This window comes from Camellia sinensis, chromosome 3, assembly GCF_055761805.1.
Source record: "Camellia sinensis isolate YWXY chromosome 3, ASM5576180v1, whole genome shotgun sequence".
Taxonomy (NCBI): Eukaryota; Viridiplantae; Streptophyta; class Magnoliopsida; order Ericales; family Theaceae; genus Camellia; species Camellia sinensis.
In genome coordinates this window covers 6,984,306-7,056,394 of record NC_138963.1, presented here as the reverse complement: position 1 = coordinate 7,056,394, position 72,089 = coordinate 6,984,306, and the positions used below count along the sequence as shown (strand labels likewise).

The 72,089-nt window shown below is 43.7% G+C and overlaps 2 protein-coding genes across 3 annotated transcripts; one reads left to right on the top strand and one right to left on the bottom strand.

Moving 5' to 3' along the window:
• Window positions 1–14,708: 14,708 nt before the first annotated feature.
• On the bottom strand, window positions 14,709–46,723 carry LOC145820890 (uncharacterized). Its single transcript, XM_082917576.1, has 6 exons — window positions 46,403–46,723; window positions 36,811–36,972; window positions 36,124–36,717; window positions 35,945–36,043; window positions 35,512–35,736; window positions 14,709–14,738 (listed from the first exon to the last, which is right to left on the bottom strand). Exons 1-6 carry the CDS (start codon window positions 46,721–46,723, stop codon window positions 14,709–14,711), a joined length of 1,431 nt encoding a protein of 476 aa, XP_082773702.1.
• Window positions 46,724–65,494: 18,771 nt separating this feature from the next.
• On the top strand, window positions 65,495–71,601 carry LOC114272362 (aspartate aminotransferase, mitochondrial). Of its 2 annotated transcripts, XM_028214042.2 has the most exons (10): window positions 65,495–65,935; window positions 66,059–66,144; window positions 68,727–68,933; window positions 69,030–69,135; window positions 69,402–69,506; window positions 69,584–69,756; window positions 70,550–70,709; window positions 70,815–70,910; window positions 70,997–71,091; window positions 71,186–71,601. In XM_028214042.2, exons 1-10 carry the CDS (start codon window positions 65,759–65,761, stop codon window positions 71,253–71,255), a joined length of 1,275 nt encoding a protein of 424 aa, XP_028069843.2. In that variant the 5' UTR covers window positions 65,495–65,758; the 3' UTR covers window positions 71,256–71,601. The 2 variants fall into 2 exon arrangements, with proteins under 2 accessions (XP_028069843.2, XP_028069845.2); XM_028214044.2 differs by lacking the exons at window positions 65,495–65,935; window positions 66,059–66,144 and adding an exon at window positions 66,908–67,014.
• Window positions 71,602–72,089: the final 488 nt, after the last annotated feature.

Below are 72,089 nucleotides of genomic sequence, written 5' to 3'. Positions count from 1 at the left end.
GGATAATATACTTCTCTTATTGCTCCTGCCTCCAACAAGTTTCCTACTTCCTCTGCCACTATCTCTACATGGTGGAGTGTCGATCGGTGAGTTCGTTGTATAATTGGTCTGGCAGTTGGATGGACATTAAGTTGATGGCATATGAAATTAGGGTCAATGCCAAGCATGTCATACGGCATCCAGATGAACACTTCGATGTTAGAGGTAAAAAATTCCATGACCTCTATTCTCTCGATGTTGGACAGAGACGAGCCGAGCAAAAAGAATTTTTCTGGGTTCTTTTCATCTATCCTTACCGCCACCAAGTCTTCCACTGCCTTCTGTTCGACTGTTTTGCCGACGTCTACAAACAATTCGTTGTTTTCTGGCTCTTCTACAATCTGTACAAACCCTTTTGCAGTCCGACTACCATTTATTGTGACAAAGCACTGTTTGGACCTGATTTGGTCCCCTAAGACTTATCACTCCGATTTCGTTGGGAAACTGTAATACTTGATGGTAGGTTGATGCTACTGATCGCATGGCGTGCAACCATACTCTTCCCAAGATTATGTTGTAAGTGGAAGGGACTTTCAATACCTAAAATTCCACCTGTTTCATCATTTTTCCTACTTTGACCGGCAGAATGACGAACAAATTATCCAGCTTTGGAATTATTAGCCCTGTAAATTATTGTCTCGCACTGACCATTTTACTCGACGAGCTTGCATATTATGTAAAAGATTGGCGGTGGGAAAATATTTATGTACATTTTCACGATTAAATAATAACATGTCAAGTTATATTTAATTAATGTGATTATTGTTTTGGATCATAAACAATAACATAAATGGGCCCAATTAAACTACTGCAAATTAAGAGGCCCAGAGGTCCAGCGGCCCATAATTGTATAATTGTTACTATTCCAAAATATATAATTTGTTCAAAGTTCTATCCTGCTTGCGCTTGCCTTTTTAGATGTTCTAATCCTAGCCGCAGATCTGGGAGTGGAGCGGAGACACTAGCCGACAACACGCCACAAAATGCGGAAGGGAGCACCAATCAGGGGACGACACATGGCACGGGGGAAGCGTCCCAGTAATATTATAGGGACGCTCCTGGGATCATATATAACTCACTCCCTCACTCTCTTATACCAGTAAAATTTTTAGAGAGTGACTTGCATCATCTGAGAGAGTAAGTGACGTCATTGAGAGTGAGTTATGGCCTCAATGCGACATCGTTTTAGAGTTCAAAACAAGAACATCTTCCTCACATATCCAAAATGTTACGTACCTAAAGAGAGATTGTTAGAGAAAATTAGAGAGATGTTCACAAACAGGCCACCAAATTATGCGAGGGTTGCACATGAATTACATGAGGACGGTGAACCACATCTCCATGCTCTTGTCCAATTTCCATACCGTTTTCAGACATAGGATGAACGGTTCTTCGACGTTACGCACGATCAAACTAATCGTTATTTCCATCCAAATGTACAAGGGGCCAACAACCATCAAAATGTGTTAGAATACATCTCCAAACACGGAGATTACACGAAATGGGGCGAATTCCATCAGAGGGGCCGCTGCGCTAACCAAGACAACAAAGAAAATATATACCATGAGGCTCTTGCAGCCGGAAGCAAAGAAGAAGCTATAGCATTGGTAAAAAATGGCGATCCAAAATGTTTCTGGCTAAATTATGACAAGTTGTCATCTAATTATGACAAGATTTCATTTACTCCGCCATTGCCGTATGTTCATCAATTTACAGATACAGTGTAGATTGTTCCAACAGCCATACGGCAATGGGTTGCGGAAAATATAAGGAATGAAGCCCAAAGATCACACAGGCCCAAGAGCATTATAATTGAAGGCCCATCTAGAATTAGGAAAACATGGGATACCCTCCTCTCCTCTCCTTTTCTTTCTTCTCACACTCGCTCGCACAGACCCTCAATATCTCTCTCTCTTGCTCTTGCTCTCATGTTACCCTCACAGTCTGTCTGTAGCAGCGGCGGTGGCGACGGCGACGACTTCCCACTGGTTTTCCCTCCGGTATCTAGGTATCTCTCCTTTGCTCTTCTCTGCTGTTCTCTCCTCTTTTTCTCTTCTTTTTCCTTCATTGGAATCAAACCCTCTTCATTGGAACCCTAGACAGTGGTGCAAAGATTGGAGATTGAGAGAGAAGGAATTGGAACCCTAGTTTTAAATCTATATAAAACTTAATATTTGCATATTTATGGCTTAAATTTTAAATACTGAGAGATGAGAATTAGCTATCTCAATACTTAATTCCTTTCATACGCGCTTCCTATAATGAACCTCAATTAATTTCCATTGGTTTCCTTATTGTTTCTTCTTCAGCTTTGAGCATTCAATATGTTTCATTAAATTATCAATTGAATTATCTTCTTCTTCTTCTTCTTTTTATATATATAAGAGTATCTATTGAAGAATTCATATAAGTTTCCAGTTTTTTTTACTTTTTATTTTTTATTTTTTATGGTTGCCAAATATTTCTTACTAAGATTCCTATTGCGTTTCCCAATCATTTTTTTAATATTTTCTTGTATATTGTCTGACCTCATTTTTAGGTTTACCCTCTAATTTTTCATTGTTAGTTCCTAGTTTGTTAACCGGAAGCATGAACATAGACACAATCATGAACACTGACACAGGCACGAGACAACTATTTTGAAAAAATTAGGATACGGACACGACATGTATACGGCATAAAGAAAATACATTTTTCATCGTCTGTCACTGTACAATGCACAACTCAAACTTGACTCTCAATCAGTGCTGTAAGGACTAGATAATCAAAAAGATCGGTAAAATACTTCCAGACATTAGCACTTCCGTACTTCCTCAAGCATTTATCATAAAATCCATACCTGAACAAAGGAAGAAAAAATTATGAATAATAATGAGGTTATAGTATTTTGTAACTTACAAGAAACTATGGTAGCTCTAAGCTGTGTGACACAGTGAAACACCTTTCCAAATTATAGGGAAAGCTACATGAATTTGTTTTGAATCTTATGATATTGTTCTATCTAAATAAATGTCTCTCGACTGGTTGGTCATCATCAAAGTCATGACTTATCTCAAACAATAACATTTTGAGCTTTCTCATAGTTTTTGCAGCCCCTTAACTACAAGGCATCAATCCTTATTCTTGTAGTAGTATTTGTTTTTTGGCACATAATCAAATCATCTCAACTTTCAATTCAATTGTCCTCCTTGGTATTATAAGCTCCAGCTGTAATACATGTTCCATCTCTAAAACTATCTATAACAACTCTCATGCCAGCAAATTTTTTTTTTTTTTTAATTTTTCGATAAATAACATGGCATCAAATTTAGGAGTAGCACTATAAGATATTGTCAGTGACAGAAAAGACTACACCATTGAAGAAACAACATGAAAAGGTTGACCTGGCTTCTTTGCCAAGATCAAACACATTTGGTTATCAATAAAAATAAGGCAAGAGATGAAAATGTTTGGCATAAAAGCCTCCCCACTTTAAAACTAAAAATAAAAAATTGGTTTCATCGGTTCTATAAATAGAGGGGCAGCTTGAACTTAACATTTTCCTTCAAGATTGAACATATATATTGGAGCAATTACAAGCTTTGAAACAACTAGAGATCAGAAATAAAATTTCAATCATGAGTTTCCATCAAAGGTTGATAATTAGGCTATTTATGAACTTAGTAGACAACCCAAAGCGTACTCCAAAGTGTGGCTTCCATGCAAATAAAATAATTCTATACAATTTAGGGCATTATGGAAACTTTGTGACTCAAACTCGACAAGACTTTATTCCAATTACTTAAAATTGAATATTATGAGCAAGACTAATCTTAAATACATGAGGTGCAACCAACATAAGATTGAAAAGGGTTCAAGTTATTATTAAGTATCAAATACCATAAGGTGTCCATTTTTCCGTTAACATATAAGCAAGATCCACTAATGAGAGAAAGAACATGAAATTGTTGATACTCAATAGATTTAGAATTAAATTGAAGTAAAGAAGCATTCCCCATGGTTGTCATATTATAAAATGCCCCATCAACACAAAGGAAGAGTTCTAAAAGTCACCTGTAAATTGGGTCATACGAATAGTACAAAAATTGGAAAAGCAAGACACGATAACCAAATGAGTGAGGATATTGAGAAAATTGGGTTAAATGAATTCTTAAGTATTGAAGGAATGTAAACTAAATCATACAAGCAAACTAGAAACAGTTCAAAATGAGAACAAACAAACAGAAAATCATATGTGATGATTGATGCAAAAATGCCATTGATTGCAATTTGTCATAATTTGGTTCAAGTTAAAGGCATTACAAGGAGAACATGAAGACAATGATGGTCAGAAGAGGTGGCATGTCATGTAATAAAAAATTAAACTCTAGTAGAGTGACAGGTGAATAAGGTGACGGGTAAATTAAGCTCTACGAAGCTGATCAGTTGAAATTTAAGGTGTCATTAGTTTCAGCCCATGACAGTGCATCAAGCATAAGTCGTTAAAAATTTCTTACAGTTTCACGATGCATGGGTCAAATTAAAGAGAAAAATCATTAAGTAGCTTTATCTGGTAAAAGATCCCTTCACTGACATAGATGTTCATTTGCTAATAGCCTGGAGATGTGCATGAAGTACTGACTTTATGATTCCCCTTCCAAAAAGCATATTTACACATGAAACATATGAATTAATACCTTTTTTCTATCAGTAACATATGAATTAATACCTTCAAGATGTGGAATTCAAAAAGGCATGCATGCTTAAATGTGATGTGGATTTCAGTAACATATGCTTAAATGTCTCGTACTACTGTCAAGGTAAAAAATTTGGAAAGAAATATGTTAATGGAGCAAATTTTAAAGTCTAACGCCAAGTGTGATGTGGCTACCTGGAAATCTCTTCCCTAGTTGTGAATTTCCCTGATTAATGTTGGAATTCCTCTGATGAAATTAGCTACAATTTGTGGACTTGAACTCAAGTGTTGTGTTTTGACTTTGGACATGTGTGCCAGATGAGGAAGCTACCCAAAATCCAGGGCCGGGTACATGGATAAGTTTATGCTTGTGAATTTACTTTATTGACCGAGAACAATGAAATGCATATATGCATGCAGAAGAGCAATGCAGAGCAAAAAAATAATAGTCACGGTGTAGTGTCCTTCGCAAGGAGCCACATATAGCTCACATATGTGTATTTTTAAGATTATTGTGCACTGCTTATAGAGCTCTGCTGGGACTGTGTGGGTGAAGCAGAGGAGGTGTCATGGTCTGAGATGGGGTTGTGAGCAGAGGAGATCTGTTTTGCTACTATTTTATTTAGCTAATTTGCTGCTGTGAGCTATAAGCTGTGTTACTGCTGTGATGCAGCAAATTTGCTACTGATTTGTTGTTTTGTTAGTTCGATGCTGAATGCCAGCAAAAATAAGCTTAAATCAATGGATGAGGTCAGATCTCTTTTAAGCTTACGTGCATTGATCTTGAATGGTAGGATCCATCTTGATCAACTGCATCACCTCAGTTTTTAATTTCTGATGTATATATTAATTTTGTTGGTTGGAAAAATACAATTTTAAATTTCCTTATTTCTGCTAATGAATCCCTCTTTGTGCAGATAATGAGATTGTTTCCATTTGCAGGCTTGATCAATTGAAAGAATTGAACACTTTAGATATGAGTTTTCAGTAATCAATTTCATATCATGTGGATGACATTATTGCCCAATACCCATGCTCTGCCTATGACATATAACTGAATCACCTCATTGCCAGTAAACTTGCTTAACTTATTTGTTCTTCCAACACTTGTGATGGTCCAGTTGTTGAGAATTTGTATACTTGTGTATGTAAATCAGGTTTAAACTATTCGTTATCTATAGTCTTTATATTTTTTTCAATACTTTACTCTTGTCTAGTTCTAGGTTTGTGTCAAACAAGCAGTCATTTTTTGTTTCTCTAAACTGATGGGTATATTTCTTGATAAATGAGAAAATTAATTGTATTATGACATTTTAGAAGCTTCAGATGATTTACTGATAGCAACATCATATATACAACCAATCACCACCTTTGTACATTGAACAAAATATTTCAATGCAAGCCAATGATCTGAGATACACTCTATGCATAATAGGGTAAAGTTAAATGTTTAATGGACTTTCAATTTTTTCTTAAGTTGACCTTTCTGTACATAGCTCAAAACGGAATCGGGGGTTCATGTGTTCACCTCAGCCCTGTATGTTCACATTGTACAAATATTTCAATTCAAGCCAATGACCTAAAATACACTTTATGCATAATAGGGTACATCTAAATGTTAAATGGAGCCTCAATTTTATTTAAGTTGACCTTTCTTTTCTCTACATGGCTCAAAACTGAATTGTGGGTCCATATGATATATGTTTACCTCAGCTATGTAGGAAGGTTTTTGAACAATCCAAATGTGGATATAATGATTAAACCTTGCCTCAATGGGGTTTAATGTGTTTGTAGCATAATTCTGGTACAACTGTATAGGTGATGGAGAAATCGGAAATGGAACTAATTTTCTTTTAATTATCTTTTCTTTTTTAATTTTAAAAAGCAAGCTTGCACAGGATGCACCTTTATTCTTTGTCAAGTCCTGTTATTTCTAGGTGTATGTGACTAGACTAGAGTATGAAAAGCATGAGAATTTCTGAACATGTATAGGTTGTTTTATTAAACAAATCTTGGTTGCGATTATATTTAATAATGAAAATCTCGTTCTTTATGAGAGTAGTTCTTACAATATACACTGTAGGTAAATGTTTACTTTTTGAGTTTGAGTTCTTTTTTGGGTTCTGTATAAGTTCTTTCTAGAAATCCAATCAATAAACTTGGAGAGTCTCTGGTCAAGGTGAAATCAATCACGAAGGTAAACACTCATAAATGGCAAGCTTCAACATCAGTTTACCCTTTTAGTGCTAGGATTGTAACTGTATGTCTCAATTTCCGACCACACTACCAATCAAGCATTCAGCTGGAGAACACTGACAGAATAGATTAAGCTTGAACGACCTATCCCAAAAAGAAGAGATTCCGGCAGTGGTTTGTCCACCCGGGGGCACTCCGACGTTCAAGTCAGTTATCTCTCAAAGATAGCAAAAGTGCTAAATTCACTTATTCAGAATACAAAAAGTGTACCTTAAACCCATGGGGGTGACTCTCTTTTATAGCCAACACAATCCTAGTCCCAATAGAAGCCTAGCTTCAATGGACGTAGGATTACTGCTAATCTTGGACTCCCAGTAGGACTAGGATAAACTCTCTAAGAGTCTTATCTTTACCCAAACTGAAGTCATCTCCCATTCTAGGACTCTCGTCCCTTATCCGATTATCCCGGATTCCGATATCTTCGGAGATAACCTCGGCCTAGCCGAGATCATTTCGGCGTCATGACAAGGACACGTGGCACCCTGGCTGGCACTCCGGTGACACCTCGGCCACGTGTCGTCATTCAAAATTTATATCCCCACAACTGCCCCTTAGGTTCTATTACCTCCACATCCTGAGGTGATGGAACCTATACCTTTTCGAACCCATAATACGTCGGCTATCTTGTCTTATTTTTTCTTCCGAGGTTTCCATACATCAGCTCCCATATGAGAAACTCTTCTGCGTGTTTGCACCAATGCCTTTAAAACCACTAACCAAATCCGTTCAAGTTCATTGAGCCGAGATCGCCCCGTTGCCGAGGTTTTTACTTCATTAAATCAAGAACTCCAAGAGTTTTATCACGCGTGTGAGCTGTCACGCACAATATTTCAACCGTTCCCACCACGCGTCCTTCTCCTACTGAGCCGTACCTGACACGCGCCATCAAGTCGCATCACTCGTGTGTGCGTCGTCTGTCAGGCACGTCATCCTAGGCACATTGATAGTATTTTGCCGCCATTCTCCCCGTTTGATCAAAATCAATTCTCTCTCTCCGTCCCTTCACTTTTTCCACCATCATCTTCGTGCAAACTCTCACTCTCTCTAATTTGCCATTTGTTTCAAGCCTTCAAGCTCTGCAACCACTCTTATTCTTCTCCTCCGGTGGAGCTTTCATTGATCTTTTTCGATTGAAACCGTCACCTAACTCCGGCGTAATCAACACCGACTTCACTCCCCTGGTAAGCTACTGTTCCTTCTGGTTTCAGTTCTTGATTTACTTCGAACTCTGTCATATTTGCGAACTTGCTCATCTCTCTGATCGTTTAATCTGCACCTCGATTTCCACCATGTGCTTAAGCATGTTTACTTCGTGATTCTATTTTTTGCCCAATCCTTTCTTGAATACACACATTGCTTACATATCTGTTGATTTTTGCCACTGTTTTTGGCTTCACACACCTACACAAGCTTTACCACTGTGTTCTTGATGATTCATCACTGTTCTTGACTCTGAATCACATTCTTTTTTTTCTGTGTTTTTTCCAAATTCTTGCCTTCAATCCTTGTTTGCCTAGACCTAAGTTTGGGATTTGTCTATAGAACTTACGAACCTTAGGAAGAACTGGCACAAATTCCCCTTAGATCCATACAAATTCTTACCATAGTACATATTTAGGTTTTAGCCGAGGTATTTCAGACCCCTATAAAACACTTCCTTCTGAAATCCAATACTCTCCCCCTAAGCCGATATCATGGGTATATGGAAGCATAGGGTAGATACCCTAACCAAGTTGGAATATTTCAGGCGGGAGTTTTCCATCCCAGCCGACGTCCATCTGAGGTTGGCTGGGGAAGATGACTCCATCATGCCCACAATCGATTCTATGCCCTTCCCCACTGTAGCTTTCATAAAGTGTGGACTTAGGCTCCCACTCGACATCCTTTTCCGAGAAATCCTTCATTACTATAAATCGAACCCAATGCAGCTTGCCATCAACTGTTACCGAGTTATCAACGTTACAATAGCCTTAGCCAAATAAGAGAATGTTAGGGTAACTTTAGCCGATATCCAGTATTGCTACACCATGTGTGGCCTTAAATTAGAAAAAGGCTACATCTACTACCTTAAACCGAGGTCCACTGAATACAAAATTGTTGCTGACCTCCCAGACTCCAACAAGGGAGCTGGAGACGATTACTTCATTATCTCGGGGAACTGGGAGTTTGATCCAGATGAGGACCTCCACCTCTACCCACTTAGCCGAACAGTTTTCGTAGAGGGTAATGGTAAGAGCCAAGTGTTTATACCTACTTGTTTTCAAAGCCTTCAATACTTTGCTCTTTTATTCATTCTAACGTTTGTTTTCCATGCAGTTCTTCCCCAACCGGCAAAGGATTTTCGCAAGTCCTTTTTCCCGAGCCAAAGCTTGAAAAAGCTGTTAGACCTGCCAGTTCACAAGTGGAGAGCCCCCTTACTGCTCAACTTCATCCCGACTTACAAGTCAAATCTTCCTGACATTCCGAAGAAGAAGAAGAGCAAGTCTCCTCCGTCCGCCACTACACCTCCGACAACTTCATCATCTCGGCCAAATCAGGGATCAACCTCTGATCCATCTGAGCTATCATCAACTTCGGCTCCATATCTGATCCCTCCCTCTCAACGCCGACGAAGATGCCGAACTGCAATTGCCGGTGAGATGGACCGCAAAAAAGCAGTCGCAGAGGATCTTTTAGCCGACATCCCTACCACCGTTGACGCTCAACCAGTACCATCTCAGCCTCAACCAAAGCCGAAACAAAAAAGACTGAAGAAGGCTCAGCCAAAGGCAACGGTGACTCAAATTGACACTGAGGACACCTTGCCAATTTCGAAATTGGCCGAGAGCGGGAAGACCGCCTCCGTCCCCGAGAAGAGGCCCGCCGAGGCCGAACCATCTCAATCAACTCGGTCTAAGAGGCCGAGGTCAGAGTCAGCGGCAGCTTCAGGTTCTTTGAAGTCTGACTCCCCCTGGGCTCCCCCAATCACAATGGAGGACAGGCCGATCAGAGTAAATGACAGCGCCGTCGACATTAACGTCGGCGTTGCCCTTATAGCAGCCTTGCTCCTTCCTGAAGATCTCAATCGTAACGCCGAGATGAACGAGTATAAAAACTTCACTTTGATGCTGCAGCATTCCGTTCAAGTAAGTTCCTTACACTTGGTATTTTTCTTTCTCTATTCTTCCATACTTTTAGAACTTCTACTAACTTTTGTTCTGTCCATTTTTCTTTCAGGCGATCCAGCATGCCCACTCCTTCTCAATGCAAGCTTTTGAAATGAGGAAGAAGTTGGCCGACAAGATCAGAGAGGTCTCTGGTTTGCAGAAGACCTTAAAAAAGACCGAGGGAAAGATGAAGACCTTGTCAGATCAGGCCGAAACAGCCATTAAAGCTAAAGACGAGGCCGAAAAAAAAGCAGATGCTGCAAAGGCCATTAAGAAGGTTCTTAAGGCCCAAAAGAAAGAGGCCGAAGAAAAGATGGCCGAGGCCCAAAAGAACTTTAGGATGCCTTGGCCACAAAAGAGGCCGAGATTAAGGCCGCTGATGAGAGGGTTTATGCTGAAGTGGTGGCCGACGCCAAGGAGGACTACAAAAAGCCAGTAAAGCAGGCATGCAATAAGGGTTTCACCTTTGGTTGGATGGCTGCCCTTAAGAAGCTTGAGGTCCCTGAGAACTCCCCCCTCAAGAATGTCGACGTCCTCCCCCTTCCATTCCCCCCTAATCCAAGCCAATCTGAAGACGATTCTAAGTCTGAGGATGAAGCTTTGGTGAGGAAGAAGAAGGATGCTGCTGGGGCCAAGTCCCCTACTTTGAATGAGCAAGTCGTGGACTTGTCTCAGGATGAGGAGGGTGAGGTCTCTAAAGATGCCTCCTCTCAGAAGACAAACTCTGAGGTGCCGATCGCTGAGAAGAGCCTGGATCAAACTCTTCAGGAGATTGATGCTGAACTCGCGGCTGAGAAGGCTGTTGAGAAGTCTTCCCAACTGTCTTCTGGGGGTGAGACCCAACCCGACACCAACGCCGAGTAGTTTTATTTTGATGTTTCCTTTTTTATTTCTTGTACCTTGTACTCTGTTTATGTTAAACTTTTAGCTGGCCGACGTGCCTTCTTTTGTCTGTAAATACAACTTCCTTTCTTTTGAATGCTCGTATGTGTTTCTTCTTTTAATACCTCTATATTTTGAATAATTTGCATGTCTTCTACATACACCTTAACTGTGCAATCTTCTCGGGGTGACATACCTCGGTTATACAAACCAATGCTTTCATCTCGACAAGTACTTCTTTTGTTACAACCTTGGCTTAACTTGTAAATTTTTCTAAAAAATTTCAACAAGTGTTTTAAACCAACCTTTGAGACAACCTCGATTTAACTTTAACTTGTAAATTTTTCTCAAATTTCAACAAGTGTTAAACATGACCTCGGTTTAATTTTAACTTGTAAATTTTTCTCAAATTTCAACAAGTGTTACACATGACCTCGTTTAATTTCAACTTGTAAATTTTTCTCAAATTTCAACAAGTGTTAAACCAATCTTCCAAGCATCAATTTCTAGCCCTAGCCCTCTGCCCCCTAATGTGAACCTAAGTTCCACTTGGGTTCTCATTTAAGACTGGGGCTTTGACCTTGTTGCAGAGGTCAGATTCAGATAAAGACTGGCCTTTTTGTTAATCTGACTAATACGTACTTAGTTCCAATCTGAGTTTGATTCTGCCAATATGACCAGCCCAAGTTATCCCAACTTAGTTCAACTCTATTATATGCAAGTAAAAGTTCTACTCTGCCATATAATAAGTCTAAGTTATTTGTCATGTTTCGCTTAGAAACATCGCCAACTTAGTTCAACTCTATTATATGCAAGTAAAAGTTCTACTCTGCTATATAATAAGTCTAAGTTATTCGTCATGTTTCGCTTAGAAACATCGTCAACTTAGTTCAACTCTATTATATGTGAGTAAAAGTTCTACTCTGCCATATAATAAGTCTAAGTTATTCGTCATGTTTCGCTTAGAAACATTGTCAAGTATCCGATCAATCACATTACACAAGTTTAAAGATCAAGCTAAAACTTTATTATTTCTACTAATAACAAGATAAAGAGAAATCTTAGAAAACGAGAAAATCTAGTGGTAGAAAAACTTTAGATTGCAAGTATTCCGGGGTCTTGGCAATTCTTTACCCTCACAGTCCTCAAGCCGATATGCCCCATTGCCCAAGATCGAGATGATTCTATAAGGTCCCTCCCAATTCGGGCCAAGCTTGCCCTCTCTGGGATCCTTCCGGTTGCCGACAACCTTTCTTAGGACGAGGTCACCAACTTGGAACTCTCGCAAGTTCACCTTCTTCTTATAAGCCCTGGCAAGCTGCTGCTGGTATGCTTCCAGCTGAATTGCTGCTTTCTCCCTTCTCTCTTCTAGCAGATCCAGATCTCGGGCTATAAATACATCATTAGTTCCATTCTCTACTCCCTAGGTTCTGATCCCTGGGATGCCGACCTCCAGAGGAATGACTGCTTCTGTGCCATAAGCGATGGCAAATGGGGATTTCCCAATTGATCTTCTCGGTGTAGTCCGATATGCCAAAGTACACTTGGCAGTTCATCCACCCACTTTCCCTTTGCTGCTTGCAGCCTCTTCTTAATCCCATTCAAGATGACTTTGTTGGATGCTTCTACTTGTCCATTGCTTTGAGGAAAACTTGGGGTGGAAAAATAATTCTTGATTTTGAACTTTGCACAGAAGCTCTTGATTAGCTTACTGTCAAACTGTGTGTCATTGTCAGCTATTATTGCTCTTGGGATTCCAAACCTGGTGATGATGTTCTTCCATATAAAGTTCTTCACATCAACGTCCTGAATCCTGGCAAGGGGTTCAGCCTCTACCCACTTAGTGAAGTAATCTGTTGCTACTAGCAGGTGCTTCCTTTGTCCAGTTGTTTGGGGCAGTTTTCCAACAAGATCCATGCCCCATTGGGAAAATAGCCAAGGGCTGGACACTAGGTTCAAGTCTACTGCTGGTTGGTGTATTAAGGGTGCAAACCTTTGGCACTTCTCACACTTCTTGACATAGGTTTCAACATCTTTCTGCATGTAGAGCCACCAATATTCCTATGTAATGGCCCTATGAGCAAGTGACCTACCCCCAGCGTGGCTTCCACATACTCCTTCATGTATTTCGTACAAAAAGTCTTTAACCTGTGCAGGATAAACACAATTCAGAAGGGGTCCAGTAAAGGATCTTCTGTAGAGATGGCCTTCTGTTGTCAAACTGAATCTTGCCGACTTCAGTCTAATCTTGTGCACTTCTTTACGGTCGTCTGGCAATTTTCCTTCTTTAAGGAATGCTACTATTGTATCCATCCAACTTGGTCCCATCTCCACACACATTGCTTCACGTTTTGTGCTCAGTGGTTCTATGCTTGGTCCTGACAAGTAGTCAACCATTATTGTTCTTGCCTCACTAGGCTTCATTGCACTAGCCAGGTTGGCCAGAGCATCGACATGGCTGTTGTCATCTCGGCTTACCTGCTGTAGTCGGCAATTTTGAAATAAGGCTACCAGTCTGCCTACTTCCTTTGCGTAGGCCGACATCTGTTCATCTCGGGTTGCAAATTCTCCTGTTGCCTGATTGACTATAAGTTGGGAGTCACAAAAGACTATTACCTCTTCGGCTTCCATGGCTGCTGCCAACTTTAGTCCTGCGATCAGCGCTTCATACTCTGCTTCATTGTTTGAGGCCTTAAACCCTAAACGAATGGATTATTCCAGTATCTACTCATCTGGGGATACTAGTACTACTCCTGCCCCCGCTCCTTGTCGGTTTGAACTCCCATCCACAAACAACCGAAAGGAGTCGCCGATGTAAATGCAGGGCCTAAGTTTCTCTTTGTACCTTTGCTCTGTTGTTCCCTGCTGGGTTTTTTCTAGCTCACCTGGACATCGCACACCTTAGCTCAACGGAGCCTGATGTATGATGGAACCTGGTGTGAACTCGGCCACGAAGTCTGCCAAAACTTGGCCTTTGATTGCTGTTCTGGGTCTGAATTCCAAGTCATATTGGCCCAAGGCCACTGCCCATCTGGTTATGCTGCCTGTCAGATCTCCTTACTGCAATAGGGACTTCAAGGGGTGTTAAGTTAACACTACAATTTTGTGGGCTTGAAAGTAATGATTTAGTTTCTTGGAAGCCATTGCTAAAGCCAATGTTAACTTCTCTAAGGGTAGATATCTGGTCTCTGCATCTACAAGGGTTTTACTTACGTAGTAAACAGCCCTTTGTTCTCCCTTTTCTTCTCGGATTACCACTGCACTTACTGCATGTTCTGAAACTACCAAGTATAAGAACAGCTCATCGCCAAGTACTGGATATGAGAGAACTGGAGCTGTGGTCAAATGCTTCCTTAAGTCGGTCAAGGCAGCTTCGCATTCGTCGGTCCATAAGAAGTCTGTGGCTTTCTTTACTAAGCTAAAGAAAGGCTTACATTTATCAGAACTTCTGCTTATGAATCTGTACAGGGCTGCAGCCCTTCCAGTCAACATCTGCACTTGTTTTGCCGATGTTGGGCTCTTCAGTTCTAAGATAGCCTTGACCTGATCTGGGCTTGCCTCAATGCCCCTTCTGGTTACCCAATATCCTAAGAACTTACCAGACCCAACTCCAAATGCACACTTCGACGCATTGAGTCGGAGCCGATATGTTTTAAGGATGTCAAAAACTGCCTTTAGGTCAGCCAGATGACCTTCATGTTCCTTGGTCTTCATGACCATGTCATCGATGTAAACTTCCACTGTTTTTCCAATTAGATGTTTAAACATCTTGGTTACCAATCTCTTGTAAGTTGCTCCTGCATTTTTCAATCCAAAAGGCATCACTCTGTAGCAGTATAGCCCTTTTGAAGTGATGAATGCAGTGTTTTCCTCATCTGGCGGGTACATAGCTATCTGATGGTACCCCCTGTAAGCATCCAGGAAGCTCATCCTTCTATGCCCTGAAATGGCATCTGTAGACACCCCATTTTTGACCGACCTTAAGACTCAGATGTCACTGATTGAGTGCTTGGTGATGTTGCATAATGTGCTCGTTCAGAAGTTTCAGAGTTGCGGCCGTGAGCCCTGCCTCCGGACTTCCGAACCCTCTTCTGTGCCTTGCCTCGGTTTGCGAACCAGACTCGGTTTTCTCTGTTTCTTTTCCTGAAGGGAGGGAGAGGTCCAGTAGACCATCTCTCAATGTCCGCAGGCTACATTTAGTGGCCGTAGGCCATTTTTCCCATTTCGGAGTCCGGTTTCCGGTTTTCGGAGCCGTCAGGCCGTGTGCCTCGGTTCGGGACCGCTTAACCATCTCCTATTGCTCCGATTTTTGGCATACTCCTTATTTTCTCCCTTTTGAGGGACACTGGGGTCTGAGAAACCCACTTCGTGGCCGAATACCACTTTCGGTGCTTAACAGCCCATTTTTGGGACCTCGAACTGCGCGTTTTGGCCCCCGAGCATTCGTTTTGCAACGGTTTTCGTTCATTTTTGGCAGGTACCTCTGTTTTATCACCGGAGAGGTCACTGAAGGGTGGGAGGCCAGCAATTGTTGCAGCAACCAGTTATACATCCTCCGACGCCCTCCGGCGCTCGTTTTTCGCACTTCCGGGCTAATGTTGAACACCTTGGGCCCATTTTCTTGAACTTTAAACCACATATTTGTGATGTACACACATGGGAGGACCCTAAAAGTTGGTGGCCAGCCATTAATGTTACTTGACCCTTTTGACCCCCTCCTTCCGAGCCAATGTTGAACACCTTGGACCCATTTTCTTGAACTTTGAACCACATATTTGTGATGTACACACATGGGAGGACCCTAAAAGTTGGTGGCCGGCCAGTAATTCCACCTGACCCTTTTGAACCCCTCTTTCCGAGCTAATGTTGAACCCCTTGGACCCACTTTCTTGGACTTTTAACCACAGGGTTGTGTTGTACACAGATAGGAGGACACCATCAGTTGGTGGCCGGCCACTAAATCTGATTGACCCTTTTGACCCCTAGCCGGCCGGCTAGGGGGTGTGGCCGGCCGGCCACCTGAAGCAAAAGTAACAGGCCGGCCGAGCTCCTTGCACTGTGCACTTTACAGCTGTGGAGCTTTATCCCCCAGAAAATATCTTTATCCGGGGGATATTTTGTGGGGGAAAGTTGCTCTCCTTTTCCCCCACCTTTACACCCCCTTTTTGGCCCTTATAACCAGCTGGTGGCTTCACTTGTAGGGGTTAGAAAAATTGGTCTTTAAGCTTCCATACACAAAGTCATCTCTATACCTCTCATTTCCTTGAAAATTCTTAAGTCCCTAAGCACCATTTCTTCTACACCACCAAGCTCTACCATTACCACCTCATTTCCAGCAACAAGGAAGGCTTCTCAAAGGCTAAAGGAGCTGCAAATTGATCCAAGAAGCAACAAAAGCTTTGATCTTCAAGGGTGAGTAACACTTCTCCTCTCTTGACCCTTTTTCTTGATCCATTTGTAAGCCCCACATGCTTTTTGTTTCAAGCTCTGGCCCTAACTGAAAGGAGCCCTCTTTTGAGCTCATATTCACTTTTGATTAAGGGCTCAACCCTGTTTGAGCCCTCCATGATGCACTTGCTTCATTGATCCTCTTATATGTCATAATCTTGCATGCTATTTTTGGCCCATGAGTAATCTGTTTCTGAGCATGTTGTAAACTGATATTAGGCTTATTTTGAGCCCCTCTTCAACATTGAAGAAGGTCTCAACACCATTTGAGACTTCCATGTTGTACTTACCTTTATACTCCTCTTTTCTTCCCCATTCTTGCATGCAATGGCAGCCTACCATGCTTTTGTTTTTGGCCATTTTACAGTTCTGAAAAAGTGCTTATTTTGGTCCATTCTTCATATTTCATTTAGGTCCTTTCATGGTTTGGGACCTCCATATGCCACTTCATGTTATATCTCTCTTTTATTCCCCATTCTTGCATGTTTAGTTAGCCTATCATGCTTTTGTTTTTGGCCATTTTACAGTTCTGGAAATAGTCCTATTTTGGCCCATTCTACATGTTTTATTAAGGGTCTTTGGCTTTTTGGTGAATATTTTGCATACCTCATGTTATAGCCACTTTTGAACCTCATTTTGCATCACATTTCTACCATGTTTGTATACTGATTTTGGGGCTGCCATATACTGTAAATATTCATATTTTTGGTCCCTCTTCAGTGTTGTAGAAGGGAATTTTTCAGTTTGGATTTTGCTTATATCACTTGCTTCATTACCCCTCTTTTGGCCCCTATTCTTGCATGCCATTTTTGCCATACCTATGCTTGCTGTTTGGCAATGTTTATAACTGTGAAAGTGCCTTTTTTGGGACTGTCTAGCTTCTGTCTTTGCATTGCATGTCCATATTGTGCATGTTTGGCATAGCTATAGGCCATTTCGGGTGCCTAAATTCGCATTTCGGGACAATTTCATGCATTTGGTATCATTTCGCCTCATTTCGGGACTGTTTTCCCCCATATTTTAGTGCTGAAATTCCATTAGAATGATTGCATGCCATTTCCACGCCATTGCATCACATTCTGTCATCGCCTCGGTTTGCGTGCCCGTGTGCACGCATTTCGAGGCACCTCATTTTTATCCGCCGGCATCCTATGTGAGTGTGGCTGAGGCTCACTCATGTTGGTATAAGCCCATATCATGTTTCTATGCCATTGCATCACATTCTGTCATCGCCTCGGTTTGCGTGCCCGTGTGCACGCATTTCGAGGCACCTCATTTTTATCTGCCGGCATCCTATGTGAGTGTGGCTGAGGTTCACTCATGTTGGTATAAGCCCATATCATGTTTCTATGCCATTGCATCGCATTTCGTCATCGCCTCGGTTTGCGTGCCCGTGTGCACGCATTTCGAGGCACCTCATTTTTATCCGCCGGCATCCTATGTGAGTGTGGCTGAGGCTCACTCATGTTGGTATAAGCCCATATCATGTTTCTATGTCATTGCATCGCATTTCGTCATCACCTCGGTTTGCGTGCCCGTGTGCACGCATTTCGAGGCACCTCATTTTTATCCGCCGGCATCCTATGTGAGTGTGGTTGAGGCTCACTCATGTTGGTATAAGCCCATATCATGTTTCTATGCCATTGCATCGCATTCCGTCATTACCCCGGTTTGCGCGCCCGTGTGCACGCATTTCGAGGCACTTCATTTTTATCCGCCGGCATCCTATGTGAGTGTGGCTGAGGCTCACTCATGTTGGTATAAGCCCATATCATGTTTCTATGCCATTGCATCACATTCTGTCATCGCCTCGGTTTGCATGCCCGTGTGCACGCATTTCGAGGCACCTCATTTTTATCCGCCGGCATCCTATGTGAGTGTGGCTGAAGCTCACTCATGTTGGTATAAGCCCATATCATGTTTCTATGCCATTGCATCACATTCTGTCATCGCCTCGGTTTGCGTACCCGTGTGCACGCATTTCGAGGCACCTCATTTTTATCTGCCGGCATCTTATGTGAGTGTGGCTGAGGTTCACTCATGTTGGTATAAGCCCATATCATGTTTCTATGCCATTGCATCGCATTTCGTCATCGCCTCGGTTTGCGTGCCCGTGTGCACGCATTTCGAGGCACCTCATTTTTATCCGCCGGCATCCTATGTGAGTGTGGCTGAGGCTCACTCATGTTGGTATAAGCCCATATCATGTTTCTATGCCATTGCATCGCATTTCGTCATCGCCTCGGTTTGCGTGCCCGTGTGCACACATTTCGAGGCACCTCATTTTTATCTGCCGGCATCCTATGTGAGTGTGGCTGAGGTTCACTCATGTTGGTATAAGCCCATATCATGTTTCTATGCCATTGCATCGCATTTCGTCATCGCCTCGGTTTGCGTGCCCGTGTGCACGCATTTCGAGGCACCTCATTTTTATCCGCCGGCATCCTATGTGAGTGTGGCTGAGGCTCACTCATGTTGGTATATGCCCATATCATGTTTCTATGCCATTGCATCGCATTTCGTCATCGCCTCGGTTTGCGTGCCCGTGTGCACACATTTCGAGGCACCTCATTTTTATCCGCCGGCATCCTATGTGAGTGTGGTTGAGGCTCACTCATGTTGGTATAAGCCCATATCATGTTTCTATGCCATTGCATCGCATTTCGTCATTGCCTCGGTTTGCGCGCCCGTGTGCACGCATTTTGAGGCACTTCATTTTTATCCGCCGGCATCCTATGTGAGTGTGGCTGAGGCTCACTCATGTTGGTATAAGCCCATATCATGTTTCTATGCCATTGCATCGCATTTCGTCATCGCCTCGATTTGCGTGCCTGTGTGCACGCATTTCGAGGCACCTCATTTTTATCCGCCGGCATCCTATGTGAGTGTGGCTGAGGCTCACTCATCTTGGTATAAGCCCATATCATGTTTCTATGCCATTGCATCACATTCTGTCATCGCCTCGGTTTGCGTGCCCGTGTGCACGCATTTCGAGGCACCTCATTTTTATCTGCCGGCATCCTATGTGAGTGTGGCTGAGGTTCACTCATGTTGGTATAAGCCCATATCATGTTTCTATGCCATTGCATCGCATTTCGTCATCGCCTCGGTTTGCGTGCCCGTGTGCACGCATTTCGAGGCACCTCATTTTTATCCGCCGGCATCCTATGTGAGTGTGGCTGAGGCTCACTCATGTTGGTATAAGCCCATATCATGTTTCTATGTCATTGCATCGCATTTCGTCATCACCTCGGTTTGCGTGCCCGTGTGCACGCATTTCGAGGCACCTCATTTTTATCCGCCGGCATCCTATGTGAGTGTGGTTGAGGCTCACTCATGTTGGTATAAGCCCATATCATGTTTCTATGCCATTGCATCGCATTCCGTCATTGCCCCGGTTTGCGCGCCCGTGTGCACGCATTTCGAGGCACTTCATTTTTATCCGCCGGCATCCTATGTGAGTGTGGCTGAGGCTCACTCATGTTGGTATAAGCCCATATCATGTTTCTATGCCATTGCATCACATTCTGTCATCGCCTCGGTTTGCATGCCCGTGTGCACGCATTTCGAGGCACCTCATTTTTATCCGCCGGCATCCTATGTGAGTGTGGCTGAAGCTCACTCATGTTGGTATAAGCCCATATCATGTTTCTATGCCATTGCATCACATTCTGTCATCGCCTCGGTTTGCGTGCCCGTGTGCACGCATTTCGAGGCACCTCATTTTTATCTGCCGGCATCTTATGTGAGTGTGGCTGAGGTTCACTCATGTTGGTATAAGCCCATATCATGTTTCTATGCCATTGCATCGCATTTCGTCATCGCCTCGGTTTGCGTGCCCGTGTGCACGCATTTCGAGGCACCTCATTTTTATCCGCCGGCATCCTATGTGAGTGTGGCTGAGGCTCACTCATGTTGGTATAAGCCCATATCATGTTTCTATGCCATTGCATCGCATTTCGTCATCGCCTCGGTTTGCGTGCCCGTGTGCACACATTTCGAGGCACCTCATTTTTATCTGCCGGCATCCTATGTGAGTGTGGCTGAGGTTCACTCATGTTGGTATAAGCCCATATCATGTTTCTATGCCATTGCATCGCATTTCGTCATCGCCTCGGTTTGCGTGCCCGTGTGCACGCATTTCGAGGCACCTCATTTTTATCCGCCGACATCCTATGTGAGTGTGGCTGAGGCTCACTCATGTTGGTATATGCCCATATCATGTTTCTATGCCATTGCATCGCATTTCGTCATCGCCTCGGTTTGCGTGCCCGTGTGCACACATTTCGAGGCACCTCATTTTTATCCGCCGGCATCCTATGTGAGTGTGGTTGAGGCTCACTCATGTTGGTATAAGCCCATATCATGTTTCTATGCCATTGCATCGCATTTCGTCATTGCCTCGGTTTGCGCGCCCGTGTGCACGCATTTTGAGGCACTTCATTTTTATCCGCCGGCATCCTATGTGAGTGTGGCTGAGGCTCACTCATGTTGGTATAAGCCCATATCATGTTTCTATGCCATTGCATCGCATTTCGTCATCGCCTCGATTTGCGTGCCTGTGTGCACGCATTTCGAGGCACCTCATTTTTATCCGCCGGCATCCTATGTGAGTGTGGCTGAGGCTCACTCATCTTGGTATAAGCCCATATCATGTTTCTATGCCATTGCATCACATTCTGTCATCGCCTCGGTTTGCGTGCCCGTGTGCACGCATTTCGAGGCACCTCATTTTTATCCGCCGGCATCCTATGTGAGTGTGGCTGAGGCTCACTCATGTTGGTATAAGCCCATATCATGTTTCTATGCCATTGCATCGCATTCCGTCATTGCCTCGGTTTGCGCGCCCGTGTGCACGCATTTCGAGGCACTTCATTTGATCCGCCGGCATCCTATGTGAGTGTGGCTGAGGCTCACTCATGTTGGTATAAGCCCATATCATGTTTCTATGCCATTGCATCGCATTTCGTCATCGCCTCGGTTTGTGTGCCCGTGTGCACGCATTTCGAGCCACCTCATTTTTATCCGCCGGCATCCTATGTGAGTGTGGTTGAGGCTCACTCATGTTGGTATAAGCCCATATCATGTTTCTATGCCATTGCATCGCATTCCGTCATTGCCTCGGTTTGCGCGCCCGTGTGCACGCATTTCGAGGCACTTTATTTTTATCCGCCGGCATCCTATGTGAGTGTGGCTGAGGCTCACTCATGTTGGTATAAGCCCATATCACATTTTCATGTCATTCGCATTGTGTATGCCATTGCCTCGGTTTGCGCGCCCGTGTGCACGCATTTCGAGGCACCTCATTTTCGTAGCATAGGGCATACTAGGTTGTATCTTAGTTTGCATCCTGTCATTTTCTCAGTTTGCGTGCCCGTGTGCACGCACTTCGAGGCATCTCATTTTCATAGCATAGTGCATACTAGGTTGTATCTTAGATTGCATTCTGTCATTTTCTCGGTTTGCGTGCCCGTGTGCACGCATTTCGAGGCACCTCATTTTCGTAGCATAGTGCATACTAGGTTGTATCTTAGATTGCATTCTGTCATTTTCTCAGTTTGCGCGCCCGTGTGCACGCACTTCGAGGCATCTCATTTTCACAGCATAGTGCATACTAGGTTGTATCTTAGATTGCATTCTGTCATTTTCTCGATTTGCGTGCCTGCGTGCACGCATTTCGAGGCATGTCATTCCGTAGCATGGTGTATGTTAGGATTGTATCTTAGTTGCATTTCATGCATGTCATGCATATTGCATCGTGTTCGGGATAGGAGTTAGCCCGGGCACGGGAAACGAGGTGCATTTCGTACTCCGAGTGACGGAATGTGTCTCAATTCCCCAGTCACCGACACTCCGGATTATCCATGATGGAGTTAGGTTTTAGCTGTAGTTTCATGTGCATTCATCCTATATTGAGTTGTGCATTTCGACTCCTCGGCCATCATGCCTCGGTATGCGTGATTGGTGGCACGAGGATCGTGACATGCATATATCTGTGCAAATACATTGCTATGCCCCTTTCCTGCTCTCTGTTGCAGCAAAACGAAGAATCAGCAACTTTTTGGGGCTTGGCACGCTTTTCAAGTACAGGTGTAAACAGAGGCTAATTGGGGCATTCCGGTGGATTTCCGCGCAAGACAATCCGGACATGCATCATCCATCAGAAGCAAGGCAGTCCCTGGCTTGCATGCCAGTTTTATTTATTTTCTTAGTTAATTTGTTAATTAATTAGGATTTTGTAATATTTTGGACTGTAATATTCTTTCGTTCGGGACTGTAATATTTGGACTGTATTATTTATTCGGACCCTCCGAGTGAGGGCACAACTGTAATAAGTGTGCGTGAGTGTGATGTATGTCTTCCAACCCTACGTCTTTCTCCCTTTTATTTATCCGCTTATGATGGTTAGATTAGGGCATATTTAAATTAGCATACAGTATGACAGCATGTTTGCATTCATTCATCTGTATTGCATGCACCGGGCTCGGCGCATCATACTAACTGCATTGTACTTTCAATTTCAAAGTTGAATACATGATAGTTGCAACATTTCATATGCCATCTTAGAATAGCCGAGCCTGCTATAATTGCATTTTGCATGTGTTGCATTAGGCATTTCTGTATAGTTAGGATCATGCATGATTTCTAATGAATTCCTATTTTGGCTTCGAGTACTCGGTAAGCTTTATGCTTTAGCATCCTTGCATGCGTGTGAGTGACTGCCATGAATAGCATGCTTACCATGAGGCTATGTGCTTATCTGATATAACTGCCTGAATGCCTGTGGGTGAAGGTTGGGTTACTTAAATTGGAATAAATCATCAAATGTTTTAAAGCCTACCTACGGGTAGCAAACCATTTTCAAAAACAAGCATGAAATGTTTCGTTCCAATTCAGGCGACCCGGTCTATATTTGTATGCTGTGCGCATCACGTAGTAACCTAGGCTAATAAACCGGAATAAGAACTCACAATGTTTTCAAAAATTGATATCATGGTTAGTAGAGGCCGGTCTATGACCGGGCGAGCGGGGGTGCTCACGAAGTGACCTTCCCCAATCGTACCCAAGTTCCCGAGCCGAGGCAACTTTGGTAATGACGGACACGTGGCCTTTTGGCACCGAGTCAGGGTTTCCTAAATTTCCCAAAATAAAATATTTAGGTGGCGACTCTGTATCTGGCAAAGCAGTCCATGTTTGGCACTTCTTTCAAAAATCTGTTTTTCTTAAAACGATTTGCCGGATTTGGACTCTTTGGTTCAGACTTAGAACCGTGACAAACGAAAGTCGAGTCCGAGCTGTAGCGAGGTCCCCCGCGGGCTTGTTACAGTTTCTGGCGACTCCGCTGGGGAGTTTAGAGAACTTGACTCGAACTCATGATATCTGTTTTTTACTACACTTGTGTGTTTCTTTGCATTGCATTTGCATTGGTGCGCCTAGGACACCGTGTTTGCCATCTGCTATTCCTGAACGGTTTGCCGGAGGCTTGTCTTGTCAAGGCATGACCATAAGGCTGACCGGTTGTGGGCTCTGCCAGTATGGGAACACAAACCCCGGTTTTACCGGGGCACCCTTTTGACCATTCGACCTAGTGCATATTCGGATCCATAGTGACCATTCCAAATTAGGACAGGTTGTTTACCCGTTTATAGGTTGTTTGAAACCGCCGTGTGCGTAGTGAAGCCCTAGCTCCTGACAAAATAGGACAGGGAAACCCTACCCCAACATAGGGGTGTTTTGGCCCTCACTTATCTGTTATGTGCTTTAGAGTGCGTCTCTACAAGAATGCATGTATCAGTATATGAGTTTGGGTATCAAGCCTGCAGGCATCAGTTCAGTATTGACAGCATCAAGCCTGCGGGCATCAGTTCAGTATTGACAGTATCAGGCCTGCGGGCATCAGATTAGTATATGAGTTTGAGTATCAAGCCTGCGGGCATCAGTTCAGTATTGTCAGCATCCGGCCTGCGGGCATCAGTTCAGTATTATGGGTATCAGGCCTGCGGGCATCAGCCAGTATTTGAGAATTAGTTATCTGCGGATATCAGATTCTGTTTTAGGGGACAGTTATACAGGGATAATAATCAGTGTTTGAGGACAGTGTGTTTTCAGCTTATTGACTGTGTGTTGTTATGCCCGACTGTGTGTCATGCATTTTATTTTAAGCTGTTATGCTGTCCGTTTATCTGTTTATTTATTTCCTTTTCGCTTTATTTATCTTTTGCTAGGTCAGTTCTAGCACAATTGCTTCCAACCCGACAGGCATTCCCCAAGCACTTTGGACACGAGGTCGTCGACTCCATCGATCTGAGGATCTAATCGACGGACAGCCAGTGTTCCATTCTCTACCCCCTGTTACCAGAAGGAAGCAGAAAAAGCGCAGTGTATCTGAACAGAGAGCACCAGAACAGTGGTTTCCCCCATCAGTGGACAGTCAGATTGAGATCCCCATTGAGACAGATCTGCCGGTAGTTCAGATAGATCAAAACAGTATGACGGCACCAACAGGAGTTGAGGAAATGATGCGCCAAATGCAGGAAACCATGCGGGCCATGCAGCAGGATGCCGTTCGCCGGGATGAACTCGCTAAGCAGCAGGCCGAAATTATGACCCAGCAGGCTGAGCTGATCACCAGACTGCAACAACAGAATACAGCATCTGCTTCACACCAAATTCCTCCTCCGGCAGGGGCCCCATTACCTGAGCAGACACCTGTTGTTCAGAACGCTCCTCCAAACACCCAGAATACTGTGCCGACTATCCAAAACTTACAAGAGGACACAAATCTTCCAACGGGGCCAACTCCGCCCCCGCTTCCACCACAACTGTCCAAGGTCCATACACCCAATCACCCGGACTCTCCCTTCGAGGTCGAGGTTGATCATACAGCTCTGAAATTGATCAAACTGGAGAAGCTCTTCAAGAAATCCCAAGGGGTCAAGGCTATGCCGGATATCGAAGATGGATATACCGAGGAGGCCGTAACGCTCCCCGATAGGTTCAAAATGCCACAAATCGACCGCTTTGACGGGTCCGGCGAACCCATGGTCCATATCCGACTGTTTGCAGACATCTTGCGGCCAATGGGCCTAACACGACCACAGAAGCTTTCATTATTCGGCCGAACCCTGTCGGGTGTGGCCTCCCATTGGTACGTAAAGTTACAAGATGAAGTAAAGAAGAATTGGGATGAAATGGCTGAGGCCTTTGTCGCGCAATATTCATACAACACTCAGATCAAGATCACAACTCGTGATCTCGAAACGACAAGGCAAGAGCCCAAGGAAACTTTCTCGGACTTTGTGATCCGATGGAGGGCAAAGGCGTCAATGATGACTTTAAGGCCCACTGACAAAGATCAAATCCGGATGATTGTGCGCAATCTCCACCCAAAGTTGATGCAGAGAATGATTGTAGTCCCCTTCCCTACTTTCGCAGATTTACATGAGATGCGGGTGCAAATCGAAGACGCAATGAAACAAGGTCTGTTTAACCACGACAGGGAACAACCGAGGAGGACCTTCAACCGTAACAACAATGCGGGCCCGAGTGGCGCTGCAAATACGAGAGCCTCGGAAGTTAGTATGGTCACCACCACTCTCCCTCCCCCTCCAAGGCCCATGACTGCCACACCCTTCTCCGGCGCGTCCGGAAGCAACACACAAACCAACAGATTCCAACCGCGAGGCCAAAGAACCTTTACCCCACTATATATGCCCCTGACCAAAGTTCTGGGAATATTGATCAGAAAAAATCATTTAAAACCCCTGGAGCCAAAGCCATTACCGAATCCACTCCCCCCCCTCTTATGACCCAGCAAAGTACTGCGCATATCACCAACAACACAGTCACGACACCGACCGTTGTTACAGATTGCGTCATGAGATCCAAGATCTTATTGACAAACAGGTGATCGCGCCTCCTGATAAATCCAATGTCACAACCAACCCTCTCCCGCCACATAACCAACCTCCCCCTCCCAAAAGAATCAATTTTATCCAGACTGGGGTCGCATCTTACGATCCTAGCATCTATATTACGCCCACCCACCTACCCAAGCCAGAGGTGCTCCTTCTCGATTGCACTGACTTCTTGTGCATGGTGGACATCTCCAAAACCCAACCAGAACCGATGGTGGTGACCGTCGAAGACAGGGCAGGGCAGATTTTGGGAGAAAATGAGATTGTTGGATCTGGGACTGGACAGAATTTTGCTGGGGGAGCCTATGATCCAAGCAAGTACATCCTATCAACGAGCTGAATTAGGCTAGGCATAGAATTTCCAGAGACAGGAGAGCTATGCATGATCCGGGGGGATGGATCTGGGCTATGGGCAGATGATCTGACAGCTGTAGAGGAGGACTTTGCCAACCTGCAATTTCTCGATGACCAGGAACTAGGGGATGCGTCAATCAATTGGTATGATTATGAGGGATCAGCGGAGGCCACTGGATGGCTCGAGGATCAACCAGATGCAGTGGGGGAAGCCCAACCAGAACAAAGCCCGGCAAGGGCAAAAATATCAGTTGTGGCCGGAATGGCCGAAAGTCAAGTTGTATCGCCGGAGAGCGCCGGTGCTAAGAATTCCGCTCGGGACATGGGCATTATGGATACGAGAATTGTTGAACAAACAGCTGTACTGATGCAGCTGGAACGAGAAAAGTTTGAGGAGGCTGAGAGAATTAGGAAAGCTAAAGGCCCTGAGGGGACTGAAAGTGTTGTGTGCACGAAGATAGAGAATGCTGCAAGCATGTGGACAGGGAGTACTGTGTGTGCAACTAAACCGGAGCCAGACAGGTGTCTGTTGGCTGCCGATGGAATGTGGTGGGAAGACGATGACTTATGTCTTGCCCACACGGATGAAGACTGGGGGAATAATCAACCGGATGACACTTGGTACCTCGATGAGGTTGACCATATGACGAGAAGTGGGCGGTATTTCAAACCCCCACACCTGGACCAACCCGAGGCATCCGGGAAGGATAGAGAAGCGGAGAAACAGAAGGAGAAGCAGATTGAAGATGAAGCTGTGTTGAAACAGTTAAAAAAGATACAAGCAGACATCTCCATCTGGGGACTGCTAATGGCATCACGAGTACACAGAGAAGCTGTCCTATCTGCTATGGACAAGTCCAAACTCTCCATAGACACCACGCCTGAACAGCTGGTTGGGCTAGTTTTTCCGGGAGGAGGTTCCCCGGCATTAACCTTTTCGGACAAGGAGCTACCGCCTGAGGGCACAAGTCATAACAAACCTCTCTATATTTCTGTGGAATGTAGAGATAAGTGGATACCGGTGGTACTTGTTGATACCGGGTCTGCAATTAATGTCTGCCCGACCAGAACGGCATATGCGATCGGGTTAAAACCCGCGGACTTCGTCCCAACTACCCAAGTGATCAGAGCATACGACAATACCAGCAGATAAGTGATGGGGATTGTTAAAATTCAAACCAAGGTTGGTCCAGGACAACACAGTATCGAATTTCATATCTTGGACGTTCCCGCAACCTTTAACCTACTTTTGGGGCGACCGTGGTTGCACCAGGTCAAAGCAGTCTCTTCCACTCTACATCAGATGCTAAAGTACCCCCACGGGAAAGGGGTAGCGATCGTTTTCGGGAATTCATCAATCCATCCGCCGCCGGAAGTGTCTACACCTGTCTTGGAGATTGAGCACGGCACGGAGGATGTGTTTTTATCGGGGTTCACTTTGGCCGAGGCTCAAGTGGTGCAGAATGTCATGGCTGTGAATGAGGGCATGTACGTTAGTGCACAATCTATCTACCTCATGAACAAGCTAAAACATACCCCCGGGATGGGATTAGGGAGAAGCGGCCGGAAGGGCGTCTCAGTGTTGGCCGAAGTGCCACACAACCCTCACGCCTTTGGACTGGGTTATCTGCCCACCAAGGAGGATTGGGTGAGGAAAGGAAAAGAAATGGCCGGAAGGGCCAGAGCAAAGAAGGCCGGGAAGCCATTTGATTTAATGCACAGGCCCATCTGGGGTACCCTAAACGGACGTTTCGTCCGGGAGGGGGAAGATTTTCCATTCTGCGGCTTCCCGGAGCCATGGCTAAACGCGGAGGGGACGCGCGTGCCTGGTTTTGAAATCTTCTTCGACATACAATTATCTGGGGATGACGTTGCCGAAGCGCAGACAGACCCACCAACTGAGGTTGAGCAATGTGAAACAGTGGATCCTGAGAGCACAGAGCTTGAAATGGGGGTAGCACTGGCGAGTCTACTATCAGATCCTCCGATCGGCCAAGAGTGCTTGGGGGATAACTCTTCGGTTTCTGTGATTGGAGATGAAATAGCTGCAGGCTTTCCAGCGCCGATCTTGGATGCATCTATCGCACCTTCTCTCATCTGGCAATATGAAGAAGGCTTTTTATCTAGCAGTTCCGGGTCAGGTAGTGAGCCGGAATCTGATTCCACCGAATCTTGTGCGTCGGAATCAGATTCCAGCTCGACTGAGTCTGAGTCCGGTATTCCTGGGGGTGATAACCCGGATGCCACAGTCCTGTCTAGGTCGTCATTTTCATTTTCTTTTGAGTCTGTTGTAACAGAGGAATCTGACGGCTTGGAAATATTTAATGAGAATGATGTGGATGTGGTTTCTGAGTATTTTTCTGTGCCTTTGATTTATTGCTTAAATCAGGATTTTCAAAATTTTGATGAAAACAATGAGGGAGAAATTCCCCCAGTTTTGCAACGATTAATTGATCAAGAGCAGGAAAGATTTGTTAAACCTTTAATGGATGAAATCACTACTGTGAATGTTGATACTGAGAAGGACCCGCGGCTAGTCCAGATCGGGTCCACGTTGTCTTCAGAGGAGCGCGAGCGCTTAGTCGCTTTATTAAAAGATTTCAAAGATGTTTTCGCGTGGTCCTACGAAGACATGCCTGGAATCGATCCTGAGATTGTACAGCACCGGATCCCTCTTGATCCCGAGGCCCGCCCTGTCAAACAGAAACTCAGAAGGATTCGCCCGGACTGGGCTCTCAAAATTAAGGAAGAGGTCACCAAGCAAATTGACGCAGGGTTCCTGCTGGTATCTGAATATCCAACTTGGTTGGCCAACATTGTTCCGGTGCCAAAGAAGGACGGCAGGATTCGGGTCTGTGTAGACTTCAGAGATTTGAACAGGGCCAGTCCGAAGGACGACTTTCCCTTGCCGCACATCGATGAATTGGTGGATTTCACGGCAGGACACGCCTTACTTTCATTTATGGATGGTTTCTCAGGCTATAATCAGATAGTAATGGCACCCGAAGACCGGGAGAAGACTGCGTTCACTACCCCGTGGGGTACATATTGTTATAGAGTGATGCCATTCGGGTTGAAAAATGCTGGAGCTACGTATCAACGGGCAGCAACTACAATATTACATGATATGATCCATAAAGAGGTCGAGGTGTATGTGGACAACATGATTGTCAAGTCCAAAGATAGAGAGGGCCACTACACCGCCTTACAAAAATTCTTTCAGAGGATCAAAGAGTTTCGGCTGCGACTGAATCCCCAGAAATGCACGTTTGGTGTTACAGCAGGGAAGATGCTAGGGTTTCTGATTACACAAAGGGGCATCGAGGTCGACCCTTCCAAAATCAAGGTCATCTTAGAAATGCCACCACCAAGGACTGAAAAGGAGGTGCGAGGCTTTCTGGGTAAAGTGCAATTCATAAGACGGTTTATTTCTAAATTAACCTTGACTTGTGAACCACTTTTTGGTCTCCTGAAGAAAGGAAAGAAATTCCAATGGGACGGCCGATGTCAAGCAGCTTTTGAGCAGATCAAAGAGTATCTACAGAACCCACCCGTGTTGTCACCACCAGAGCCGGGGAGGCCATTGATATTGTACCTTTCGGTAACTGAGACTACCATGGGCTGCATGCTCGCGCAGGAGTCAGAAGACAAAGTGGAAAGAGCCATATACTATCTGAGCAAAAAGATGCTGGATTACGAGACCCGCTATACACCGCTGGAGAAGGCTTGTTTGGCCTTGGTATGGGCAACCAGGAAGCTGCGGCACTACCTGTTAGCTCACTCTGTAATGTTGGTTTCGCGTTTGGATCCCATCAAATATCTTTTCGAGAAACCAGCACTTACGGGTAGGCTAGCTCGTTGGCTGCTGTTGCTCTCCGAATTTGATTTGAAGTATGTAACGCGCAAGTCAGTAAAAAGGAGAGCGGTAGCGGAGTTCCTTGCCGACCACCCGGTTGAGGGGGATGAAGCGGTTGAGTATCTATTCCCAGATGAAGCCATTCTGCACGTCGAAGATGAAACTTGGACGATGTACTTTGACGGAGCGTCAAACCAGTATGGGTATGGGATAGGGGTGTTGCTGATAGCGCCTGACGATTCTCGTATCCCTTTAGCATTCAAGCTCCAGTTCAAAGTCTCGAACAATGAGGCAAAGTATGAGGCATCTATTGCTGGCCTGGAAGCGGCCCTAGAACTGGGGGCAAGACGATTGGACGTCATTGGGGACTCGAACCTTGTTGTGTCTCAGGCAAAAGGAGATTGGAAAGTCAAGGAGGAAAGGATGATAATTTACCACCAAACCTTGGATCTGCTAATTCCTCGATTTGAGAAGCTAAATTTCACCCACCTCGTAAGAGAGAACAACAGGTTTGCAGATTCATTAGCAACTCTATCTTCTATGATAGACATCCCGTCCGGAGTCCGGATGCATCCAGTCATTATTGATCAGAAGTTTGCGCCAGCATACGAGTCGATTTCCGCCATAGATGAGGTTCAAGACGGCAACCCCTGGTATTACGACATCTGGAACTTCTTGGAAAAGGAGACATATCCACTAGGGGCAAATGCCAAAGATAAGAGGGCCATCAGAAGAATGGCTGCTCAGTTCATTATCTGCGGGGGAAAGCTGTACAAAATGGGTCATCTGGGAATGCATAAGCTCTGTGTAGAAGCTGAAGAGTCAAAACGCCTGATGGAAGCCATCCATGGGGGGGAGTGCGGTGCACACATGAATGGAGTAATGCTGGCCAGAAAGATCCTCAGACAGGGCTACTACTGGTCAACCATGGAGGAGGATTGTATTAGTTTTGTTCGGCGATGCCACAAGTGTCAAATCCATGCAAATCGCATGAACATCCCACCGTCAAAACTGTACAACATGACTTCGCCGTGGCCTTTTTCAGTCTGGGGAATTGATGTGATCGGAGCTGTTACCCCGAAGGGGTCAAACGGGCATGAGTTTATCCTAGTAGCGATAGATTATTTCACAAAGTGGGTCGAGGCCCAATCATACGCGGTGTTGAAGGCGTCGCACGTCGCAAAGTTCATCAGAAACAACATCATCTGTCGCTACGGGGTGCCAAACGAGATAATTTCAGATAATGGTTCCCATTTCAAGAAAGAAGTGATAGACTTGTTGGAGAAATACAATGTGGCTTTCCATAAGTCATCTACATACCGGCCGCAGACCAACGGAGCAGTTGAGGCCGCCAACAAGAATATCAAGCATATACTACAGAAGATGGTGGGAACCTATCGGGATTGGCCAGACAAGCTGCCATTTGCTCTGTGGGGCTACAGGACTTCAATCAGGACTTCTACTGGAGCAACTCCATATTCATTGGTCTATGGAATGGAGGCTGTTCTACCCATTGAGATTGAGGTTCCGTCGTTACGAGTATTGGCTGAATGCCAGATAGCCGAAGCAGATTGGCAGCAAAGCAGATTCGAAGAACTCATGCTCTTTGATGAAAGAAGACTGAAAGCACTGTACCACATCCAAGGCTATCAACGCAGAATTGCCCGGGCTTTCAACAAGAAGGTTAAGTCCAGGAATCTGAAAGAAGGAGATTTGGTGCTCAAAGACAACCGAGCTCCCATCCACGACCCAAGGGGCAAGTTCAAACCCAATTGGACTGGTCCTTACATTATCAAAGCTATCTGGTCAGGTGGAGCTGTGGTTCTGATGGATCTAGATGGCTTGGAGTTCTCACAACCGATCAATATGGACAAGTTGAAGAAATACTATCCTTGAGAGGCTCGCTAGGCCGAAAACCCGAAAGGGCGACCTAGGCAAAAGTCAGAGCACAAAAAATTAGAAAATATAAAAACTGAGCTCGCAAGGTTGAAAACCCGCAAAAGGCGGCCTTGGCAAAAGTTAGAGCGCAAAAGGAGAGTGAAAATACTCGAGTGAACCTCGGCCTGAACTACGTAAGGCTTGATTCCCATCTTTGGGATACGTAGGCAACTTCACCTTGAAGTTCAGCCATAAACTTTTCCCCGATCAACTCTGTCCATTTTGATCGTCTCAGTCATCTTTATCCATCAGCATTTATCGTGATCTCCGGTACAGTGTTGTTCAGACTAGGGGCAACTTTCCGTTGCCGCGATGGTGCAAAGTTACTCAGACTAGGGGCAACTTTCCGTTGCTATGAAGTGCCGCATTGTTCTTCAGACTAGGTTTTTTTGCAGGGATCTGGGGTTGTGTATCTCAGTGACAGATCTTCGGCGTGTCCAGTTCTGATCCACATCGAAAATAGTTTTGAAAAGTTTTAATAAAAGTTGACTTTGTTCAAATCAATCTTTTTACGACTAAGACCATTTTTGGACCAAAAGCGGAAAATTTTCAGTACCACAACTTTCAATTTCATTGATTTCAAAACTGAGTTCTCCTGCTCTTGCATTACAATCGAGGTTGCTTTTTTTAGTACATTCATAACGAAAACTTGAAAATGCTAAATAAGCAATAAATTTGGGGCATAATTGAATCAAGTATCTCTGCGTCCCCTCCCAGAGCTGGACGAAGCATCTGATGCCAAGCTAGGCCCAACCTGTGCCTCCTCGTTGAGCCAATCCAAGCACTCATCGGACAAAGTGCAACTGAAAGTTGAAGCAGGGGCCAGGAGCTCTCTAGTCCTCCATGCCGTGGCATATCGGGCAAGCTGTGCACCCCGGACCGGGAAAGCAGCTGGGTACTCAATCCCCTCCGGTGGGCAGGTCTGATCATGACCAAACTGACGCAGAAACCGGAACGGAAAATAGAATACGCAGTGGGTTAGACCAATCAATTGGATCCCAATCAGCCGAGACATACTATAGCTCATTGCCGGGAGGTTGAGCCAAGGGCAACGCCAAGCAATGCCGTCTGTGGACAAATTGCACATCCAATCGAACCACCACCTGTCGTCAAGAGCATTGACTAGACGCTGCCGAAAGAAGTAGCCTCGAGCTGAATAGGCCGGGCAAGAGTCCATAACCTGCAACTTATCCATTAACCATACCTAGGGGAGGGATGGAAAATGAGAGAATAAAGAACAGAGAGATGTACGATGAGAGAAAAGTGAGGAAAAGGGTTTTGTGAGAAAAACCGAGCCTGAGGGTCGAGTGATGTGAGCAAATATATATGTGGGGTCGGGTGGGAAACATTACCTGCAGCAGCAGTGGACTCCCGGCGAACCTAGTCGCCTCCCGGCGATAGACAGAATCTAAGCCCATCAGTGTCTCGGCCAAAGTCATGGCAATACAGCTCTTCCCTTCTCTCAAGCCTTGGGCAACTTCAATCAGGCGAATGCTAGCCCCGCCGAAGCCCAAGGAAAGCAGAAAGTGAGACAACAAACATAAGCAGAGGGCGTGTTGCCGGAAACCCTGCCAATAATGGTTGCTGCGGTCACCGGCGTAGGAAAAACGATGGATCAAGCCGAGGATGTCCAGTCCCCCACTGCAGATCAGAGATCGAGCGTCATGCGCCGTAAGCCCACACATCCGCCCTAAAGCCTGAGCATGGCCAAAACGGAGCTGGGGCAAGATCACTTCAGAGCATTCAGACTCCATCAAAACCTGAAAATCTTCGAAAGTGGGACACATCTCTTGGCCGCCAAAGCTAAAAACGTGCGTCACTGGATTCCAGAACCTTGCCGCGGCATGGAGAAAAGGGAGCTGTAGCGGAGTACGGCTCAGCGTGAATAGTGCATTCAAGCCGAAACCCCGGAAATTCAGCTTTTCCGAGCCATCTAGAGAAGAGATCCAAGATGTGACATTTTCTGCGAGAAACGCCTCCATCTTTGTCTAAAACTAAGATGAAATGAATGTTCTCGAAGTTGAGGCTTTTATAGAGGGAAAAACACTATTCACGGGGACACGTGTCAAAAATCAGGTGGCTGCAGGACTAAGTGGCCGGCCGGCCACCTTTTCTGGCTGGCCAGCCATTTACTTTTTACAAAACTGGCCGGCCAGCTGTCTCTCTCCACAAAATTGGCCGGCCGGCTCCCAAAGGTGGCCGGCAATGCTGCAGTGTATCCCCTTGGCCCTGTTTTACTCTTCGAGGGAAAATTCCAAGCATTTCCGTGCAACGGGAGAGTCAAAGACCTTCATTTCCCTCTGTTTCGGATGCGTTCCGGTGCCCAGATCGTCCGAAGTACGCTCTGTTGTTGCTGAGTTTTGTTTATCGAGTTGTTGTTTTGCTTATCGAGTTGTTTGTCGAGCGGACGTGTTTCGTGTTTTTGAGTCATTGCGCTCTGTTTAAGTAATCTTTGTTTAAGTCTTGTTTATTTGCGTTGTCAACATTGTTGCATTTTGTTTATCGAGTTGTAAACTTCCTAAGGTCCTGTTATATCTTAGTAAGTTGAGTTGCTTAGTTTGTTGCGTCGGTTCACTACCTGACTTGGTGATTACACAATGCGCATTCCCATTCAATTTCATTTTTGTGCGAAATAAATTGATGCGATACGATGCTAAAAGTTTAAAATACAAACACCTTTTCAAAAGCTATTTCATTCCATCATGCTTTACAACGAACAAAGGTACAAGTTTTACAAAAAATAAAACTGCCTAACAATGTGCAAAGTGCTACAAACTACTAGCAACAAGAAAAATAAAGCAGGAAATAGCAACATCAATGTCCTCGGGAGCGGGAACGAGAAGCACTCCTCATCCTCTTCTGCGGGACAACCTCCGCACCATCATCACCATCTGAGTCGGAGCTATCATCCTCAGGATCCCCCTCAGCCTTGCCTCTATTCCCCGAGCCAAAACCGGAGCCCCCCTCCTCAGCAGATGTCTCTGACTGACGATCGGTAACCTCCTCCTTCTCCTCAACATCCTCCTCCTCCTCATCAGGCTCCACCTCCACAACGCGAGCCCTGCGTCTGCGGACAGGCCCTCCTCGAGCTCCTCGAAAAGGCCTAGATGGCTCGGCTCCTCGGGAAGGCCGAGATGGCCCCGCCCCCTGAAAAGGCCCAGATGGCCCAGCTCCCCAAGGAGGCCCAGGTGGCCTGGCCTGCGGCTGACCGGACCATGAAGGCATCTGAAAACAAAAAGTTCAATTCAAATACATCAGTCCGAATATATACATCAGATGTAGATACAAGCAAAGGCTACGTGAAGTGGGTGCATGTAAATGCAGTGTCCAAGTGGGGTGTGTGTCAGATGTGCTCTACACAAGTAGTCTATCGATGCAGTAGAAATCAGCATGTCATCAGAAGTATGATAAATGCCAGAAAACTGAAGGGTACCTGAATGCCCGCGACAGACAACTGTGCCTCCCTACGCAGGACCATGCCCTCGAGTGTGGCCACCAGTCCAACCACCTCCTCCATGTACCCTCGCGGTGGCTGCAAATATGAGCTCATAATCATCAGTGAACAAAAATATCTAAACATCTGAATGATGAATGAAAAACAGCGGAGCATACCAGCGGTGAGTCAGGATCAATGGCGTATCGATCACTGGGCATCGGAGGCTCTAGCGGGATCGGGGTCGGAGAGATAGCCCCATACTGCCACGCCATCAACTCAGTCGGCATATCTGGCCATCCAGGATGAGGATAAGTCGACGGAACCGGAGGAACCGGTCTACTCCCACCTCTGGATATACCAGCCCTGCTAGTAGAAGGGGCGTCTGCAGCTCGAGCCTGAGCCTGGCCCGAGGATGACATACCGGCAGGCCTCATCATCGGGATACGAGCTCCCATCAATGGAGGCATCAAATATATGTGACGGTAAGTGGCGTAGTCCCCCTCCTCAATATATAATAAAGCATCACTACCCAGCATGGCGCCGACTACCTCCGAGTAAGAGAGCCTGTCAGCAGTCCGCATACTGACTGGGGGTACTGCGGGAGGATCCTGAGAAAGATACCCCCATACCTGGCGCAGAAAGCGTTCCCCCAGGAACCATGCCCTGCCAACTAGCCCTTCAAGCAGGACCCTATACTGGGAGATGTCCGACCCTCCGGTATACTGAAGTCGGAGACCATCACCCAGGGACACCCAGGGCTGCCATGTGATCTGCGGATGATAAATGCATAAACCAATCAGAAATCGAGAATATGCAGAGCAAATCAAAGATGAAAATGAAAGGAACTGAAAGTTCTGAGGTACCTCTGAATGTCGCACAGTGTCAAAGTACTGTCGCAGGTAAAGGAGGGTCTCTCGAGGTCTCGGCCGGTGCGGGCCCTCGAACACCAGTGAATATGGGGTCATGGGAACCCCTACCACCTCCAACTCTGGGGCTAATGCTGGGAAGTATACATAGGCCCATAGCTGAGAAAAGCAGTGCAGAATGTAAGTACGAAATGCTGAGAGCAAAATACAGACTGTAAAAGTGCGCTGTGTGTGCAATGTACAAGTAATGAAGAGCAGAAATGTAAATCAAGAGGACAGAAAAGTACCTCCCAGGCTCTCCAGTAGCCGCCAAGTAAATTGCCCCGCCCGCGGGAGGTCGCGCTCATATAAAAGTAAAGGGTAGCCAGGCCGGCGCCACCCCAGTCATATCGATGGACCTATGATAGGTCAACCAGAGCGCTCAGCAGGTATAGCCCGACTGTGTTCCCTCTATCGGCAAACAGGGTAGTCCCGAAGAGGAACATAAGGAAACCACGGGCATACTGCTCTGTCTCCTCGGGAGTCTCAGGCACCATCTCCGCCCGCCGGAAGTGGGAAGAGAACCAAGTGTATCGGACTCTCCCAGAAACCCTGTCAACAGGCGGGCGAGCCCCCAATAGATACATCCAAGCGGCCTCCCACTCGCCCATATCCTCATCATAAGGGATGGACCAACCTCCTATGTCTAAGCCAGTCAACACAGCGAAGTCTAGAGGCGTCATGGTCATGTCCCCGGTAGCAGAGAAATGAAAGGAGTTGGTGGTGTCCCACCATCTCTCTACCAAGGCTGCCATCAGTGTCCTCCTGGCAGGACCACGTGACAACCCGACGCAGAAGGGCCCGAACCCTGCCAAGTCTACTAAGTCTCGGACGCCCTCCGGAAGCTCAGCGTACCAGTCCCGCGCGATGGTGGAACCATACCCCCGCACACTGCGGGAACCAACCTGCATTCAGAATGAATACATGTGTCAATAATGAAATGAATGGGCTGTGTGCCAATGAAATGAATGGGCTGTGTGCCAATGAGATGAATGGGCTGTGTGCCAATGAAATGAATGGGCTATGTGCCAATGAGATGAATGGGCTGCGTGTTCAGAAAATTTGAAGTTTGGGCTGCGTGTTCACTAATTAATCTCGGTTGCGTGTTCAGAAAATTTGAAGTTTGGGCTGCGTGTTCAACTTTCTATCAGTGTGGGCTGCGTGTTCACTAATTAATCTGGGCTGCGTGTTCAGAAAATTTGAAGTTTGGGCTGCGTGTTCAACTTTCTATCAGTGTGGGCTGCGTGTTCACTAATTAATCTGGGCTGCGTGTTCAGAAAATTTGAAGTTTGGGCTGCGTGTTCAACTTTCTATCAGTGTGGGCTGTGTGTTCAGAAAATTTGAAGTTTGGGCTGCGTGTTCAACTTTCTATCAGTGTGGGCTGCGTGTTCACTAATTAATCTGGGCTGCGTGTTCAGAAAATTTGAAGTTTGGGCTGCGTGTTCAACTTTCAATCAGTGTGGGCTGCGTGTTCACTAATTAATCTGGGCTGCGTGTTCAGAAAATTTGAAGTTTGGGCTGCGTGTTCAACTTTCTATCAGTGTGGGCTGCGTGTTCACTAATTAATCTGGGCTGCGTGTTTAGAAAATTTGAAGTTTGGGCTGCGTGTTCAACTTTCTATCAGTGTGGGCTGCGTGTTCACTAATTAATCTGGGCTGAGTGTTCAGAAAATTTGAAGTTTGGGCTGCGTGTTCAACTTTCAATCAGTGTGGGCTGCGTGTTCACTAATTAATCTGGGCTGCGTGTTCAGAAAATTTAAAGTTTGGACTGCGTGTTCAACTTTCTATCAGTGTGGGCTGCGTGTTCACTATTTAATCTGGGCTGCGTGTTCAGAAAATTTGAAGTTTGGGCTGCGTGTTCAAATTTCAACTAACGTGGGCTGCGTGTTCACTACTCTAATCTGGGCTGTGTGTTCAGAAAATTTAAAGTTTGGGCTGCGTGTTCAAATTTCAACTAGTGTGGGCTGCGTGTTCACTATTCTAAATCTAAACTGCGTGTTCAGAAAATTTAAAGTGTGGGCTGTGTGTTCACTTTCGAATTCGGGCTGTGTGTTCGACAAATCAGTGTTTGAGCCGTGTGTTCGCCTCTTAACTAATGTGTACTGTGCGTTCGCAATTAATTAATGAGCCGAGTGTTCAGAAATTCGAGTGTTGAAACTACATGTTCAGGATGCAAGCAAAGTACTATGTCATAAGCTAAACTGCGTGTTCAAGCATGGCAAAGGTGCGAAATGTACGAAAAATACAGAAAATGAAGTAAATACCTCTCGGGCCTCATGAGAGAGGTGATGCTCCGGCTCTCGGAGAAGCAGATCCCCGGGTGCTCGCTCGTCAAAGCTAGTAAAGTGACGGAAGACAGCACGAGGGAAGACATGTGCTGGCGGACGGTACCTCCCGAGAATAAAAGGTCGGGTCCTCGGGGGTAGAGTCATGGGATCAAAATCATCTCCGGCACCTGGAAAACCTCCGCCGTGGGGAGAATTACCCGCCATTTTCAGAAGATCTGCAAAGGGAGCAAAAATGAGCAAAATGAGCCGAAATTGGAAAAAGTCAACAAAAGTCAACTCTCGGGAAATAAAAAAAGTCAACAAAAGTCAACTCCCGAGAAAATCTTCCAAATATTGAGACAAACTTACCTCAAGTGGCGAAAATGCGAAAAGAAGCTCCGAAACCGAAACTTAATCGCTTCAAAGTGCTTGAAACTGAATATTTTTGCGAAAACAATTTGCGCGGGGCGTTGGAAAACGCGTGTGGAACTCAGATCTGAAGAAGAAAGTGGTATAGGAGGCAAGAAAGGGGAAGGTCTCGGCTGCCTTATATAGGCCCCAAGTCTTGGATTGAAGGAGCATCAAAAAGGAGGTGAAAAGACCAAAAAGCCCCCGGATTTGGGCATATGGCCGGCCGGCCCTCTTTTCTAGCCGGCCAGCTATCTGCTTTTTGGAAAGCTGGCCGGCCAGCCATTTGCTTTATGGAAAACCGGTTGGCCACCTCCCCTTGGGAAGATAAACGACCGGCCATGTCCCCCACATGCCCACCTAGCTCTCTACAAACTTTGAGGAATATTGGAGTTCCCGGGACCTGAAAAAGTTCAAGAAAAGTACACTTCCGGTCGCGAAATTGCTCCGTCGGGACTTCGGCTTCGAGTTCTGACATGTGTCTCATCATCACTCATCAAAATCAAAGTGTATCCTTTTTGAATGAGTTGTAACCTTTCAGGGAAGCGGATCGGAGGCCGTGATCAAGTCGCCTTCGCCGAAACGCGCATTTCCATACTCGTTACTTCATGACAAACGGGCACCTTGATTCATGCTCGTTTCGCACTATCATGCACATAACTTGCATTCTCATGAGCATACCTGCATTAACATGCACATTTCTTGATATTGGCATACCTCTATGTTTGAGCATACGTTGTCACACATGTTCCACTCTTGCATTGCGATGCATACACTCACCGGCACTGCATATGTCGAACTTTCGGAATCACATTAAATATATGTTGGTAGCATGTTATACTTGTTGCAATTTCTCTCTTTTGCAGGCACGATATTGTATGTACGGTTCAATTGAGGCTGGTGCGACCAGACGAATCGCGCAGGTATCGTATCTTCTCCGTGTGAGACGTGGCGAGGATTGAATAATTCTCCGCATTCTTAACTGCATGAAATGTAGTTGTTGCTTTGCATTCTTGCTTAAAACTGTTGCATCTATTTGCGAATACTTGCTTCATTACAGCTTGCTGCATTTGCATGATCATTGGGTTACCTCCGGCTCTTTGCATTATCATTTGCATTTTGCCCCCTGCCTGCGGGCATGCCTACGGGCACACCTTTGTTTATCTTGCCTGTTTGTCTAAGTCTTCGGCCTTGTCAAAAATGGGTCGTCTCTGGGCTTTGACATTCACTCCCGTCACTTATGACTTTCGAGTTCTGTCAAAGAGGGGCAACTGTAGACACCCCATTTTTGACCGACCTTAAGACTCAGATGTCACTGATTGAGCGCTTGGTGATGTTGCATAATGTGCTCGTTCAGAAGTTTCAGAGTTGCGGCCGTGAGCCCTGCCTCCGGACTTCCGAACCCTCTTCTGTGCCTTGCCTCGGTTTGCGAACCAGACTCGGTTTTCTCTGTTTCTTTTCCTGAGGGGAGGGAGAGGTCCAGTAGACCATCTCTCAATGTCCGCAGGCTACATTTAGTGGCCGTAGGCCATTTTTCCCATTTCGGAGTCCGGTTTCCGGTTTTCAGAGCCGTCAGGCCGTGTGCCTCGGTTCGGGACCGCTTAACCATCTCCTATTGCTCCGATTTTTGGCATACTCCTTATTTTCTCCCTTTTGAGGGACACTGGGGTCTGAGAAACCCACTTCGTGGCCGAATGCCACTTTCGGTGCTTAACAGCCCATTTTCGGGACCTCGAACTGCGCGTTTTGGCCCCCGAGCATTCGTTTTGCAACGGTTTTCGTTCATTTTTGGCAGGTACCTCTGTTTTATCACCGGAGAGGTCACTGAAGGGTGGGAGGCCAGCAATTGTTGCAGCAACCAGTTATACATCCTCCGACGCCCTCCGGCGCTCGTTTTTCGCACTTCCGGGCTAATGTTGAACACCTTGGGCCCATTTTCTTGAACTTTAAACCACATATTTGTGATGTACACACATGGGAGGACCCTAAAAGTTGGTGGCCGGCCATTAATGTTACTTGACCCTTTTGACCCCCTCCTTCCGAGCCAATGTTGAACACCTTGGACCCATTTTCTTGAACTTTGAACCACATATTTGTGATGTACACACATGGGAGGACCCTAAAAGTTGGTGGCCAGCCAGTAATTCCACCTGACCCTTTTGAACCCCTCTTTCCGAGCTAATGTTGAACCCCTTGGACCCACTTTCTTGGACTTTTAACCACAGGGTTGTGTTGTACACAGATAGGAGGACACCATCAGTTGGTGGCCGGCCACTAAATCTGATTGACCCTTTTGACCCCTAGCCGGCCGGCTAGGAGGTGTGGCCGGCCGGCCACCTGAAGCAAAAGTAACAGGCCGGCCGAGCTCCTTGCACTGTGCACTTTACAACTGTGGAGCTTTATCCCCCAGAAAATATCTTTATCCGGGGGATATTTTGTGGGGGAAAGTTGCTCTCCTTTTCCCCCACCTTTACACCCCCTTTTTGGCCCTTATAACCAGCTGGTGGCTTCACTTGTAGGGGTTAGAAAAATTGGTCTTTAAGCTTCCATACACAAAGCCATCTCTATACCTCTCATTTCCTTGAAAATTCCTAAGTCCCTAAGCACCATTTCTTCTGCACCACCAAGCTCTACCATTACCACCTCATTTCCAGCAACAAGGAAGGCTTCTCAAAGGCTAAAGGAGCTGCAAATTGATCCAAGAAGCAACAAAAGCTTTGATCTTCAAGGGTGAGTAACACTTCTCCTCTCTTGACCCTTTTTCTTGATCCATTTGTAAGCCCCACATGATTTTTGTTTCAAGCTCGGGCCCTAACTGAAAGGGGCCCTCTTTTGAGCTCATCTTCACTTTTGATTAAGGGCTCAACCCTGTTTGAGCCCTCCATGATGCACTTGCTTCATTGATCCTCTTATATGTCATAATCTTGCATGCTATTTTTGGCCCATGATTAATCTGTTTCTGAGCATGTTGTAAACTGATATTAGGCTTATTTTGAGCCCCTCTTCAACATTGAAGAAGGGCTCAACACCATTTGAGACTTCCATGTTGTACTTACCTTTATACTCCTCGTTTCTTCCCCATTCTTGCATGCAATGGCAGCCTACCATGCTTTTGTTTTTGGCCATTTTACAGTTCTGAAAAAGTGCTTATTTTGGTCCATTATTCATATTTCATTTAGGTCCTTTCATGGTTTGGGACCTCCATATGCCACTTCATGTTATATCTCTCTTTTATTCCCCATTCTTGCATGTTTAGTTAGCCTATCATGCTTTTGTTTTTGGCCATTTTACAGTTCTGTAAATAGTCCTATTTTGGCCCATTCTACATGTTTTATTAAGGGTCTTTGGATGTTTGGTGAATATTTTGCATACCTCATGTTATAGCCACTTTTGAACCTCATTTTGCATCACATTTCTACCATGTTTGTATACTGATTTTGGGGCTGCCATATACTGTAAATATTCATATTTTTGGTCCCTCTTCAGTGTTGTAGAAGGGAATGTTTCAGTTTGGATTTTGCTTATATCACTTGCTTCATTACCCCTCTTTTGGCCCCTATTCTTGCATGCCATTTTTGCCATACCTATGCTTGCTGTTTGGCCATGTTTATAACTGTGAAAGTGCCTTTTTTGGGACTTTCTAGCTTCTGTATTTGCATTGCATGTCCATATTGTGCATGTTTGGCATAGCTATAGGCCATTTCGGGTGCCTAAATTCACATTTCGGGACAATTTCATGCATTTGGTATCATTTCGCCTCATTTCGGGACTGTTTTCCCCAATATTTTAGTGCTGAAATTCCATTAGAATGATTGCATGCCATTTCTATGCCATTGCATCACATTCTGTCATCGCCTCGGTTTGCGTGCCTGTGTGCACACATTTCGAGGCACCTCATTTTTATCCGCCGGCATCCTATGTGAGTGTGGCTGAGGCTCACTCATGTTGGTATAAGCCCATATCATGTTTCTATGCCATTGCATCACATTCTGTCATCGCCTCGGTTTGCGTACCCGTGTGCACGCATTTCGAGGCACCTCATTTTTATCCGCCGGCATCCTATGTGAGTGTGGCTGAGGCTCACTCATGTTGGTATAAGCCCATATCATGTTTCTATGCCATTGCATCGCATTTCGTCATCGCCTCGGTTTGCGTGCACGTGTGCACGCATTTCGAGGCACCTCATTTTTATCCGCCGGCATCCTATGTGAGTGTGGCTGAGGCTCACTCATGTTGGTATAAGCCCATATCATGTTTCTATGCCATTGCATCGCATTTCGTCATCGCCTCGGTTTGCGTGCCCGTGTGCAAGCATTTCGAGGCACCTCATTTTTATCCGCCGGCATCCTATGTGAGTGTGGTTGAGGCTCACTCATGTTGGTATAAGCCCATATCATGTTTCTATGCCATTGCATCACATTCCGTCATTGCCTCGGTTTGCGCGCCCGTGTGCACGCATTTCGAGGCACTTCATTTTTATCCGCCGGCATCCTATGTGAGTGTGGCTGAGGCTCACTCATGTTAGTATAAGCCCATATCACATTTTCATGTCATTCGCATTGTGTATGCCATTGCCTCGGTTTGCGTGCCCGTGTGCACGCATTTCGAGGCACCTCATTTTCGTAGCATAGTGCATACTAGGTTGTATCTTAGTTTGCATCCTGTCATTTTCTCGGTTTGCGTGCCCGTGTGCACGCACTTCGAGGCATCTCATTTTCATAGCATAGTGCATACTAGGTTGTATCTTAGATTGCATTCTGTCATTTTCTCGGTTTGCGTGCCCGTGTGCACGCATTTCGAGGCACCTCATTTTCGTAGCATAGTGCATACTAGGTTGTATCTTAGATTGCATTCTGTCATTTTCTCGGTTTGCGCGCCCGTGTGCACGCACTTCGAGGCATCTCATTTTCACAGCATAGTGCATACTAGGTTGTATCTTAGATTGCATTCTGTCATTTTCTCGGTTTGCGTGCCTGCGTGCACGCATTTCGAGGCATGTCATTCCGTAGCATGGTGTATGTTAGGATTGTATCTTAGTTGCATTTCATGCATGTCATGCATATTGCATCGTGTTCGGGATAGGAGTTAGCCCGGGCACGGGAAACGAGGTGCATTTCGTACTCCGAGTGACGGAATGTGTCTCAATTCCCCAGTCACCGACACTCCGGATTATCCATGATGGAGTTAGGTTTTAGCTGTAGTTTCATGTGCATTCATCCTATATTGAGTTGTGCATTTCGACTCCTCGGCCATCATGCCTCGGTATGCGTGATTGGTGGCACGAGGATCGTGACATGCATATATCTGTGCAAATACATTGCTATGCCCCTTTCCTGCTCTCTGTTGCAGCAAAACGAAGAATCAGCAACTTTTTGGGGCTTGGCACGCTTTTCAAGTACAGGTGTAAACAGAGGCTAATTGGGGCATTCCGGTGGATTTCCGCGCAAGACAATCCGGACATGCATCATCCATCAGAAGCAAGGCAGTCCCTGGCTTGCATGCCAGTTTTATTTATTTTCTTAGTTAATTTGTTAATTAATTAGGATTTTGTAATATTTTGGACTGTAATATTCTTTCGTTCGGGACTGTAATATTTGGACTGTATTATTTATTCGGACCCTCCGAGTGAGGGCACAACTGTAATAAGTGTGCGTGAGTGTGATGTATGTCTTCCAACCCTACGTCTTTCTCCCTTTTATTTATCCGCTTATGATGGTTAGATTAGGGCATATTTAAATTAGCATACAGTATGACAGCATGTTTGCATTCATTCATCTGTATTGCATGCACCGGGCTCGGCGCATCATACTAACTGCATTGTACTTTCAATTTCAAAGTTGAATACATGATAGTTGCAACATTTCATATGCCATCTTAGAATAGCCGAGCCTGCTATAATTGCATTTTGCATGTGTTGCATTAGGCATTTCTGTATAGTTAGGATCATGCATGATTTCTAATGAATTCCTATTTTGGCTTCGAGTACTCGGTAAGCTTTATGCTTTAGCATCCTTGCATGCGTGTGAGTGACTGCCATGAATAGCATGCTTACCATGAGGCTATGTGCTTATCTGATATAACTGCCTGAATGCCTGTGGGTGAAGGTTGGGTTACTTAAATTGGAATAAATCATCAAATGTTTTAAAGCCTACCTGCGGGTAGCAAACCATTTTCAAAAACAAGCATGAAATGTTTCGTTCCAATTCAGGCGACCCGGTCTATATTTGTATGCTGTGCGCATCACGTAGTAACCTAGGCTAATAAACCGGAATAAGAACTCACAATGTTTTCAAAAATTGATATCATGGTTAGTAGAGGCCGGTCTATGACCGGGCGAGCGGGGGTGCTCACGAAGTGACCTTCCCCAATCGTGCCCAAGTTCCCGAGCCGAGGCAACTTTGGTAATGACGGACACGTGGCCTTTTGGCACCGAGTCAGGGTTTCCTAAATTTCCCAAAATAAAATATTTAGGTGGCGACTCTGTATCTGGCAAAGCAGTCCATGTTTGGCACTTCTTTCAAAAATCTGTTTTTCTTAAAACGATTTGCCGGATTTGGACTCTTTGGTTCAGACTTAGAACCGTGACAAACGAAAGTCGAGTCCGAGCTGTAGCGAGGTCCCCCGCGGGCTTGTTACAGCATCCACCAGTTGGTCAATCTTGGGTAATGGGAAGCTGTCTTTGGGACAAGCCTTGTTCAGGCTAGTGAAGTCCACACAGACCCTACACTTCCCATTCTTTTTCTTCACAACAACCGTATTTCATAGCCATGTCGGGTAACTTACCTCTCGAATGGCTCTGGCCTCCAGAAGTCTGTTCACTTCTTCTTCTATTGCCTCAATGTGCGTCAACGTCGCCCTTCTGGCTCGTTGGATTACAGGCTTGGCTGACCTGTCCACATGTAGTCTGTGGCAAGTGACCTCGGGGTTAATTCCAGGCAACTCGTAAGGCGTCCAGGCAAACACCTCAATGTTTGTTCTCAAGAACGCCTCCAGTTCTTTTTCTTCTTCTTCAGCCAAGCCCGAGCAGAGAAGGAAGAAGCGTTCTTCATCCCCTTGTTGGACACGGACTTTCTTCAAGGCTTCCTCACTCTTCTCGGCTGGCTCTTTGCCAACGTTCTCCAGGACTTCCATGTCTTCATCCTCAACCTCTGCTAGTTTTGCTTCCCGAATGTTGCAGGTAGATTTCATTGCTTCCATGGAGCAATTCTTTGCCTGCACTTGATCCCCTCTAACCTCCTCTATCCCATGCTCTGTTGGGAATCGCAGCAACTGGTGCAATATTAAGGGAACAGCCCCCATTGCATGCAACCATGGTCTTCCCAGAATTGCATTGTAAGGGGAGGGGGTGTCAATTATGGTGAACTTTGTCTTCACCCTCTTGGTGCTAGCCTGCACCTCTAAGCTTGCTGCTCCCAGGGGCCATGTCGGCGTTCCATTGAACCCAACCATTGGGCCATTGGACTGTTCCAAGTCATCTTGGTGAAGGCCAAGCTCCTTGTAACACCTGACATACATGATGTCACAAGAGCTGCCCTAGTCGACTAAGATGCGCTTCACTTGGCACTCTTCAATCTGGAGGGATATTACCAAGGCATCGTTGTGTGGATGTTGCACCATCTCCAGGCCTTCCTCAGTAAAGGACACCACTGGTCCTTGGCTCTTGCCTGCCTTAGGTCTCTTTTTTCCGACCTGATATACATGTTGCAGGTGTTTTACCTTTTAGGTTTCCCCCCTTATCTCATTCTCATTTACCTTTGAGTGGATTACATTGATCACTCGAGGTCTGCCTGCCTGTGGTTATGGTGCTGGTGGGGTTGGTGTTGTTGGTGCCTGGGGCAGTCTTGTCTGCCCTTCCCTTATTCTGGCTGCATCTACCATGTCCCTTAAATGGCCTTGTCCTACCAGGTCTTCCAGATGTGTCTTCAGGGCTCTGCACCCCTGAGTCAGATGTCCAGCTTCATTATGGTAAGCACAGTGCTTGTCAAGGCTTCTTCCCATGAACTCGCCTGGTACCCTTGCTGGTGCTCTGTAGTACGGCTGATTGTGGATTTTCTCCAAGACTTTGTAAATCAGAATTCGAAATATGGTTGTGACTGCCTGAGCAGCCCTTAATCCGATTTTTGGTTTGTTGTAGCCACTGTCACGTTGGCCTCGCTTCAGTGAGCCGTTTTTCTTCTCTGGTTTCAGCCCTTTGTTCCCGGTGTATCCTCCTCGGCCCTAGCGTACTTCTCTAGTCTGGCCATTAATTCTTCCATACTTTTTGGCAGTGTTTTTGCCAATGATTTTCGGAGCAGGCAATTATCTTTTAGGCCGTTCTTAAATGATACGACCGCCACCTCTTGGTTGTATTCTGGTATCCGGTTGAATACCTCATAGTACCTTTTGGCATAGACCCTCAGGCTTTCATCCTCGCAGATTTTCAGAGCCATCACGGCATCCACCCTTAATGGTTGTAGTTTGTTCGTCATGAACCTGGCCACAAACATCTCGGTCAGGCCTTCCCAGGTTTTCACAGTTCCTTTTGGCAACTTGTGAAACCAGTCTAATGCAATTTCTCCGAAGGATGAGGGGAACACCTTGCAAAGCAACGACTCGTTCCCGGTGTATAACGCCATCGAGTTCAGGTACAAACCGACGTGAAAGTTGGGGTCCGACTTCCCGTCGTAGATCTGGAATCTCGGCATGCTAAACCTCTTCAGGGCTTCGAATTTGTCCAATTCTACCGAGAATGGCGTTCTCGGCTTGACCGGGGAGGTTACCTCGGCATCTTGTTGCCTCCTCTGTAGGTAATCCCTTAGGTCCTCCTTGCTCCGACCAGGAGCTCGGCTATCTCCTGATTTTAGCCTTTTAGGCGCACTACTCTCAACTTCATTGTAAGCCCTCTTCGACCTTTCTCCATTAGTTGCGTCGAAGCACAACTCTTGCCCTTGAACATGCCGATGTTGTTTGGGGTCTGCTTCCTTGGTGTGATGTGTCCTTCGAGATTCTTCCCTTCTCAACTCTCCTCGCCCGACCTCCTTTGAAGGCCAGTGAGAGTGTTTTTCCCTCCTGGTGTGCTGGGAGACTGTAGGGACTGTTTTCTGCCCATCTTGTCAGGCATCTTTCTTAGCCGCTGGAATTGGTGTATCTTGTAACGGGAACAGTGGCTGCATGACGTTGTTCTGCATCATGAAATTGACGACCGTTTGCAGGTCTGCCAATTTGTTTGCTATTCCCTTTACCTCATCGTCCCTCCATAGGCATCTATCCTTCCATACCTGAAGGTCGTCCTCGTTGTAATACCCGCTTTGGTCTGTTTTCTTTGGTACGTCGCCTTCCTAGCCTTCGTCCTTTCCTTCGTGATTCTGATCACGAGTCTCTTCGTTGCAGTTGTCTTCTTCGATGTCAAGGTCAACAGGTTTCCCACTCCCAATAGGAGTGTCATCCCCAATCTTCTCTTTCTGTCCGTCATTGGCCATCTATTCTCCTTTCTTTCCCACAGACAGTGCCAAATTGTGAGTGTCAATTTTCGACCACACTGCCAATCAAGCATTCAGCTGGAGGACACTGGCAGAATAGATTAAGCCCAAACGACCTGTCACAAAAAGAAGAGATTTCGGTGGTGGTTTGTCCACCCGGGGGCACTCTGACATTCAAGTCAATTATCTCTCAAAGATAGCAAAAGTGCTTAATTCACTTATTCAGAATACAAAAAACGTACCTTAGAGCCATGGGGGTGACTCTCTTTTATAGCCAACACAATCCTAGTCCTAATAGAAGCCTAGCTTTAATGGACTTAGGATTACTGCTAATCTTAGACTCCCAGTAGAACTAGGATAAACTCTCTAAGAGTCTTATCTTTACCCAAACTAAAGTCCTCTCCCATTCTAGGACCCTTATCCCTTATCCGCTTATCCCGGATTCCGATATCTTCGGAGATAACCTCGGTCTAGCCGAGATCATTTCGGTGTCATGACCAAGACATGTGGCACCCTGGCTGGCACTCCGGTGACACCTCGGCCATGTGTCGTCATTCAAAATTTATGTCCCCACAGTAACTTATTCATGATTCCAGCTCTCTTTGTCTGATTGCCAACTTCAAGCCATTGATTCACTAAAGTCGTGCACTGGGTTAAAAGAGCTCCGACTTGCTCACAATGATATCAAGGTATATATATGTTCTGTTTTTTCAGTTTTGCAATACTATGCTCAGTTTCTTGTGAGCTTCAACTTTGCGACTTAATTATGTTTTTTTCCAAGTCATTTTAAATCTTCTCATTTTTCTTTTTTCTTTTGTAGTATTAATTTGATCAATACTACAGATATTTATTGTGGAGACATAATTTTTGAATGATAACACGTGACCAAGGTGTCACCGAAGTGCCAGCCGAGGTGCCACGTGTTTTGGTCATGATGTCGAGATGATCTCGGCTAGGCCGAGGTTATCTACGAGAATACCAAAATCCGAGATAAGCGGATAAGGGACAAGAGTCCTAGAGTGGGAGAAGACTTCAGTTTGGGTAAAGATAAGACTCTTAGAGAGTTATCTTAATCCTACTTGGAGTCTAAGATTAGCAGTAATCCTAAGTCCATTGAAGCTAGGCTTCTATTGGGACTAGGTTTGTATTGGCTATAAAAGAGAGGCACCCTCATGGGTCTAAGGTATGCTTTTATGCTCTGAATAGTGAGTTAAGAACTTTTCCTATCATTGAGAGATAACTGACTTGATCGTCGGAGTGCCCCCGAGTGGACGAACCACCGCCGGAATCTCTTCTTTTTGTGACAGGTCGTTCGGGCTTAATTTATTCTGTTAGTGTTCTCCAGCTGAGTGCTTGATTGGCAGTGTGATCGGAAATTGACACACACAATTTGGCGTCGTCTGTGGGAAAGAAAGGAGAATAAATGGCCAACGACGGACAGAAAGAGAAGATCGGGGATGACACTCCTACTAGGAGTGGAAAATCTGTTGACCTTGACGTCGAAGAAGACAACTGCAACGAAAAGACTAGTGATAAGAATCACGGAGGAAAGGACGAAGGCCAGAAAGGCGACATACCAAAGAAAACAGACTGAAGCAAGTATTACAACGAGGACGACCTTCAGGTATGGAAGGATAGATGCTTATAGAGGGACGATGAGGTAAAGGGAATGGCGAACAAATTAGCGGACCTGCAAACGGTCGTCAATTTCATGATGTAGAACAACGTCATGCAACCACCGTTCCCGTTACAAGATACACCGATTCCAGCGGCCAAGAAAGATGCCCGACAAGATGGGCAGAAAACAGTCCCTACAGTCCCCCAGCACACCAGGAGCGAAAAACACTCTCACTGGCCCTCAAGGGAGGTCGGGCGAGGAGAGTCAAGAAGGGAATAATCTCGAAGGACACATCGCCCCAAGGAAGCAGACCCCAAAGAACATCGACATGTTCAAGGGCAAGAGTTGTGCTTCGACGCAACTAATAGAGAAAGGTTGAAGCAGGCTCACAATGAAACTAAGAGTAGTGCACCTAAAAGGCTGAAGTCAGGAGATAGCCGAGCTCCTGGTCGGACCAAGGAGGACCTAAGGGATTACCTACAGAGGAGGCAACAAGATGCTGAGGTAACCTCCCCGGTCAAGCCAAGAACGCCATTCTCGGTAGAATTGGACAAATTCGAAGCCCCAAAGAGGTTTAGCATGCCGAAATTCCAAATCTACGACGGGAAGTCAGACCCCAACTTTCACGTCGATTTGTACCTGAACTCGATGGTGTTATACACCGGGAACGAGCCATTGTTTTGCAAGGTGTTCCCTCATCCTTCAAGGAAATTGCATCAGACTGGTTTCACAAGTTGCCGAAAGAAACTGTGAAAACCTGGAAAGGCCTAGCCGAGATATTTGTGGTCAAGTTTGTAACGAACAAACTACAGCCATTAAGGGTGGATGTCGTGATGGCTCTGAAAATTGGCGAGGATGAAAGCCTGAGGGCCTATGCCAAAAGGTAATATGAGGTATTCAATCGAATACCAGAATACAACCAAGAGGTGGCGGTCGTATCATTTAAGAGCGGCCTAAAAGATAATTGTCTACTCCAAAAATCATTGGCGAAAACACTGCCAAAAAGTATAGAGGAATTAATGGCCAAAATAGAGAAGTACGCTAGGGCCGAGGAGGATACGCCGGGAACAAAGGCGCCAAAACTAGAGAAAAAAATGGCTCGCCGAAGCAAGGTCAACGTGATGATGGCTACAACAAACCAGAAATCGGATTAAGGGCTGTTCAGGCAGTCCCAACCGTATTTCAAATTCCGGTTTACAAAGTCTTGGAGAAAATCCGCAATCAACCGTACTACAGAGCACCAGCAAGGGTACTAGGCGAGTTTATGGGAAGAAGCCTTGACAAGCACTGTGCTTACTATAATGAAGCTGGACATCTGACTCAGGGGTGTAGAGCCCTGAAGACACATCTGGAAGACTTGGTAAGACAGGGCCATTTAAGGGACATGGTAGATGAAGCCAGAATAAGGGAAGGGCAGGCAAGACTGCCCCAGTCACCAACAGCACCACCCCCACCAACACCACAACCACAGGCAGGCGGACCTCGAGTGATCAATGTGATTCACTCAAAGGTAAATGAGAATGAGATAAGGGGGGAAACCCAAAAGGTAAAACACCTGCAACATGTATATCAGGTCGGGAAAAAGAGACTTAGGGCAGGTGAGAGCCAAGCACCAGTGGTGTCCTTTACTGAGGAAGACCTGAAGATAGTGCAGCATCCACACAACGATGCCTTGGTAATATCCCTCCAAATTGAAGAGTGCCAAGTGAAGCGCATCTTAGTCGACCAGGGCAGCTCTTGTGACATCATGTATATCAGGTGTTACAAGGAGCTTGGCCTTCACCAAGATGACTTGGAACAGTCCAACAGCCCAATGGTTGGGTTCAATGGAACGCCGACATGGCACCTGAGAGCAACAAGCTTAGAGTGCAGGCTAGCACCAAGAGGGTGAAGATAAAGTTCACCATAATTGACACCCCCTCCCCTTACAATGCAATTCTGGGAAGACCATGGTTGCATGCAATGGGGGCTGTTCCCTCAACATTGCACCAGCTGCTGCGATTCCCAACAGAGCATGGGATAGAGGAGGTTAGAGGGGATCAAATGCAGGCAAAGAATTGCTCCATGGCAGCAATAAAATCTACCTGCAACATTCGGGAAGAAAAACCAGCAGAGGTTGAGGATGAAGACATGGAAGTCCTGGAGGACGTCGGCAAAGAGCCAGCCGAAAAGAGTGAGGAAGCCCTGAACAAAGTCCTTGTCCAGCAAGGGGACGAATAACGCTTCTTCTTTCTCGGCTCGGGCTTGACCGAGGAAGAAAAAAAAGAAATGGAGGTGCTCTTGAGAACAAACATTGAAGTGTTTGCCCAGACGCCTTACGAGATGACTGGCATTGACCCTGAGGTCACTTGGCACAGACTGAATGTGGACAGATCAGCCAAACCTGTAATCCAACGAGCCAGAAGGCCGACGTTGACGCACGTTGAGGCAGTAGAAGAAGAAGTGGACAGATTTCTGGAGGCCAGAGCCATTCAAGAGGTAAGTTACCCGACATGGCTATCAAATACGATTGTTGTGAAGAAAAAAAATGGGAAGTGGAAGGTCAGTGTGGACTTCACTAGCCTGAACAAAGCTTGTCCCAAAGACAGCTTCCCATTACCCAAGATTGACCAACTGGTGGATGTCACTTCAAGACATGGAAGGATGAGCTTCCTGGATGCTTACAAGGGGTACCATCAGATAGCTATGTACCCACTAGATGAGGAGAAGACTACGTTTATCACCCTAAAAGGGCTGTGTTGTTATAGAGTGATGCCTTTTGGGTTAAAAAACACAGGAGCAACTTACCAAAGATTGGTAACCAAGATGTTCAAACATCTAATTGGTAGAACAGTGGAAGTTTACATCGATGGCATGGTCGTGAAGACCAAGGAACCTGAAAGTCATCTAGCCGACCTAAAAGCAATCTTTGATATCCTTAAAACACATCGGCTCCGACTCAATGCATCGAAGTGTGCATTTGGAGTTGGGTCTGGTAAGTTCTTAGGATATTTGGTAACTAGAAGGGGCATTGAAGCAAGCCCAAATCAGATCAAGGCTATCTTAGAACTGAAGAGCCCAATATCAGCAAAACAAGTGCAGATGTTGACTGGAAGGGCTGCAGCCCTGAACAGATTCATAAGCAGAAGTTTTGATAAATATAAGCCTTTCTTCAGCTTTGTAAAGAAAGCCACAGACTTCTTATGGATCGACGAATGCGAAGCTGCCTTGACCGATTTAAGGAAGTATTTGACCACAGCTCCAGTTCTCTCAAATCCAGTACCTGGAGAGGAGCTGTTCTTATACTTGGCAGTTTCAGAACATGCAGTAAGTGCAATGGTAACCCGAAAAGAAAAGGGAGAACAAAGGGCTCTTTACTATGTAAGTAAAACCCTTGCAGATGCAGAGACCAGATATCTACCCTTAGAAAAGTTAACACTGGCTTTAGCAATGGCTTCCAAGAAACTGAATCATTACTTTCAAGCCCACAAAATTGTAATGTTAACTGAACACCCCTTGAAGTCCCTGTTGCAGCAAGGAGATCTGACAGGCAGAATAGCCAGATGGGCAATGGCCTTGGGCCAATATGACTTGGAATTCAAACCCAGAACAGCAATCAAAGGCCAAGTTTTGGCCGACTTCGTGGCCGAGTTCACACCAAGTTCCATCACACATCGGGCTCCGTTGAGCTAAGCTGTGTGATGTCCACGTGAGAGAAAAATCCCAGCAAGGGACAACAGAGCAAAGGAACAAAGAGAAACTCAGGCGCTGTAGTATTTACATGGGCGACTCCTTCCAGTTGTTTGTGGATGGGAGTTCAAACCTACAAGAAGCGGGGGTAGGAGTAGTACTAGTATCGCCAAATGGGCAGATACTGGAACAATCCATTCGTTTGGGGTTTAAGGCCTCAAAAATTGAAATAGAGTATGAAGCGCTGATCGCAGGACTAAAGCTGGCAGCAGCCATGGAAGCCGACGAGGCAATAGTCATTTGTGACTCTCAACTGATAGTCAATCAGGCAACAAGGGAATTTGCAACCCGAGATGAACGGATGTCGACCTACGCAAAGGAAGTAGGCAAACTGGTAGGCTTATTTCAAAATTGACGACTACAGCAGGTAAACTAAGATGACAACAGCCATGCCGATGCTCTGGCCAACCTGGCTAGTGCAATGAAGCCTGGTGAGGCAAGAACAATAATGGTTGACTACTTGTCAAGACCAAGCATAGAACCACTGAGCACAAAGCGTGAAGCAATGTGAGTGGAGATGGGACCAAGTTGGATGGATACAATAGTAGCATTCCTTAAAGAAGGAAAATTACCAGACGACCATAAAGAAGCGCACAAGATCAAACTGAAGTCGGCAAGATTCAGTTTGACAGCAGAACGCCATCTCTACAGAAGATCCTTTACTAGACCCCTTCTGAGGTGTGTGCATCCTGCACAGGTTGAAGACTTTCTGTACGAAATACATGAAGGAGTATGTGGAAGCCACACTGGGGCAGGTCACTTGCTCATAGGGCCATTACACAGGGGTATTGGTGGCCCTACATGCAGAAAGATGCTGAAACCTATGTCAAGAAGTGTGAGAAGTGCCAAAGGTTTGCACCCTTCGTACACCAACCAGCAGCAGACTTGAAGCCAGTGTCCAGCCCTTGGCCATTTGCCCAATGGGGCATGGATCTTGTTGGAAAATTGCCTCAAGCAACTGGACAAAGGAAGTACCTGCTGGTAGAAACAGATTACTTCACCAAGTGGGTAGAGGCTGAACCCCTTGCCAAGTTTCAGGACGTTGATGTGAAGAACTTCATATGGAAGAACATCATCACCAGGTTTGGAATCCCAAGAGCCATAATAGCTGACAATGGCACACAGTTTGACAGTAAGCTAATCCAGAGCTTCTGTGCAAAGTTCAAAATCAAGAATTATTTTTCCACCCCAAGTTTTCCTCAAAGCAATGGACAAGCAGAAGCATCCAACAAAGTCATCTTGAATGGAATTAAGAAGAGGCTGCAAAGTGGGTGGATGAACTACCAAATGTACTCTGGGCATATCGGACTACGCCGAGAAGATCAACTGGGGAATCCCCATTTGTCATTGCTTATGGCACAGAAGCAGTCATTCCTCTGGAGGTCGGCATCCCAAGGATCAGAACCTAGGGAGTAGAGAATAGAACTAATGATGTATTTATAGCCTGAGATCTGGATCTGCTAGAAGAGAGAAGGGAGAAAGTAGCAATTCAGCTGAGGACATACCAGCAACAGCTTGCCAGGGCTTATAATAAGAAGGTGAACCCACGAGAGTTACAAGTTGGTGACCTCGTCCTGAGAAAGGTCGTCGGCAACCCGAACGATCCTAGAGACTCTGGGACTGAGGCATATCGACTTGAGGACTGTGAAGGCAAAGAATTGCCAAGACCCTGGAATACTTGCAATCTAAAGTTTTCTACCACTAGATTTTCTCGTTTTCTAAGATTGCTTTTTATCTTGTTATTAGCAGAAGTAATAAAGTTTTAGCTTGATCTTTAAACTTGTGTAATATGATTGACCGGATACTTAACAATGTTTTTAAGCGAAACATGACAAATAACTTAGACTCATTATATGGCAGAGTAGAACTTTTACTTGCATATAATAGAGTTAAACTAAGTTGGCGATGTTTCTAAGCGAAACATGACAAATAACTTAGATTCATTATATGGCAGAGTAGAACTTTTACTTGCATATAATAGAGTTGAACTAAGTTGGCGATATTTCTAAGCGAAACATGACAAATAACTTAGACTTATTATATGGCAGAGTAGAACTTTTACTTACATATAATAGAGTTAAACTAAGTTAGGGTAACCTAGACTTGTCATATTGATAGAATCAAACTCAGATTGGAACTAAGTACATATCAGTCAGATTAACAAAGAAACCGAGGTTGTTTACCTTGGCCAGTCTTTGTTTGAATCTGACCTCTGCAACAAGGTCACAGCCCCAGTCTTAAATGAGAACCCAAGTGGAACTTAGGTTCACATTAGGCGGCAGAGGACTGGAAAATGATGCTTGGAAGATTGGTTTAACACTTGTTGAAATTTGAAAAAAATTTACAAGTTAAAGTTAAACCGAGGTCATGTTTAACACTTGTTGAAATTTGAGAAAAATTTACAAGTTGAAGTTAAACCGATGTCATGTTTAACACTTGTTGAAATTTAAGAAAAATTTACAAGTTGAAGTTAAACCGAGGTTGTAATGAATGAAGTACTTATGTACTTACCGAGATAAAAATGTCTATTTTTGACCGAGGGACATCACCTCGAGAAGATTGCACAGACTAAGGTGTATGTTGAAAACATCCAAATTATTCTGAGTATAGAGTCATATAAAGAAGACAAACATACAAGCATTCAAAAGAGGAAATTGTATTTACATTCAAAAGAAAGGCACAACGGCCACATGAAGAGCTTACATTGTTTCAAAGAAAGAAGAAAGTACAAGGTACAGGAAAAAGAGAAAAACATCAAACTAAGACTCTTCGGTGTCTCTGGCTGGTTGGGTCTAGAGTTCAAAAGACTGCTGAGAAGACATTTCGACGACCTTTTCAGCAGCGAGCTCGGCATCGATTTCTTGAAGGGTTCTGTCGAGGCTCTTGTCGGCAATAGGCACGTCCGATGTTGCCTTCTCAAGAGTAGCGTCTTTGGAGACCTCCTCACCCTCCTTATCCTGAGTCAAGTCCAAGACTTGCTCATTCAGAGTAGGGGACTTGGCCCCAGCAGTCTCCTCACCCTTCTTCTTCCTAACCAAAGCTTCCTCTTCGGACTCAGAATCGTCTTCGGATTGGCTTGGAGTAAGTGGGAATGGCAGGGGGAGGTCGTCGGCGTTCTTGAGGGGGGAGTTCTCTGGGACGTCCAACTTTTTCAAGAAGGCCATCCAAGCAAGGGTGAAACCCTTGTTGCATGCCTGCTTCACCTATTTTTTGTAGTCCTCCTTGACGTCGGCCCCCCCTCTGCGTAAGCCTTCTCATCGGCGACCTTGATCTCAGCCTCTTTTGTGGCCAAGGCATCTTGAAGCTCCTTTTGGGCCTCAGCCATCTTTTCTTCGGCCTCTTTCTTTTTGATAGTAAGGACCTTGGCAATGGCCTCGGCAGCATCAGCTTTCTTTCCGGCCTCATCTTTAGCCTTGATAGCTGCCTCGGCCTAATCTGACAAGGTCTTCATCTTTCCCTCGGTCCTTTTAAGGGTCTTCTGCAAACCAGAGACCTCCCTGATCTTGTCGGCCAACTCCTTCCTCATTTCAAAAGATTGCATTGAGAAGGAGTGGGCGTGTTGGATCGCCAGAAGGAAAATGGACAGAGCAAAAGTTATTAGAAAATTCTCTAAGTATAAAAAGAAAAAGAAAGAAAAATACCAAGTGTAAAGAACTTACTTGAACGGAATGCTACAGCATCAGAGCAAAATTTTCACATTCGCTTATCTTAGCGTTACGATTAAGATCTTCGGGGAGAAGCAAGGCGGTGGAGAGGGCAATGCCGACCTCAATGTCGTTGGTGCTATCACCAGCCTTAACTAGCTTGTCATCGATTATGATTGGCGGGCCCAGGGGGAATCATGTTTTAATGGCCCCGAGGTGGTCATAGAGGACGACCTCAGCCTCTTTGATCTAGTAGATTCGGATGGTTGGGCCTCGGCGGGCCTCTTTTTGGCAGCAGAATAGGTCTTCTCACTCTCAGCCAATTTTGAAATTGGCAAGATGTCCTCAGTATCAATCTGAGTCACCGTTGCCTTAGGCTGAGCCTTCTTGAGTCTTTTTGGCTTTTGCTTTGGTTGAGGCTGGGTTTGTGCTGGTTGAGCATTAACTGAGTCAAGGATGTTGGCTAGAAGATCTTCAGCGACAGCTTTCTTGCGACCCATCTCGGTGACAATTGTAGTCCTACGGCGGCGTTGGCGTTGGCGTTGGCGTTGGCGTTGAGATGGTGGGATCAGATATGGAGCTGAGATTGACAGTTGCTCTGCTAGATCAGAGGTCGATCCTTGATCTGGCTGAGATGATGAGGCTGTTGGAGGAGCTGTGGCGGAAGAGGGAGAATTGTTTTTCTTCCTCTTTGGGACGTCGGGAAGCACCGACTTCTAGGTCGAGATGAAGTTCAGAAAGGGAGCTCTCTGCCTATGAACTAGCAGGTCCAACAGCTCTTTGCGGTCCTTACTAGGACAGAAGGACTTACGAAAGCCCTTGGGTGGTTGTGGAAGAATTGCAAGAAAAACAGACATCAGAATATATAGAAGGAACAAAGTACTAAAAACTTGAAAAACAAGTAAATGCAACACTTGGCTCTTACCATTACCCTCTATGAATACTGTTCGGCTAAGAGGGTAGAGATGAAGGTCTTTATCTGGAACAAACTCCCAGTTGCCCGAGACAATGAAGTAATCGTCCCCGGCTCCCTTGTTGGAGTCTGGGAGGTCGGCAACAAGTTTGTATTCAGTGGACCTCGGTTTGAGGTAGTAGACATAGCCTTTTTCTAACTTAAGGCCGCACATGGTATAGTAGTATTAAATATCGGCTTAGGAGGAAGTTGGGATTTCGGAAAAGGTGTGTTTTATGAAAGGTTGGAGTGACCTCGGCAAAACCTAGAAGAAGGATGGGGCGCGAAATTCTGAGGATCTAAATGAAGTGTGTTTTAGTTTTTCCTAAAGACAGTAAGTTCTACGACGAATCCCAAACCTAAGTCTAGGCAAACAAAGATTGAAGGCAAGGATCTGGAGAAAACACAGAAAACAGAAACAAGGGCAATGATTCAGAGTCAAGAACAGTGATATACTACCAAGAACAACGGCAAAAGTGAACAAATGGGTGAACAGTGTGTATTCAAGAAACGAACTGGGCAAAAGCGAAATCATAAAAGAAACATGCTCAGATACGTGATTCACAATCAAGAACTTGAACAAAATAGCAATGGCGACGAGTAATGAAAGCTTTTTGAAGAGAAACACAGACTGATAAAGGAGGAATAAGAAACTCACCGAAGAAAAATGAAGCCGGCATTGAGTTCGCCGAAGTCAAACAACAATAGCAAAACGACAGAGCGGTGAAAGCTTCGCCGGAGGGGAAAACTGGAAGCAATCACAAAGCTTGCGAGCTTAAGACAATGGCGGATTTAAGAAAGTAAGAGAGAGAGAGGGTTTTTTTGCAAAAGTAATGATGAAGAGGTGAGAAGATGAGGAGAGAGGGAAGAAGTTTTGTCAAAAACGTGAAGAGGCGGCAAAACGCAATTGATGTGCCTCAAACAATGTGTTTGTCAGACAGCGCACGCAGGCGCAAGACGACTTAATGGCGCGTATCGAACACGATCCAGTGGGGGAGGGATGTGTAGCAAAAACGGTTGAATTACAATGCGTGACAACTAATACACGTGTTGAAACTCTTGGAGTTCTCAATATAATGAAGCAGAAACCTCGTATAAGGGGACGATCTCAACTTAAACGAACTTGCTTGTTGGTTCCAAAACATTGATGAAAGCAAATTGTAGGTCTTGATCATATTAAAACGATAAAGTTATGACTTCGGCAATGAATGATAAAGCGAGATTAGCTGACGTGCTAAATGGAAGGAATGATATAGGTTCCATCACCTCAGGATGCTGAGGTAATAGAACCTAGGGGGCAATTGTGAGGACATAATTTTTGAATGACAACACAAGGTCGAGATGTCACCGAAGTACCGGCCGAGGTGCCACGTGTCCTGGTCATGATGTCGAGATGATCTCGGCTAGGCCGAGGTTATCTGTGAGAATACCAGAATCCGGGATAAGCGGATAAGGGACAAGAGTCCTAGAATGGGAGAAGACTTCAGTTTGGGTAAAGATAAGACTCTTAGAAAGTTTATCCTAATCCTACTGGGAGTCCAAGATTAGCAATAATCCTAAGTCCGTTGAAGCTAGACTTCTATTGGGACTAGGTTTGTATTAGCTATAAATGAGAGGCACCCTCATAGGTCTAAGGTATGCTTTTTATGCTCTGAATAGTGAGTTAAGCACTTTTGCTATCTTTGAGAGATAACTGACTTGATCGTCGAAGTGCCCCCGTGTGGACGAACCACCGCCAGAATCTCTTCTTTTTGTGACAGGTCGTTCAGGCTTAATTTATTCTGCTAGTGTTCTCCAGCTGAGTGCTTGATTGGCAGTGTGGTCGAAAATTGACACACATAATTATCATTACCCTTATAAAGAAAATTCACCATAAGGACTGACACCCACTTTTCAAAGACAAATAAAATTTAAGTTTTTTTTTTTAAATAAAATTTTAATTAGATTGAGTCTTTTACTAATTTATAATACTTATGGGCGGATATTTTATTTTTGTGTTCCTTTTAGGGACTAAACAAGTCTAAATTAAATACTTTAGGGATTTAATGGATTCAATCAATAGTTTAGGGACTAAATATATTTTGATTTATATACTTTAGGGACTTAATAAACTCAATTGATGGGAAGCTGTCTCACTTTGAAATGCCCCCAGGAATGTCAAATAATGAAGCTAGCCTAGAGGTTGCAGATGCACCAAGCTCATCTAAGATGCATGAATCAGATTCATCTGATACCGAAAACCCTCCAAGCAGTGAAGATGAAGAAAGCAAACCCAATTTAGAGCATGCATTGAATTATTTGAATTCATTTGACATGGCTAATGGATTACGTTCTCGGAAGGTCACTGCGAAGAAAAAGCGTGAAAATGCATCTCATAAACAGCATAGGAAAAATACCGGTCATGGAGGGTCGGGGTGAGGATGTTGATAGAATGCCAGTAGTAAGAGTATTTCAGAAGCCAGCGAATACGAGTCCACTCAAAGTTGGATAGGTGCTTTGTAGCTCATTGTGGGTGCCACTTTTTACTTGCTGATCACCAGTATGGTTGCCTCTTACCTATAGTTTTTAAGTTTATGTTTCTTAGTGAATGCAATCATTTTATTTGTTTTCTTCTTGTTGCCAAATTATTGAATGATGTGAACTTGATAATGATTAGGAGTTTTGTATTGTAATATCATCATATTGTTGTCTGACTATAGAGAATCTAAAATCTCTATACATATCGCAGAGGTAATTCATATGCCTTCCATATCATAAATCATTGAAATGGACCTTATCTGAATATTAGTAGAGAATCTGAAATTAGTTTGCCTTGTGTAAATTATTGCCATTGTTGCAAGTGAATGATTTGTAACTTGGACAACATTTTTTTTCACTGGAGTGTAGAAAGCATTGGATCTACTACTACTGATTGTTTTAGTATAGTTGGAAATCGAAGGTTTTTATTTTATTTTATTTCTTACCGGATGATGGTAAAAGCTTTATGTTTTGGCCAGTACTTGCGCTTGCATATCTATTAACTCTCTCACACACACACACACACACTGTTACCAGATCAATAAAAAAGCTAATGGACTTTGTTTTAAACTTGTCATTGATCAATACAGACTACTACCATATCCTCCTTTTTGCTGGTAGTTGATGGCTGTTGCTTGTTGGTCTGCTGCAACTGCTGGTTTGCTGCTGCTGCCGCCCTCGTGGCTGATGCTTGCTAGGCTGCTGCTACTGTAATGTTGCTGTGAGGTGGCTGCTACTAGATGTTGGTCTGCTGGATAAGTTTGTGGGTGATTTTCATGCCGTTTTGTCTGTCTTTGTTAGTTTCATGTTTTCATTTTGTTATCTGTTGTTTCTAATGTGGGTTCACAATTTGGATGTATTTGGGTATTTTAGTGACTTTACCCTTTTAGGTTTTATACATTGCTTCTAAAAGCAGTATCAGTAGTGTTTTTTTTGCTTGCACATCAACTTTAGGTGATTTCATATCAATGTTATTAGTTTGTAATAATGGTGCCTGAGGCATGCCTCTTATAAATCTGTAAATCTTATAAAAATATATAAATTATTTTCAATTATTTTTGTTAGTAAATGTGTCGCCAAAAGTTTATTTTTGCCCACTCATATTGTGTTGCTAGAAGTATATTTTTTGCCAATGCCAATTTGTCGTTGCCAAAAGCAAGCCTTTATCGACAAACAAATCGTCGGCGAATGGTAATATTTACCGACATAAATGTGTTGCCAAAAGTTTACTTTTGCCCACTCACATTGTATTGCTAAAAGTGTATTTTTTGCCAATGCTAATTTGTTGTTGCCAAAAGTGAAGTTTTATCGACAAACAAATCGTAGGCAAATGACAACATTTACCGACGTAAATGTGTCACCAAAAGTTTACTTTTGTCGACGCATATTTTGTTGCTAAAAGTATATTTTTTGCCCATGCAAATTTGCGTCGCGAAAAGTGCCACACAATCATCATATTTGAATGACTTTTACCGACGCAAGGTAAATTGCCGACGATGGATGAAGGCTTTTATCGACGACTATGTTCGTCGTTTTTGCCGACTCACTTTTGCCTATGGGTTGCCAACGTAGCTTTGTGTGTCGGCAAAACTCTTTGCCGACGAATTTTCCCTTTTAGCAACATATTTTGTTGCGGTGAGAAAAATGCAATTTCGTGTAGTAAGGCCTGTTTGGGGGGCGAAATTTTGAAATGACCACCGAAACCACCGAAACTTAGCACAAGCAGCTTGCTTAAGCCTAAATAGACTTGTAGGAACAAACAAGACCTCGATTGGATTTCCGATTAGAAAATTAGAAGGAAAATTGTAAAACACAAGACTTAAAAGGCCCGTTTGGGGGGCAAAATTATGGAATGACTACCGAAACTGTCGAAACTTAGTACGGGCATCTTGCTCAAGACTAAATAAACTTGAATGAGCAAACGGCACCCCGATTAGACTTCCCGTTACAAAATTAAAATCAAAATTGTGAAATTCATACCGAGTTTTTTTTTTTTTTCCTTGTTAATCTAATATTGTTTTTTCTTTTTCATGTGATAGATTCGTAATGGTGAAAAATAGTTCGGGCTGCATCAGAAGATTTGATTTTGTATTTTTGGAAATGTTTTGACATAAGATTTTAGTAAATGACTTATGGGTTAGATGTTTAGCAACAAAATATTTGGTTTTGTGTTTTTGCAAATATTTTGATATAGGATTTTGGTAAATGACTTGCGGGTTAGATGTTTAGCATCAAAATATTTAGTTTTATGTTTTTGAAAATATTTTGACATATGATTTGGTAATAGATTTGTGGGTTTGATGTTAATAGTTTGTATGCACTTTGGTATGAATATGTTTCAAATTGATAGAGAATTGTAATTATGTTTATTGAGATGTTTAATAGTTATTAATTTTGAATTATTATGAATGTCTTGCACAGGTGTATTACTATTTACATTGCATTTGTGTATATATCGTATATAGAAAAACAGGTGTTTTGGATTATTTTGAACAGGAAATTATTAAAATGCAAATTTGTGCAATGAATTTTTAGTGACAGGTGATATTTTGGTTACTGTTAATATATTTGGCGACAACATATTGTTTTGTCGCTAAAAGTTAGTGGCTATTCCAAGAACTTTTAGCAACCAAAACTTAGTCATTGCTAAAAAGTTGATTTTTAGCGACCAAATTAATTTTGTCGCTAAATAGTACTTTTGGCGACGAATTTATTTGTCGCTAAAACTACATAGCCTATCCAAATCTTAACATTTTAGCGACAAATTAGAATTCTGCAGCGACAAAATATATGATTTTTAGCGACCAATTTTGCTTGTCGCTAAATGTCTACCTACGGTGACAATTTATTATTTGGTCGCCAATACTTTTAGTGACAGGCCTTTGGCGACCAATTAGGTACTTGTCGCCGATTCTTTTCGCGACAAAATTTATACTTTTGGCGATCAATTTTTTAGTCGCCAAATGTGTTTTTTTGTTGTAGTGGGTGACGAGAATGATCTCATTTCTCTTTTACCAAAAGTCAAAATAGATTATCACGTATAGGTTAATAAATGTATTTATTGCTCAATAGGTCCGGTAAGAATCAATGATATTTTTCATCAAACACTATTAAAAAATATCATTAATTGTTAAATTTTAACTACAATTGGAAAATTATGACAAAAAATTTCACTAATTCTAAATTTTAGCCACAATTTAAAAAATTTATTATAAAAATATCACTAATTATAAATTTTAGCGAGAATTGTGTACACCCTTTTTAACAGTAATGTTATATCCAAATAGCTTATATATTTTTGAGTCATGATAGAGACCCCTTCTAATCACCACTCCCACAACCCCCCCCCAACAGACACGTGGCGGGTGGTGATTGGAGGAGCAGGAAAAAAAGAAAAAAGAAAAAGAAAATGTAACCAATAAGAGAGAGAGGGGATCAAAGGGGTGGGAAGAAAATGGGGTATGAAACATTTTTGTTCAATAAAGAAATTCATATTTAAATCTGTTGAGATTATAAAGAAAATAATAAGGTGAAAGATCTTGTTATCTATAGTTATTCGACTGCTATGATGCTATCTATAGATTCAAATACCACTTATCTATATCCGTGTTGACCATCTTTATTATCCTAAAATAAGATAAAACATTAATTAAAGTTGTTGTTTGGCAGCATAGTTGGGACTAATTTATCCTATTAAAAAAATGAAATAAGTTTAAAGTTAATAAAACAAAATGTAATATATAAATTATAATCATTAGTTGTTTAAAATAATTTAAATAAATATATTTTTTAATTTTTTACGAAAAGATATATAAAAAAATAAAAAAAATGATATGAGTCAAAAAAAATAATAATATAAAAAAATATGTGTATAAAGCACACCCCCAACAATTCTCACAAAATTATAAAAAAGAAATCAAAAATTCTTTGCAAATGAAATTTTTTTAACAAACCTAAAATAGCTATAAAAGTAAATAATAAAAAAAAAAACAAAAAGAAAAGAAAAGATTCTCCCAAATGGTCAAATCCGCCCACAGGAGAGCAATCAATACAAAGAAATGCAAAGAAATGGTCAAATGCCTCTGCTTTTACCAGGTGCAATGCAAAGAAATACCAGGAGAGCACACTGGAATTAGGATTACACTGCAAAAAGAGCAGAGCAACGACCAAAAAGAAATAAAACCATGGAAGAAACCGATGAGAAGAGTTTTCTCAGCTCCATATATCCCCTTCTTCTTCTTCTGCAGAAATCCACACTAAACCCTGGGTATCCCCAACTTATTAGCACAAAAACACCCCACTTTCCTCATCATCATGTTGATATGGAGGAGATATCTGATGACAAGATCCATGTCCACCTCGTCGTCCGCGACAACAATCGAAGGCCTTCGATGGTGGGAACGAGTGGGACCAGCCCCTAAAGACCCAATCTTGGCTGTCTCCGAGGCTTTTCTTGCTGATTCTAGTCCTCTCAAGATCAACCTTGGTGTGGTAATTGTTATAGCACTTCAATTTTCTTTCTTTGTTTGTTAATTCATTGTTAAATTTTGGGTTAATTATCATGTTCTTTACAAGTTAAATGCATTTATGCCTTTGTATGATTGTGGGTTTTAGGGAGCTTACAGAGATGATGAGGGGAAACCTGTGATTCTTCAGTGCGTTCGAGCTGCTGAGGCCAAGATTTCTGGTACCCAATTCTTGTGAGTGTTTTTCTTTTTTGTGGTTAATTTCGATTTTCCCCCCCGTTTTTATGACGAGTAATGTTAGGTATTATGAAAAAAAAAATGATGAAAATGATCATGAAAGATTCTCACTTTTAGATTACACATACAAAGAAAATGGATGAAAAATCTTCATAAAGTATTTATGATATTTTTTTAATGATGGCTAATATTATTCTTTTATGACTTCTCTCTGCTCTTGGATGTCAATAATAATAAGAAAAGAAAATTAATTAGGTGGTTGAGAAGGAAAAAATACTAGTCTCTTGCCTTTTTGTTCGCATAATTGAAGAGAAAAATGTGTTAAAGAAGGAAAGAAAAGAATGGCCAATTGTTTTTATGGTGATTAATTTAAGGGATATCTACCAGCCAGTCCCATTAAATGAAATTAATTACTCATAAGTCCTGTTGACATTTTAAATACACCATTAAGTCCTCAACTGCCCATATTACCCTCACTACACCTACTAACACCATTAAGTCCTTCTCTGTTGTCATCAATGGTGCTCGCATCAACCACTGTCCTTGTCCTCCTCCCTCGTTGCTATCATCGCTCACCCCACACTACTGCCATCCTCCCTCACTGATTGCCATCGACATCACCGCTGTTGCCACAATCCTCCATTACCAATCTATTGTCTTTGATGACGAACTTCATTGATGGCTTCAAATCTAAGTTTTTTCAATGCAGATCTACTCTCTTCAGCTCTAATCTGGTACTGTACATGATTTCCAGTGAGATCAAGACATTTTAAAGACCACCGCCACCTCTACTGTCGTCATTGTTGGCGACCTCAACCGGCATCTTCTTTCACTTTCACCATTGCTTCCACCACTCTTTGCCGCCAGGTCTTGTGTATATTGGGGAAGATCCCAATGATAAATCTGTTTAAACCAGTGATAAATTTGTTTAAACTAGTGATAAATTTGTTTAAACTAGTAATAAACCAGTGATAAATTTGTTTAAACTAGTGATAAATTTGTTTAAACTAGTGGTAAATTTGCAGTGTTGAGGCAAGGGGTAAAAATGGAAAACACTGTTTGATTTTTTTGGATAGGACCTGCTAGGTAATAAAACCGGTCCATAGGACCGGCCCGTAACTCCCCCTTAATTTAATTTCAATCAAAATGTGGTGGTTAACTAGAATCTGCATTTGATATCTTTGTTCAAGTTGCACAAGACAAACCTACAAGATTATGTACTTCACATAATTGGTGTTGGAACATTTTCATAATATATTTATATATATTTAAATATATAACATAGTTATATGAATGATTAAAGAGATGTGACTTTTGGACTTAAACGAAAGAATGTAACCATTGAGTTTAAACAAAAAGGTGTGTCTTTTGGATTTAAACCATGGGGTGAACTATTGGATTTAAACCAAAGGACATGACTGTTGGATTTAAAAGGTGTCACTTTTGAATTTAAAAGACACGACTTTTGGTCTAAGGGACACAAACCCATGCCTATAAAGGCAAAATGGGTTGAAAATTGGATGGAAATCATCTATGTAAAATCCATGGAATTTCTCTCTAACATTCATATTATTATTTTCCTCTATACTTGGTGGATTAGAAAAATTCAAAAGTGTTCGATATATGATTTTGTTCATGCATAACGCAATCGGACATCAATCTTTAGACTGGGTTTCATTGTATCCTGAAGGCGAATTCACGGGTAATTCAGTGCACACCATATTCAACAGAATTGGTGGGGGCGAATATTTTCTTAAGGAAAGCGATGTTATAACGCGCCTTGAAGCAATACTAATTATTTTCTGTTTTATCTTCTTCCATCATATATACCAAATTTGCACCAACAATTAGTTGGTTGGTTAGCAAATGGAAGAATAAGGGCATCTCCAACGGTGTATTACTTTTTTCACCAAATTTGAGTAAAAACTCTCTTTGATATCGTCTACTCCAACGGAAAGATTTATCTTTTCATCAAACAACTGGTCGATCGGACGGACGACCAGGTGGTCGACCGGTCGGTCGACTGACCAATGTAAAATTTTCACAATGGGACAAGGAACAACATCAGTGACCAAAATGATAAGGGGTCATCTAAGGGGTCGACCTTCCAATGTAAAATTTTCACAAAATTTTGCTTTGGGATGGTCAGCCGAGAGGACATCCGGGGGGACATCCGGTGGTAAAAATACAACGATAATGAACAGTGATTTGATGAAAGGCACAAAGCATCCTTAGTTTGGTGAAATATTTTGTATATTCTCAATTTGATATAGATTTGATGAAATCATTGGAGCAGCAACTTTTTCACCAAATTTGAATTTGGTGATGGATTTGGTGCAGTGTTGGAGATGGCCTAAGAGGAGCTTATTCTATACATTTGAGTTAATATGGATCCTTATAACCTTTGGGAGTGAACCCTTTGTGATTTTATATTCGTTGCGTTTTCTATGCTCATTATTACCATTTCTGTCTCCCAGTTTTCGGTCTTATCTGTGATCTTTAGATGTGCAAACTTTTTCACCAGTTGTGTTCTTTCTTTCTCTGCCCAAGTAGTCTGAATTTTGGCAATTCACTACCAGGGAGTCACTTTCAAGTGCAGCGAGTACCAAATTAGTTGAGGATAGTGTACAATTGGTATATGGAAAGGATTCAGATATTGTCAAAGAAAGGAGGTTTACCGGGCTCCAGGCTCTTTCAGGCACTGGTGCATGTCGGCTCTTTGCTGAGTTCCAGCGGCATTTTTATCGTGAATCACATATCTATTTACCTGTTCCTACTTGGTCCAAGTAAAGTGTATTCTGCATCCTTTCAGTTTCTTCTTATAGCTGGTTTTTTATTTTTTTATCAGCTTTACTGAAATTTCAACTCTGTTAATTGCTTAGCCACCACAACATTTGGAGAGCTGCCCAAGTTCCAGTAAGAACCTTCCACTACTACCATCCTGATTCCAAGGGCTTACATTTTGCAGCACTCATGGATGATATAAAGGTTTGACTGAAACGGAGAAAAGCATATTTATCTTCCATGAATGATTCACAAGCATCTTTATGGCCTCCTTATAAAAAATGAGTTTTTTTTTTATTTTTAAAAACAAGCTGTATTTGTCTAGCCTACATGAGTTTATGCATTAGAGCATGTCTGTGATACTTCATGCTAATGTAGTTACAAAACTGATTAACCAACTCTGGCTCAATTTTTCTTTTTCCTTTTTTTTCTTTTCAATTTTTTTTTATTTTTTTATTTTTTTTTTAAAGAATGCCCCAGAACATTCGTTCTTCTTACTCCATCCTTGTGCTCACAACCCAACTGGTGTTGACCCTACTGAGGAACAGTGGAGAGAAATTTCGCATCAATTCAAGGTGAATATGGAAAAGTTCAGTTATCTATCACATGTCTTGGATCTCTATAATTCTAATTCTTACTTTGATCCTATCAGGTGAAGAACCATTTCCCTTTCTTTGATACGGCTTATCAAGGTCTTGCTAGTGGGGATCTTGACAGGGATGCCAAGGCTATCCGGATATTTCATGAAGATGGACATTTGATAGGTTGTGCTCAGTCATTCGCAAAAATCATGGGACTCCATGGGCACCGAGTGGGTTGTCTTAGGTAAGCCAATATTCCAAAGAACTGTCATTTTTGCCCCTTGAGGGGGACCAGTTAGAAATGCAAGAAAGCTCAGAACTGTACCCTGCACCTGAGGGAAAGATTTCTATTTAAACTGAGTAGTTGTATTAGCTACTTCATACTAATTAATGTATACTTTTTTAAGTTGTCAAAAGACTAAAATCCATTCATCAGTATAGTTGTAATGATAAGTGGTATAGCTAACATATTGGAACATAAACCAGAAAGAGGCAAGTTAACTGTGTCCTGTAAGAAGTGCTGCCAGGCATAATTGACTCTTATCCTTGCTGATGGTCAGAAAGCATGATTAAAACTTCAGTGTGATTTTCTTACTGCACATCTGAGGTTGCGTTTTTATTCATGGATTCAAAACGAATCGATTTGAATTTAATTATCAAAGAAATATGCCTTCAATTTATATTGGGTAATTTACTTTTTAGAAAACCAAAATATGCAAGGATTTGAGTGTCTTATTGCTTGTGGATTTCAAATGATAAGGTGAAAAAGTAGTTATTTCAAATCCATTATTACAAGGATATCATCCTACTAAAATATCACCACTTCAAGGCTTCCCCTAGCCCCAAGGTCATTAATCCAACTCCAACCAGTAACTCAGATGCATTTGCAAACATAAACCCGAAATCTGTTGATTTCAAATTTATTCATCCAAATGCAGTCCGGAGTTCTTTAGCAATATTTGCACAAGATGCTCCCAACCATCTAAACTAATTGTATATTAACTCTTGTCAATCTTACCTCTATATAAATATTTTAGTATTCTTTCTGTGGATGAGAAGCAAGCAATTGCAATCAGAAGCCAGCTTCAGCAGATTGCCAGGGCAATGTATGGCAGCCCTCCTGTTCACGGCAGCTTGTTAGTCTCCACAATCCTCGGAGATCCAGAGTTAAAGGCACTTTGGGTAGAAGAAGTGAAGGTGAGATGTCATTTTTTTCCCACCCATTTAATCTTTCCTTCCTATTTTTTGTTACCTTAAATAAAAATGAAAAAATTGCTTGCGATGTGCTTTCTTGTTTTCAAGGTAATGGTTGATCGCATTATCAGAATGCGAGCTGCTTTGCGTCGTAGTCTCGAGAAATTGGGTTCTTGTCTCAACTGGGAGCACATAACTAACCAGGTTAGTAGTTTGATGATTGACGATTGGTTTGGGTAGTTTTGAATTTGGCCCATTGTTAATCCATCCATTGATCAACAATATTGCAGGTTGGAATGTTTTGCTTCTCTGGCTTATCCCCTGAACAGGTTGATCAGTTAGTGAGGGAATTCCATATATACATGACTTGTGACGGCCGCATAAGGTTTTTTCATTTGAAATTAGCTTTTGAATTGAATGTTTTCCATTTACTTTTATTTTGAATATCTATGATAGTGGTTAATGCATTGTGGGCACAGCATGGCAGGAGTAACTACAAGCAATGTGGATTATTTGGCAAATGCAATACATGAAGTTAGTAGATACTGAGTTAAATGAATGAAGAGAAGATATGCTTCAATGCATCGAATTTGTCGGCAGTAAATGATTGAAAGCAGGGAAGAAGATGCCTTTAACCAGAAACACCCACACATTCAAGGTTGTTAGTTATGGATCCTTTTCATTCTTCCCTTTTTGATACGGATCTCCATCAGTCCATGTAACCTCATTAATTGAAAGGTTTAAGAAAAATCATTTATTTTTGGGTACAATTAAAGAAAGATCTTCTGTTGGGTATGAAAAATATAGAAATCAGGGTAATTCTAATGAGACCAAGATGTGCGTAACAGGGTTTGATATGAAATTGAATGTACGTTTCATTTTGTTGCAAGAAAAATGATATTTGTGACTGAATGAGGGAGTGAGAGAAGAGGAAGATCTGTAATTTGGCAAGTGTGGTGTTTCCTACAGGATGCTGTTCAAGCTACAAAAATGATAGGGTTTAATTTAACATAAGAGAAATTATAAGGGCCAGTAGGATAATTTGTACAAAATTATTAAATTTAGTTTTTGTTTGGCATATATTAAAAATGTGTACTTTTTTACATATATATACTTATTTGTGTCATATTAATTAATATTTTATTTATTTTTTTATTTTTATTTTTTTACATATTTTTTTATAAAAATTAAAAATACAATTATTTAGAACATTTCAAATTATTCTTTAACGAGGTCCATGATATATTTTGGAGAATAAAAATAATGACAATACAGCTTCAGAGTCATTGAAAAGGCAACGTTAAAAAATAAAACAAAAACTAGTTAGCTGCTAGCTAGTCCGAGGTTGCACTGGCAATTAATAAGTCATGTAACCCAAATGCA

Coding starts and splice junctions, on each gene's coding strand:
- LOC145820890 (XM_082917576.1), bottom strand. CDS start 46,723: ATGGAAGCAATGAAATCTACCTGCAACATTCGGGAAGCAAAACTAGCA. Junction 36,973..46,402: donor TGGACAGGTCAGCCAAGCCT/GTAATCCAACGA, acceptor TGCTTTTCTCAG/CTATGGGCCTATGTATACTT. Junction 36,718..36,810: donor ACACTGTGCGACATTCAGAG/GTACCTCAGAAC, acceptor TATCATCCGCAG/ATCACATGGCAGCCCTGGGT.
- LOC114272362 (XM_028214042.2), top strand. CDS start 65,759: ATGTTGATATGGAGGAGATATCTGATGACAAGATCCATGTCCACCTCG. Junction 70,911..70,996: donor GGGAGCACATAACTAACCAG/GTTAGTAGTTTG, acceptor ACAATATTGCAG/GTTGGAATGTTTTGCTTCTC. Junction 71,092..71,185: donor ACTTGTGACGGCCGCATAAG/GTTTTTTCATTT, acceptor TTGTGGGCACAG/CATGGCAGGAGTAACTACAA.